The sequence below is a fragment of the Pagrus major genome, chromosome 21, assembly GCF_040436345.1.
Source record: "Pagrus major chromosome 21, Pma_NU_1.0".
Classification (NCBI taxonomy): Eukaryota; Metazoa; Chordata; class Actinopteri; order Spariformes; family Sparidae; genus Pagrus; species Pagrus major.
Genome location: NC_133235.1, coordinates 2,744,258 through 2,816,346, shown reverse-complemented (window position 1 = coordinate 2,816,346; position 72,089 = coordinate 2,744,258). Strand labels below are relative to the sequence as shown.

The following is a 72,089-nucleotide window of genomic DNA, read 5'->3' as shown; positions in this document are numbered from 1 at the left end:
ATAAAACTGAACTGAAAGACCAAAAAGTCCCAAAATCCCAATAAAAATTGGAAGCATCACTGTTGAACAAGAAACAACTTCAGATATGTAGGAATTAAAAGAACATCAACAGGAAATTTTGAATCAACTGTGGAAGAACTGAAAGAAAAAACAAAAGAGAATTTGACACCATGTAAAGGACAGTACAAACTTCTGACGTTTGATACAGACCTTTCGATCCCACTGGGATCCTCATCAGATGGAATCGAAACATTTATTAAACATGTGTGTGCAAGTGCGCAGGTGTTTCTATCTTTCTTTTCCCAGCAGCAGTTCCTTTTCCTGAGCCGGTTTGCTTCCTGTCTGATTCCACCTCTGACAATTACCAAAGGTCTCCTTTCTGGGGGACCCAGCTAGGTGTGATGGCCTACCACAAAAAAGCAAGGCTCCTGACGACATTGAGGCTCCCTGACGTCCAACTGTCTGTTTTCTTTTCCCCTCGACTCTAGGCAGAATAAACTACCAGTTATACCACCTTATACTTTATAGTTTTACTGAAACTACAAGTCACCTTCTGAACTAAGTATTCTTGGAGTCTGAAGAATTGTGCTCCTTTTCTGCAATAAAGTCCAACGTTGCAGCATGAATGACTGATGCAGGTAAAATGTAATGCAGCTTCTCAACAGTTTCTGTTTCATGCACCTCAATATATTCTCATTTTTTCAATGGCTTCATTGGCATGGTCCAGTTGGCAGAATATGAGAAAATTGAGAAAACCACTGACATCAATAGATACAGACACACAGTGTAGCAGTGCTGCTGTGCTGTGTTTGATGAGTTGCAGCCCGCATCCCTGGTCAGACCACCGCCCCAGTGTGAGCAGTTTGCTCCACTACATCAGCTGGCCGGCTGATACCGCCATCGCTGAGAGCAAACAAAGGTCGCTCAGCAAAGTCACAACTCTTCTCTGTTCTGGCGCCTCAGTGGTGGAACGAACTCCTGACCAATGTCAGGACAGCAGAGTCACTCGCCATCTTCCGCAAAAGACTCACTTGTTCAGACTTCACCTTGACCCCGCATAGCATGACTGGTTGCAGCGCTGCAGCCGCGGTCCCGCCCACGTTCCCAGAGACCCGCGCGCATGGTGTTGTCAACAATGGCAACGCCGGCTGCTAAAAAGGCCAAAACTAGTCAGCTGCTTTGATGCTATCAAGGCCTTTCTGGCTGAAAAGGGCCAAAAGTATCCAGAACTGGAGGACGAGAAGTGGATTGTGAAACTTATGTTTCTGGCGGACATTACGGGACACCTGAACAGGCTCAATCTCAGACTGCAAGGTGCAGGACAAACTGTTTTGGACACGTTTGAGACATTGACGGCTTTTGTCGGTAAGCTGGCAGTATTCTCAGGTGACATTTCCACCTCCGCTTTCCGCTACTTCCGATACCTGAGAGAGCTGTCCTCCCAGCGCAACATCAGCACCGCTGAAATAACCAGGTAGCCTACATGCGTGAGGTGGAGGCTGAGTTCACAACGCGATTTGTGGAATTTAAAAGGTACGGACTTATGTTCTCTTTCTTGATCAAGCCCAACAGCTTTGATGGACATAATTTGGATGCGACTCTGATCGACTGGATGGATACAGAGAACATGGAAATGCAGCTGACTGAGCTGAAGAGCCCAACACTGTGGGTGACCAAGTTTGCAGAGCTCAGAAAACAGGTGGAAGCCACACCAGTGCAAGATCACGGAGCCCACATCCTCACCTGCTGGGCATCTGCATCTGAGAAATTCAGCTGTCTCCGGGACATTGCAGTGGCGCTGCTGTCAGTCTTCGGGTCAAAATATCTCTGTGAGCAAGTGTTCTCACACATGAAACATGTGCTCAGCCCCACCCGCAGTCGGTTAACAACGGAGCACTCTGAGGCATGTTTGCAACTCAAAGTAACTAACTACAAGCCCCAGATCACAGAGCTCAGCCAAGCAAAGCAGGGCCAGGGATCTAGTAGGCATCTGATCATTTGATGTTATTATTAAGCTTGAGCAGATGCAGGTTTTAAGACAAGGCACTGTGGTCTCAGTTTTGGTTTGGCCTCTCTTCCCAGAGCACTATGTTTATGAAATGTTTATGTGTTTTGAGATGTGCTATGGATGGAATAAAATTCCAGGTATATTGGAAATGTTTTTGTATTTTGTGTCAATTTAACTTGATAATGGAACACTAGATGAGAAGAAAATTTCAAACTGGCGCTCCATGTCACAAAGGTTGCCGACCCCTGGTCTAGAACAAAGACTGCTTCTGTCAGGGGCTCGGGACGAGGTTATTGTGACCAAGGACCAACTAAAACCACTTAAACTACGCTCACCACACTACACTACCTCTGGTAGACCGCTGACATCACAGGCTTATTGATGCCTGATGATGCACCTGGAATCAGGTGTGTACATGTGGAAATTGAACAGGCCACAAGGGTCATCTTAGCCAGGCAGCCCAGCAGATGTTGGTGCATCACCAGGATACTAAGCCTGTCTTCGAACATCGTTGTATTCCTCGGTCAGGGTCAGTGACTGAGGAAGCTCCTGTGAAATCAGACAGCACACAAAACAAGTAAATTAAAATACATTGCTTCCAAGGCACAATCAGAACCTACAGATACAGCTGATCTTTACCAAAGAATGTACAGGGAGAAGTCTTATCTATTTTGTTTTAATATTTGAGGAGAACAAATTTGAGAGAATTTTTTATTTTTTTTAATTGGCTTTTGTCCAAAATGTTTTAGATGCCCTTTAAGTGTTTTCATGTTCATTGTATCATTCATTGTGTCATCTGGCAGTAGAGAAGGTGATTAATTTTAGATCGGGGTCAGCAACCTGCAGCTTTGCTCCTCTGCAGCCACTCCCTGTGAAAATGCATAGCCTACACACAGAGTAGTATCTGTTCTAGCAAGTTTTAATTTTGTCAGTGAATTGAATGACCCTGAACTGATATCATTGTGATTTATGTTCAGGGCTGAGGTCTGAATTCTGTAAGTGGCTGAGGAAAAAAACAAAAAAAAAAGAGCATTACCTCACATTGAGATGGACTTTTGAAGCTAGGCTGCTGCTATATGTTTTATTTATTATAAAAGAAGGCTACTTTTTTATTTTATTCATTTTCACAAACACAGGGAGGACTCAAGTCACCTCTACATAGTCCTGTATTGCTACTCAATTGTACAGTAGGCTTACACATGCCTTACTACATACTACATACTTTCGTGCAAACTTTTGCACCAAAACATGGTATTATTGTGTTGGAAATGCCAAGTACATAATGAGAATAAATAGCCCACTCCAGGGTAGCCACATGTGAAAACATTAATGAATGCTCATTAGGGCCTATTAATAATCTTGATAGGCCAATTTAGACTTTTTTACAAAGGGAGGGGGGCAAGAATGGCTCTTTTGGTAGTAAAGGTTGTTGACCCTTGTTTTAGATGAAGGCCCTGCGTGATCCCCCCAGCAGTCCTACTTGGACCACCAATGCCCCCAAGTGGACAGCCAGCAGCCCCAATGGGACCCTCAGTACACTATGCAACCCCAGAGCAGCAGTCCCAGAACCTGAAAGGACCTGATTCCCCAGCAGGACCTCCTGCAGGCTCTCCAGTTTGTTTTGATAAGGGTAAGCAGGAAATGAGCTATATGAAGAGTACTGGAAATGAGAATTGAGCCTCACACAACCATACTCTTAACTTTTTGTAAAGTCAAAATTTAGACAAATTCTGAGTCCAGGTGTCGCTGTGTTCAAACCATGTGGAACAGGGATGGCAGAAGTGGAGATTTATTCAAAGTAAAAACAAAAACAACAGTTATTAGGTTATTGCCCTCTTTTGCTATCTTTCACGCACTGTTCCAATTAGCTGTTGTCATCACCTAAATCAAGACTGTGTTTGACCATATTTAGACACCCATTGTTTCTGGGTGTTTTGACACTTTCAGGAATCGATTTCGCAAGATAATCTGTTTATGCAAAGTTATTAAAGGTCCCATATTATACTGTTTTTCATCAATTTCACACAGCTGTCAGAGGTCCAACAACACTGTATTCGAAATATATTGCCCCAAACCCATCCGTGGTCCTGAACTTCAGCTGTCTGAAAGTCGCTCAAGTGAGCTCTACTGAGAGCAGGCTGTTTCTGTGCCTGCACCGTTAATGCTAATGAGCTCCGTCCTGCTACACGCCCCTCTCAGGGAGAGGATGCCGCTTACGCTAGCAGTAGCATGCGCTAATGTTTACGGTGGATGTATCGCTATGGCTCGCCGAGATGCTGTCGTTCAACCATACTAGTTTGACCCAGAATCGGACCCAGAAGGAGAGGCTCAGAAAAATACAGACTCTGCGGCTGCAGCAGGACTCCCCAAAACAACCACCCGGCTCCCATCCCCCACTGACCTGCAACAGGTAACATCTAAAAACAGCTAGCGAAAGCTGTGTTTGTCTCTAACACAGTCTCCAAACTCTTGGACACTGTTCGCATAGTCTCTGTCTCCAGTCTGCATGTTTCCAGACTTTTTACTGTGACAGCCAAGCTCCCTCGTAATATTAACATTAAACTTGCTTCAAACGCCGTTGCATAGCTGACCGAAGCGGAGCTAACTAGTTAGCCAATTTCAAGCTGACGTCACCATACTCGTAGGCAACTGTAAATACTATCAAAACGTGGCGACACTTACCTGTGGCTCGGGTGCAGTTGCTGGGTCCGTATGGTTGGGACTGATCCTTTTACGAGGGTCAGTGTCGAGGCAAAGCCAGCTTTGTACTGACCCTCGTTACTGAAGCAGTCCAATGTGAAGTGGTTAGCACACACAAACAAACTTACACGAACCGTAGCCGGCACGTTGTCGTTAAAAATGAAACGCAACCACTGTCTCTTCTGTTCTTCTGTAGCTGGGACAGAATATAGGCACTTATGTTGATTTTTACAACCAACACTACACTTCTCGTTGCGCTTTGACATGGTGCTTTCGATAGCGTAATGGCGGTAGGAATATTCAAATGATCGGTCAATGACGTTGGTGACCGATGCTGAATTTGACTCGCTCATCTGGAAACTGCAGGCAAGACACCATCAGAAATCTGTATCTCACTCAAAACAGCACAGATGGTCTTTTTTCAAAGTTTTTATGCGTGTGGCAGCACCATAGACCCAAAATAACACCCCAAATCCCAAAAAGTGAGTTTTTCATAATATGGGACCTTTAAAGTCCCACTCCAGTCCGTGTTTCCTCCTGTCTAATGCTTAACATTCTTTCTCAGAGAATGGGGTTGTGGTTAATATTTGGATGTAATCCATTACCATCACAACCACACTGCCATTCTAGCAAGACACCACTAGCATGAGTTAGTGATAGTGTCAATATTAGGAGGGATAGTGATAGTTGTCACTCAGACAGAAGGTCTTGTTGTGTATTGAGGAGCTGCAGAGTTTATTCATGGTCAGTCTGTAACCTGTACTTTATATTTACTGCAACTAGACAACTCCTCTGCTAAACTTTCCATCTCTCTCACTCTGGGGCGCAGAAAAGGGGGGGTAAAGGAGACGGATTCTAGGGGCCCATGATGGAGGGGGGCCCAGAGAGGCCCCTAATGATGATGAAATTATAATACAGAAAAAATAATGACACTAAGTTATTAACTAACATATAATCACACATGTTTTATTTTCCATGTCCTGGTAACAATACCTTTATTTGTTTTGGAAGCATCAACCCCTGCAGGCCCCCCCCTTCCCCCCCTCTATTTACGTAAAATGGTTCAGTCCGCCTGGATCAGCTGCAGGTAGCGCACCGGCGATTTGTCACAGACAGCGCCACAGCGGGCAAAGCGGAGGAGACAGCAGTATGCCTCAAAAATCAGGCAGCCAAAAAAGAAAGGAAAAGAAATTAAGAGAGGAGAAGGAGTTGAAGGGTCGACAATATGTCACCCAGTATTTCCAAAAAAAAAGGTGGGTTTGTTGTGGTGGAAAGTTATGGATATTAACTTTGTCCCTGTCTGTGGTCTATAAGCTAGCTCACTTTTCTCACCATGTTAGCTCAAGAAAACTCTGGATTTTTACATTTTACTGCTATATTAGTTAAATAATCAATCCAGTCAAACATTTATCAAGCTGTTCTTATTCAATAATAGTTGATCTCCCCTCTGTCAAAATGATGCCTCATTCTGAACAGAGTCAAGTGCACCAGAAGCTGCAGCAGCTGTCTGTCAGCCCCAAACTCCCCCTTGCCCTGAACCAGCCCCAGTGCCCCCACATGAGGAAGGAGGTGAGCAGCTGTGTGTGTTGAAATAATAATAATAATAATAATAATAATAATAATAATACATAATATAATACAAAATATAATACATTTTACTACAGTCTCAAAACAATACAATGATGAAGGTAATTCATTAATTAAAATGAATTAAATAAAAGGCATTTTGAACAATTTCAATGGTTTAAAAAGCATAAACCCTTTTAAAAAATGAAATAGAAGACGTGCAGTAAGAACAGAGGAGAACATCTGTGGTGTGTGCAGCAGACTGGGGTGACTGCTCTCAGTCCAATCAGAGAAGTTTACATGTTGGTGACTATGCTATTACAAATAGTTATATTATAGGAAATCCTATATAATGAAAAAAAAAAAATGATTTTTTTCTCACCACTGATTATAATTGCTATTTTTTCATGGAAGAGTTTATTTCCAATTTAAGAATCAGTGGTGCAGCAAATAAATGACTCAAAATGAATTCCATTGTATTCAGAGTGCTCAGTTCTTCCCCTACTGTACATGTCAACTGTCATGCTGTTCTTCTTTCACAAATATGGTAATGATAGTCAAAAATACCATTAAAATGCATAATTGTATGTAAAATAGCATCAAAAAAATTTTCCGCTGTGTTGGGGGCCCTGTAAAGATTCTTTTCATGGGGCCCAAAATCCCTAGCGGCGCCCCTGCTCTCACTCAACCACACACACTACACACTGCACTATTCCTTAAAGGAGCCAAGCTACTCTTTTTACACCATATAAACTTGAACCAATGACTCGTATGTTGGCAGACACAGCCGGTGCCTTTACCGCTTCTCAAACTGTCTTCTCAGTGCAGCTGCGCAAGCTTGGAGGAGGATGTATGACTCACAGATTCTACTGCAGTCATACATCACTACTCCATTTCAGTAACAGCTGACATTTTTAAAATATATTTAGCAAAAAATATTTGGCTCATCAACATTGTTAGGAAAGGATACTGAAATATACTGGAGTGAGGCTCTAGGTTGTGGAATGATAGGACACAACAGCTGCACATTAATGTAAAGTACACTATAACTCTGTGGTGTCATCCACTTTCAGCTGTGATTACTAAACTGTGATAACATTATTCCAAACTGAGTGTGTTCTGTGATAGGTGCAGTGCCGTCTCATCTCCCTCGTCGCAACAACCTTTTCCTCTTGAAGCAGCATGTTCCTCTTGGTGAGGATTCATTCTTCATCAAACGTTTGAACCGTACATTCTTAACCACAGGTATACCTGCAGAAGCCAAAAGGCAAGTTAATGTGTTTTTAAAGATCTTTACTGAATTTCACAATTTAAAAAAATTCAAAAGCATTATTAAAGTGCAAATATCCATAAAGTGCATATAGTCCAGTGATCTCGTATAAAGTGTTGCTAGTTCATCAGTCCAGTCTGCTCTATGGAAAGCTCTGAAGTTTATCTGAACATTTCCTCCACCAGAGGTCAGCAAGAACATGTTTAACAAGTAGATTATGCACATCCCATCACCAGGTGCAACATGCAAAACCTTTATAAAAAGGAAATCAAATTGTGACATTAAAATGGAAACATGATTTTGAAGAATCATGATACCTCCATAAGTAAAGGTATGAAGTTTAGGTTGATTTGAAGTTGACTGTGTGTCTGTATTTCGGTCCAGCAGCTGATGGTGAAAGAAGTTGGAGTGGAGCCCCAGCCTGGAGCAGGAGGACCCACACATCAAAGAGGAAAAGGTGGATTTGTGGATCAGTCAGGAGGGTGAGCAGCTGCAAAGACTGCATGAGGAGGATATCACCAAGTTCCCACAAACTCACGTCTCTGTGAAGAGTGAAGATGAGGAAAAACCTCAGTCCTCAGAGCTTTATCGAAGACAAACTGAGGAGCCTCCAGCTGGCAGCTCAACTGAACAGATGAAAACAGAACTTGATGGAGAGGACTGTGGAGGAGCAGAACAAAACAGAGTCTTAGTTTCTGGTTTTAAATATCTATCTGGATCTGATGACAACATTTCACACTCCTCTGAAGCTGTGACTGAACACAGCGTTGATGATTCAGAGGATATCAAGAAGCCTCAGACAAATGTAAATACTAAGAAATATAAAGAAATATAAAGCTCAAAATGTGTTGAAGGATTTGGCCAGAAGCACCATCTGCAAACACACATGAGATATCATACTGGAGAGAGACCCTTCAGTTGTGTGGTAAAAGATTTACTCAAAAGGGAAATCTGACACAACACCTGAGAGTCCACACAAGGCACAACCCATGTAGTTGTTCTGTTTGTGGTGAAAGGAAATCTTACACAACACATGACCACGCAAGGGAAAAATATTGTTGGTGAGAGACTAACAAAGGGACACAAAGAAGACAGAATTGTATTGATGACAGAATATTCAATTAACAGTCAAAACACTTCAAGTAATGGCAGCAGCAGCAAATGAAGCTGCTGTGCTGAAGTAGTTTCAGAAGTAGTGAATCAATACATTTACCACTTTGTAACCATCTTACCAATTAAGGGCATTCAAATAGCTGAAGAGTTGACTCTGTTTGTCTCTCTTGAACTATAAAAACACACATTCCACTGGCAGTTGACTGAATACAGACACAAAGCCTACTATTATTGGTTTACATTGTTCTTTACTAATTAAGAAAAATCGAGATAAAAGGTTTGATCAAAGATTTTTGAGTGCCGAAGCTTAAAAAATTGGGGGTTTTTTGCCAACCAGGAAGTGGATCCAAAATGGAATCAGCTATCAAAACCCATCTCTTATTAAGTCAGTGTTCAGGTGACAGCTGCATATCACACAGCTGTCAGTTTAACAACAAAGTGTACATCATAATCCCTCCGCTGACCGCACCAGAGTCTGAAGTGTAGCCTTCCTGCAGTACCGGAGTCCAACAGAGAGGCAGCAGCAGCGGAAAGTAACCTGCGTTCATAGCCTGCCCTGCCTCTCTGATTCTGTTTCCTGTGTTGATTCCGCAAGTTCAGATCGAGATCTGTCAGATGGACGTCCAGGACACATAGAGGATGATGGACATAAGAAATTTTTTCTCGGCGCAACGACCCACCAACAACGCCAACGGAACAGATGTTTCAGGTCTGTGAATTTTTAGATTAACACTCGGTGTGTGACAAGTTACTGACTGATAAAGTTATAGTTTTTGCTAGCTGGTTTTCATTAGCGTCAGTTGTAATAACAGTCAGCATACGCAATGAAAGTGAATAACAACAACATTAACACTACATGATAAAAATCTAAAGTGAAGGTAAAATTGATAAAATATAACCACATGAGTCACTGACTGCGTTGTGTGTGTGTGTGTGTGTGTGTGTGTGTGTGTGTGTGTGTGTGTGTTATTGTGTATTTTGCCATACAGATCAGCTGCCATCCACTTCAGCTGCATCAGCATCAGCCAGTCCTCCAGATGCTGTTTCAGGTTTGTAAAATTAATAATGTTCTTCTATTTATTTAATTATTTTTAAAGTGAATGGTTCTAGACTAGTCCTGCTCTCTATGAAAAGTGAAAACCATTTCAAGAAATTAGTGGTGAGTTGGTGAGTTAAAGGTTAGCTAAATTTAGTCCCTTTCACTGTAATGTGACATAAGAGAAGGACTTTGTTTTTTTTACGCAGATAAGTCAGCTACATGCAGGGATGAGCAGCAAGGGACAGCACAGCAACAAGGGAGAGCAGGTGGATTGCCTCCTATCGATTTAGGGACAAAAGAAAGTGGCCCAAAGCAGGTGCCCCTCTCCCAGTACCCGTTCAGCCAATTTGGTACCCAGCAGAGGGCATTTAACAAGAGCTGGTTTGAGGAATTTTGTTGGCTGGAGTACTCTGTCTCCAGAGAATCTGCATTTTGCTTTCCATGTCAGCAGTTTGGAAGGCAGCATGTTCGTGCCAATAAGGATGCTCTCATCAGGAGCTCCGGATTTTGTAATTGGAAAAGAGCTTTAAATTCCTTCCGTGAGCATGAGAAATCTTAGCTTCACAAGACAAGTATGGTCTGCTGGCAGAGCTTTAAAGACACAGAAACCTATGGGGATGTGGTTGATCAGCTGCATACTGCAAACGCAGAAGAAATATTAGAAAGGCGCCGCTACCTTCAGCGTATTGTAGCTGTCACAACATTTCTTGGAAAGCAAGGCATCCCATTCCGTGGCCATAACGAGCAGGACGATAGCCGAAACTCAGGCAACTTCCTAGAATGCATAAAGCTCCTAACACAATTTGACCCTTTTCTTCAAAAATATACACCACAAAAAAATACCACCTATCTTTCCCATTCATCCCAAAATGAGATGATTACCAGCATTGTACAAGAAATAACTGTACATGTCACCAAACAAGTTACATCCTCCAAAATGTATTCTGTGATGGCAGATGAAGCCCGAGATGGCCACACACAGCAGCTGGGAGTCTGTGTCCATTTTGTCACTGAAGAGGGTACCCCAAGGGAGACTTTTCTTGGTCTATACAAGCTGGACAAGTTTGATGCAAAATCCATTGCAGATGGTATAGAGGCGGTGCTTCAGTCCCACAACTTAGGGGGCGTAATGTGTGTTGCTCAAACGTACGACGGAGCAGCAGTAATGAGTGGAGCAGTGGGGGGGGGTCCAGGCCCGCTTCAGAGAGCGACACCCAGAAGCAGTTTATGTGCACTGTTATGCACATGAGCTGAACCTGGTCCTGTCCCACTCATGTAGAGCCATACCAGAAGCTGCAGCATGCTTTGACCTGCTTGAAAATATTTACACATTCTTCAGCAACTCCCTTGTTAACCACAACAAGTTCAAAGAAGTCCAAAACCAACTTGGACTGAAGACATCTGAACTTGTGCAGCTCTCCACAACTAGATGGGCAAGCCAGGTGAAGTCTGTCAAAGCTGTCATGAGCAACCTCCCTGCAATTCTTACATGCAGGGCTTGAAGTTTTTTTTTTTTTTTTTTTTTTTTAATCATGTTGCCACAGCAACATCGTAAGTTTTCAGGCACCTCGGACAACGTTAGCGAGTGGTGAGGAGCTGGTTTACTGTATACTGCTAGCATGGATGCCAGGTATATTAAACCAGGGGAAGAAACCTCGAGATGGGAAGCGGGAGTGAAAAATAAGTGGCGCTGGGGTGTGATAGAGGAGGCCGGAGCAGATGGAAAGCCTCACGGTAGCTGGTGTCAAAAACTGAAGGAGCCAGGAGCTTGTTTTTGTGTACCGTGCTCCAGAAAACTAGTGTATGGCAGCAGCAGGAAAAAAGCAGGGTTTCCCCCAGTGTATTATTATAAATTTCCCACCGCCAGGCTAAGCATCGTTTATTTATTTATTCAAAATAGGTTTGTATACATCAGTAACAAAGTTGAACGCGCAATGGCGACATCTAATGGTCAACACGTTAGACTTTTTCTTCCGAAGTCGGACGAAAAAAGGCGGAGATGTTGAACCTGCTGGTTCACCTGTTGACCAGGAGTGCAGCGGCGCGACGTTGGCTGAGCCACGGGTCGATGAGGCAGCTAGCATGGATGTTAGCTCGTCGTCCACTGCAGTGGCAGAGCAGCCTTCTCCGTGCCGCGATGGGAAACATAGAACCAGCGGATTTAATCAAAATTGGTTGGTGGACCCGAAATTCAGCGGGTGGCTGTACCTGACCAATTACTACGTGAAAATATTAACAATATTAAGTGCGCTAATTTCAGTAGTAAATTTAGTAGTAAAACGCCGCTATAAAAATTCAGCGTTAGATAAGCTATGGCTATGGCTATGTAGCTGTTTTAATAAAGTTTCGGTTTTAGGTATGTTTTGCCGAGTCTGTTGTAGCCACCGCCAGCGGGCAACGCAGGGATCCTCGACCAGAGCTTTTATTGAAGCTCCTTGCACTACTTATAGGCAAGATGTGCTAAATGCTCATGTTGGGTCTCTCCACCATCGCACCAGCATCAATATGGCAGCAAGCAGAAGCACATGTAAACAATGCCACATTGTTTCAAATGTAAATATATGTCACTGATTATAATGAAATATCTATTATGAAATATCCAATAGTTAGCTTGCACTGTTTTCATGTTGTAGGCTTGTCAATCGCTGCAGCATTCGAGCCAGTGGAGCATGAAGCCATAATTGGTGGTTTAAAATGCCTTTACTGGCTCCTAAAGCACGTGTTGAACAGTACTTCAAGAGTGGTGCTTTTGTGAAACTATCGTTGGTGCTTAAATATTGTCAATAAATGTCTTATAATAACACATGATTACATTGATTATTACAGTCATTTTTTCAAATGTCCAGTCAACTTTTAACATTGATTTAATGCAAGGCAGTATGGAACCACTCTAAATTCTACTATGTCATGAATCTGTTACCTATAGGGCACTGCCACCAGTCAGTTGCTGGCCTGTGTCAGGCCCCTGTCACAAAAAAAACATGCTTCGCCGCCGGTGAGCTGCCCTTCCAACCTACCACCAGGCTTAGCAAGTTTTCTGGGGGAAACCCTGAAAAGTATTAGCTTGTCATGCTTCAGACCCGGGTCACATAGCGTCCGTGCGTGCTCTCTCCCACACATCGACCTTACCGGGAGCGACGGCTACAGGTACCACAGCTACATCTATGACCGACCGTGTGTGTGAACAGAAAATTCGTATGACTGCGTTTATAGCTGAACACGATCTTTCGTTCACAATGGCCCAGCCACTTGTGGAGCTGTGCAAGAAGTTAGCGGAAGACAAAAATGCGTTGGCTAAATTATCGGTTTCCAACAACCACGCTAGTTACTTAAACACACACGGCCTTGCCCCCGAGTTCAAGAGACAGCTGGCTGAAAAGCTAAAAAAGGCCACCTTTTCTATGAATGTGGACGAAGCGACAAATCTCAAAACGGACAAAGTTCTCAACGTGCTTGTTATGGAGCAAATCATTGTTAAAAATGCTGCAAATCAACTACAATTTTATAGTAACTGATGATCAAATTTTCATTTTTTTGGTGAACTGCTCATATTTCATTATTAAAAACTATGGAGCTAAATCGGGGTCAAATGTTTTGTACTTGAAAAAGTAAAATTTGAAAGCAGCACACAGGTGAGAAAAGTAAGGTTGGGAAATCGTGATAAATATCAAAATGAGAGGTCGTTTTGTGTTTTTTTCAGCACCCCATGCATTCCTGCAACCACAAAACAGCACTACCTTTATTCAAATTAACAGCATTATCTGTGTTTTTCACGCAGTACATAGGCTAACGTTACTACCTACTACTGCGTTAGCAGCTACTCGATGCTAACGTTAGCCCTATGCTTAACCTCTAGCTTTGACAATTCACCACTTAAAAGATGTCAGAAACATTGTATGTTGTTACAAAACGACCTCTCATTTTGATATTTATCACGATTTCCCAACCTTACTTTTCTCACCTGTGTGCTGGGTCCCGTGCTACGTGTCGGACATTTCAGTACTTAAAGTGTGGGTGTCTGTGCACAATCTGGCGTGATTTTGTCGCTCCTGTACTACAATTAGTCCTCAGTACTGTCTAAAACAGCTTCCACATCTCACATCTAAACAGCCTTGGAAATTAAAACAGTTTTAGCTGTGCAGGATATTCGTGCATGGTGTGCAAATGGAAGTTTGTCACTGACAGCAGTTTTTTCACTGCCAATCATGTGGCGTGGCTGAATCGTTTTAGATCCTACGTTCCCTGAAGGCAACGTGATAGGGGAAGGTCTGTAGCCTTTTGGTTAAGCTGTCTGTCATGATTCCACACCCCTCTCGGTTGATGCCACGAACCCCACGCTAGATCAGGGTCAAAAGTCTGAAACTGAAAAAGCAAGATCTGAAACTGAAAAAAAGATTTGAAACTGTAAAAAAACTAAGATCTGAATCTGAAAAGAAAGAAATAGGACCCCAAATATCAAAACATATGAAAGTGAAAAATGAAAATAAATGATTTATTCAAAAGAATTACCAGAGTTGATCATAATTATTTTTAACCTGAAAAAACTTTTTGTACATTTATTTTTATTTTGAATACGTTGATGTATTTTTCAAAATTCAAGTTCAAAACTTGAAATTTCAGTTTCCAATTTTCCCTTTTCAAGTAGTATAAAAAACCTTGAAATTGTCATTCCAACTTCTTGATGTGATACGTGATTGATACTCTCAAAGTGCACCAGATTAATTCATTTAGATTGCAAATGTTCAAAATTTTCTTCCCCCAGACCCACCTAGTGGAGCCCAGGCACTCCCCAATGCATAAAAAATTTTCAGGCACAGGATTTTTTCCTGCTTCAAGCCCTGTACATGTCTCCGCACCATGTAGACAGCCATGGCCCAAGGAATCCTGTCAAAGCTCTGCAACTGAAGACCATCTACATGCTGGTGGTGTTTTCCAAAGTCCTTGGGATAACTGAAGGGCTCCATCGATACCTGCAGGGGGAAAATGTGGATTTGGGCAAAGCAGCTGCTCTTGTGTTCAAATGACTTCTGAACACAAGAGATTAAACTTGTGTTCAGAAGTCATTTTTTGCATCACTGTCCACTCCTTTCCTTTCCAGCATTAGTTTGATATCTTCAGTACATGACTCTGCTCTAAACTCAGTTTCATCTCTTGTGTTATGTGTGTTATCTCTTGAAGAGATGAAACTGAGTTTAGAGCAGAGTCATGTACTGAAGATATCACATGATATCAATGATATCAATGCTGGAAAGGACAGGAGTGGACAGTGAAGCAAAAATGACTATTGAACACAAGAGATGAAAAGGAGTTTAGAAGAGAGGAGTTCAAGCACATATAAGACATATTTGAGAATAGATTACTTTTTAATTTCACATGGGCTACTGTCAAAAATTGAGAAATGTTGGTATGACAGTATATTGCTGTCAGACCACGCACCAATCTCCTTGATAATGCAACTACCTAATGTAATGACCTCACCGCCTAGATTTCGTTTTCAGTCCAGATGGCTCCAATACCCAGACTTTGTAAAGTTTATTGATGGGAAAATAGACGAGTACTTCTCTGTAAATACAAACCAAACCAGTGCGTCTGTAAAATGGGAGGCATTCAAGGCCTATTTAAGGTGTGAGATCATAAGCTATACTACATATAAGTCCAAAAAATATTATTCACAGCTTAACACTCTTGAACAAAAAATTAAAAAATTAGAGCAAGAACTTCATCACAATGACATCCCAGAAAAACAACAAGAACTCCTCTTACTGAAATCTCAGTACAATGAGTTAACCACCAACAAAATAGCTTCCAGTTTGTTGTGGTTAAAACAATCATACGGGAGAGAAAAGCTGGAAAGCTGTTAGCATGGAGGTTGAAAAGGATACAAACTGATAGAGCTATAAATTCAGTTAAATTACAAGATGGGAAAATTCTGATCGATCCATCTGAAATAAACACTGCTTTCAAGGAGTTTTATGAGGATTTGTATAAATCAGAATATAGCCCACTGAACAGTTCAGAAAAACAAAAGGAGTTTCTGGATAAACTCCATTTTCCAACATTAACCGAAGAAGCTAAAACTGATCTTGATAAACATTTATGTGTTGAAGAATTATCAGAAGCAATGAAAGGCTTGAGCAGTGGAAAGGCACCTGGGCCCGATGGCCTGGCCATAGAATTATATAAAACTTTTGCAGGAAAATTGTTACCCCATCTCTTAGAGATGTTTAATGAATCATATGAAAAAGGAATTTTGCCCCCATCTTTAAGAGCTGCTGTGATTTCCCTCCTTTTAAAGCCGGGCAAATGTCCCTTAGACAGAACATCGTATCGACCCATATCTTTAATGTCTTGTGATACCAAGATACTATGTAAGGCTCTGGCCAAGCGGATAGAATTACTAATACCCAACCTGATCGCCAACGACCAGAATGGATTCGTACTTGGCAGACAAGCTTTTCACAATACACGTAGGCTACTGAATATTCTATATGCCAAACAAAATGCCAGAGACCATGCGATCCTGTCATTAGATGCCAAAAAGGCGTTTGACAGGGTCGAATGGAGCTACCTATTTGACGTTTTAAAAAGATTTGGTTTTGGGACTAATAATCAAATTTCAAAGCCTTTTAATCTTAGTAGATCCACACGCCAAGGCTGTCCTATGAGCCCTTTGTTATTTTTTTTTGCTGTTGAACCCTTAGCCATGGCAATCCGTCAGTCATCTGACTTTACGGGCATGACTATTGGTAAGACAGAACACCGTTTGTCTCTTTTTGCTGATGATATTGTTTTGTTTTTAACAAAGCTAGGAACTTCACTTAAGGCCCTCAGCCATCTGCTGAAGATATTTGGACAATTCTCTGGTTACAAAAACAACGATAAAAGAAGTGCTTTGCTAATACTGAACAGGGAAGAGAGAGGAGGTCCCCAGATCCACACTCAGTTCACTCATACTCCAGAACGATTTACTTACCTAGGCATTAGAATATCACCTGCCATTGAAGACATAATACCAATCAATTATAACCCACTGGTTAAATCCATAGGCGAATCTCTAGAGAAATGCAGTGTGATGCCCATCTCTATGATAGGACGTATAAATATTATTAAGATGTCTGTCCTGCCCAAGTTTTTGTATCTTTTTCAGGCAATTTCACTTCCCCTGCCTGCCTCTTTTTTTTCTACTCTTAAGAAAAACTTTACCTGCTTTATTTGGAGCAACAAGCGCCCTAGACTACGTCTTTCAGAATCAGAATCAGAATCAGCTTTATTGGCCAAGTATGTGAAACACAAACAAGGAATTTGACTTGGTTTTTCTTCGCACACAATGTACATAGACATAGACATGAACATAAACAAACATAACAACATTCAACTAGAAGGAACAAGAACAACAAAGAACAGTGAGTTAAAAAGTGTTCAGAAGTCCGGACTATTATAAATATATAAATATATATTTAAGTATATTTATATTATATTATTTACAGTGTGGATATGTGTTGTTCAGTTATGTACAGGTAGAAATATATAAATATATATATACATATAAAGTGCAATTTGGTCTGTGAATGTAAAGACTATGAGTGGATGGTTTTTGGAGTCAGGGGGGTTACTGACACTGGGTGACTGATCTAGTGTTCATCAGTGCGACGGCCTGGGGGAAGAAACTGTTCTTATGTCTGGTTGTTTTGGCGAACAGTGTTCTGTAGCGCCTGCCGGAGGGGAGAAGTTCGAACAGATTGTGTCCAGGGTGTGATGGGTCTGCAGAGATGTTTCCTGCCCGTTTCCTGACTCTGGATGAGTACAGGTCCTGGATGGTGGGCAGTTTAGCACCAATGATTTTTTCTGCAGACCTTATTGTCCGTGTCAGTCTTTTCCTGTCCTGTTTGGTGGCTGATCCAAACCAGACGGTGATGGAGGTGCAGAGAACAGACTGAACTATTGCTGTGTAGAACTGGATCAGCAGCTCCTGGGGCAGGTTGAACTTCCTGAGCTGACGCAGGAAGTACATCCTCTGCTGGGCCTTTTTGTTTATGGAGTCTATGTTGAGAGACCACTTTAGGTCCTGGGAGATGGAAGATCCCAGAAACCTGAAGGTTTCCACAGCAGACACGGAGTTATTTAAAATGGTGATGGGGGACAGTATAGGGGGGCTACTCCTGAAGTCCACTGTCATCTCCACAGTTTTGAGCGTGTTCAGCTCCAAATTGTTCTGACCACACCAGAGGGCCAGCTGTTCCACCTCCCGTCTGTAAGCAGACTCGTCACCGTCACGGATGAGGCCGATGACCGTTGTGTCGTCTGCAAACTTCAGGAGTTTGACAGATGGGTCTCTCGAGGTGCAGTCGTTGGTATATAGGGAGAAGAGCAGTGGGGAGAGCACACATCCCTGGGGGGCGCCTGTGCTGATTGACCGGGTGCTGGATGTGATTTTCCCCAACCTCACCTGCTGCCTCCTGTCTGTCAGGAAGTTTGTGATCCACTGACAGGTGGAGGCTGGGACGGTGAGCTGGGTGAGTTTGGAGTGGAGGATGTCTGGGATGATGGTGTTGAACGCCGAGCTGAAGTCCACAAACAGGATCCTAGCATATGTCCCTGGGGAGTCAAGGTGTTGCAGGATGTAATGCAGACCCATGTTGATTGCATCATCCACTGACCTGTTTGCCCGGTATGCAAACTGCAGGGGGTCCAGCAGGGGGCCTGTGATGTCCTTCAGGTGGCTCAACACCAGTCTCTCAAAGGACTTCATGACCACAGACGTCAGGGCTACGGGCCTGTAGTCATTTAGTCCAGAAATTGCCGGTTTCTTGGGGACCGGGATTATTGTGGAGCTTTTGAAGCAGGAGGGGACTTCACACAGCTCCAGTGATCTGTTGAAGATCTGGGTGAAGATGGGGGCCAGCTGGTCAGCACAGACCTTCAGACAGGAGGGTGACACGCCGTCTGGGCCTGGAGCTTTCCTGGTCTTCTGTTGCCTGAAGAGCTGACACACATCCTCTTCACAGATCCTGAGTGATGGTGGGGGGTCAGTAGGGAGGGGTGAGGGGGGTGATGAGGTTTGTTTGATGTTGGAGTGGGTGATGGGTGTGAATGTTGGCTTCTCAAACCTGCAGTAGAAGACATTCAGGTCGTCAGCCAGTTCCCGGTTCACTGCAATGTGGGGGGATGGTCTCCTGTAGTTGGTGATCTCCTGTAGACCTCTCCACACTGACGCAGGCTTGTTAGCTGAGAAACTGTTCTTCAGCTTCTCAGTGTAACACCTCTTTGCCACTTTGATCTCCTTTGTCAGCGTGTTCCTGGTCGTGTTGTACAGGACTCTGTCCCCACTTCTGTAGGCCTCCTCCTTGGCCTGACGAAGCATCCTGAGTTTTTCAGTGAACCAAGGTTTATTGTTGCTGTATGTGCAGAAGGTTTTGGTCGGCACACACATGTCCTCACAAAAGCTGGTGTAGGATGTCACAGTGTCAGTGAGTTCGTCCAGATCTGTAGCAGCAGCCTCAAAAACACTCCAATCTGTGCAGTCAAAGCAGGCCTGTAGCTCCAGCTTTGACTCTGTGGTCCATCTCTTCACAGTCTTCACTACAGGCTTAGCAGATTTGAATTTCTGCCTGTAATTTGGGAGAAGATGAACCATGCAGTGATCAGAGAGCCCCAAAGCTGCGCGGGGGACAGAGCGATATGCGTCCTTTAAAATAGTGTAGCAGTGGTCCAGAGTGTTTTTGTCCCTGGTGGGACATTTAACATGCTGTCTATATCTTGGCAGTTCACGGCTGAGGTTTGCTCTGTTAAAGTCCCCAAGAACAATGAGCAGAGAGTCTGGATGTTTCCTCTCCATTTCTCTCCTTTACCTGCCCTATGAACGTGGTGGGCTTAAACTGCCTAACATGAAGCTATATTACTGGGCAGCCCAACTCCGGGCAGCCATATATTACTTCCATACATCAGAGGTTCCAGCTTGGGTAAAGATAGAAAATAATGCAATAGAACTTCCATTGTGTCAGTACCTCTATTCGTCTCAAGCTAAAATACTTGGAAAACGCACACAAAATCCTTTCCTCAAAAACACTCTGATAATATGGCATGAAGCCCACACCTTTTTAAATGACAACCCCAAACTTTCTTGTTTCACACCTATATGGGGAAATGAAAACTTCACTCCTGGGAGGCGTGATATGGGATTCAGACAATGGATGGAGAGAGGACTAAGCAAAATAAAAGATCTTTATGATGAAGGCATTTTAATGTCATTCACACAATTAAAGAATAAATTTGACCTACCTGGGAAACATCATTTTAAGTACATGCAACTAAGAAGCTTCATATACTCCCAAATTAAAACTACCTCGGAACCCTCATTATCTACCATTGAACAACTCATGGCAAACCACCTACATGGCAGAGGTCAAATATCCATCTTTTATGGTTTGCTATTAGCAGGTTCTAAAGAAATCTCTCTCTTATCTATCTGCATGGGAAAATGATCTTCAATCAGACATCAGTATAGAGGACTGGGAGGAGGCATGTCTTCTGGCCCAAACTTAAACTATAAACACAAGATGCAAACTCCTACAGTATAAATGGTTGCTTAGAACTTATATCACACCTGTTAAATTGCACCACTTTGATCCCAATATTCCTGACTACTGCACCAAATGTATGGAAGAAGTTGGTACCCTGCTACATTGTATGTGGACCTGTCAAAAACTGCAGATATTCTGGAAGGAGGTTCTCGACTTAATTTCTAAACTCACAGAAAAGGTTGTTCCAGTTGAAGCTCAGATATGTGTGTTGCACATATACCTGCGACTGTAAAAAAAAAGTAAACTAATTCATTTCTGTCTGTTGCAAGCTAAACGTGTAATTGCCTTAAAATGGAAGGAGATCCAGGGACCTACCTCGGGCCAATGGATTACAGAGCTGTCATCTAATTTGGCACTGGAAAAACTGACTTACTTGGCAAGAGGAAAAGTCGAGGACTTTAACAAGATGTGGTCGTCTTTCCTAACCTTCATGAATAACCTGAATGTGCAACCTAGAACTGGACAAGATCTGTTGCCACCACCTTTATGACCTTAAAATGGCTCAATAGTGGTTCCATGGCTGGAGTATTAGTGCTGTGAAGTAGAAATAGAGATGAAGAGGAGGACCGAATTATGGACCTATGTTGTATTGGATATATGTGTCTGTGCATATTGATGTTCACTGGAATGTATGCAGGCTCAATATGTAATGCACATCCTGATATTATTATCAAAACTTTATTTACCGTAGATCTTATTGAGGGTGGGAGGAGGGTGGGTTAGAAAGGTTTCTGTTTCTTTCTCTTTTTTTGATCGTTATATTGTTGTTGTTGTTATGTGTATAAATGTATGTTCATTAAAATGGAAAATTTTTGGAAAGTTTTTTTATGATCAAATTTGTCTTTTTTATTGACAGATGAGTATCAATAAACATAAACAATAAAATAGTAAAGATAATCACTGTTGTATGGGCAACAGCAGTATGCATGCCAAATGCAAACCCTCCACCCCCATCCATTTTCTCTTTTTGATCGATGTCAAGGCCTAATGGAGAAGTACTTAGCCAAATCAGACAGACCAGTTACTGAGGGTAACGGGCGAGTAGGGGGCGGTATAACAATGTGTTATCGCAATCCGCCAAACAACGAGAAGAAGAAGAGTCAGAGTCAGCTCGGAGTGCAGCATATTTACCACACTTCTCTCATGCCACTGTTCCTCTGACCATGTCCACACTGCAAACGTTAAAAAGTTTTATCAACCAGCGACTCGCAGTGGCTGTCGATGAGATATTCGGGCTGCTGGAAACAACGGTATCAAACTACGAAGAAGAGATAACCCGCCAGCGGAGGCTGCTGGAGGATGAGAGGTCTGAGTTCCAGTTCAACAAAGCAGGTTGGAAGTTTTTCTACATTTCTACTGACTCTGCTCGTCTTATTAGATACATATGTCAGTCCTCTGTCACATAGCTGCCAACTCTCACGCTTTCGCCGTGTGACGCACTCAACCGTATGTCACACGGCGAAAGCGTGAGAGTTGTACCAGGTTATACCAGGTACTGTATTCAACCCAACGGACTGAACAACTGGAACAGTAGCCCTGTAGGAAAGCTCATCTAGCTTCTCGCGGCTGCGTTCAATCAAACCAAGTTAAGATCGGAAGTTGAGAATTGTTTGCCTTCAGAGTAAAAGCGGAAAGTAAAACAAAGCTGAACAGTGTTTAGTCATCGGTTGTTCACTAGACACCCGGTTCATCAATGTCCAAACTGACCAGTGTTGGGGCTAGTTACTTTAAAAAGTAATATATTACAGATTACATATTACTCTCAAAAATAGTAATGCCTTACACTACTATATTACTCCCTGGAGAAAGTAACTAGTTATATTACTAGTTATATTACTAGTTACTTTTTTTCTACTTACTCTAAAATTGCCTGAGATGCATAAGATGGAAAGAGAGCAGACAAAGGAGGAGTCTTCTTGAAGGTCTTTATTAACCCAACAACAGACTGGCCTACATGCTGTTTAACTTCCTCAATTAACATTGTCTAGTGCAAATACAAACAAGTGTACTTGTGCAATCAAATACAAAGAAATATTAACTAATATTGAAAATAGTGGTTGAATTTCCAGCCGTCGAACGAGGTTTTTTGCAGAGCGGTGCCTTCTTCAGGACACGAGCTAGCAGAAGCAGCAGCAGCAACATGCTCCGGACTTGTTGACTCTTCCATTTTTTACCCATCTGCCCTGGCGGGTGCCGCTGGCGACCAATCGGTGATGGTAAATGATACCTCGTGTCAAACCCCAACCAATCACTGATCCATTCACGCCCCCCCCCCCCTCCCTCCGTGCTGTTTTGTGTGATGCGTGTGTGGTGAAGTAGCTGGTAGCTACTAGCAAATGTAACGCAAGTAACGAGCCCGGAAAATTGTAATATTATTACTATTTTCAGTAGAGTAATGCCTTACACTACTAGTTACTTGAAAAAGTAATCTGATTACAGTAACGCGTTACACCCAACACTGAAACTGACTTAAGGTCAATGCAGCTGAAATGTTTTCTTTTTCATTTCTATGAGTTTTAAATAATGTCTGCTTATGATGTGGCAAAAGATTAGTTTGTATCTGCATGTGACATTGTAAATACAGTCTGATCAAACAAGCCCTATGTTGTCCATTTTATTCACATTATTTCCTGTTAATTTTCATGAAACCCTAGTCTGCTCTCTGAATCTCTGCCCTCCTTCAGGCACAGACACACCAGCAGCTTCTTCTCTGCTGCAGCTAGACACAAAACAAAGAAAAGTTTTTGGCAACCAGAGAGGTCTCTGACCTGGTGGCCAAAGACTACAACCTCGGTATTTGCAACTATGGATGGACAGGATGGAGTCGGTGTCAAAGGAGTCCAAATTTGTCATGTCAGGGTCATTCTGGTCAACAGGAATCCATTCAGATTTTCTGCAAACCTGTTTAGGATTCATTGTTATTACAGTCAAAATGTGAGAAAATTATCTATCAATCAATCAATCAATTTTTCCTCAATTGTCTACTCCAAAGTCTTTCATACAATCCAATATCATGCTTATAGTCAGAGCCATTCTGAACAGAAATACATTGAAAATCTCCTCAAAACTCATAACGATTTTTTATTACAGGTGAAAAATGATATTATTATTATTATGTGTTTTGAGCTGACTTTCCATTTAGTTTGTTTGTTTTCTGCAGTTTTGACTATTAATGCATTTCTTTTTTCTATAGAAAAAAATGCCAGTTTTGCTTTTAAGGACTTGGTCAGTAGCTTTTTGAGGTACAGCTTGTCATCCAGCCAGAAACCAAGGTATTTATACTGAAATATATTACTTCTCTTAATGGGACACTAATTGAAAGAGTAAGCCCTTATACTCTTTCAATTGGTGTCCCATTAAGAGAAGTAATATATTTCAGTTGAACTGTTTTCTGTCATTTTTATAGAGAACAGCATGTATTGTGTTTTATCTGGTTAAAAGTAATTCAAGATCAAGCAAAGTTTAGTGTACAGAACCAAAATCCCTATGCAAGTTTTTAACCGCCTGGCCAACAGAGGGTGCTGTTGTATATAAAATGGTGTTGCCCACATACAGATGAATTGTACTGAAAAGTCAGAGAGAGCTGGTCCTAGAATAGAACCCTGTGGCACATCTGAACACCAACAAATCTAGACTGATAGACAACAGCCTGTGTTCTTGCATTGAGATAATTTGTAAACTGGAAGATTTTTAACCCAATCCAATAGATTCCAGGCGTTGCAAAAGAATTTGATGATCAACAGTATCGAAGGCTTTAGATAAATCAGTAATAAGGGAAACATCACTCCGGAACCTCAAATTATGGACTCAGGACAATAATCTCACTGACATGTCTGCATGTGTTCTAGAGGGACTAGAATTAAGACTTAATTATTATAAACAATATTATTAACAACAAAACATTTATATATACAGAATTTTCTGATTAGACTCATGGTTTCTGCTCATTAGCCAGCTTGTTCTGGTATACGTCTTCTTCTCTGTATGGGCTAAAATGTTTATTTTTTATTTTTGTAGCTTGAAGTTGTAGTGCACATTTCTTGGGCTTCTGGGAAAACGATGTGTATCATTGGGAGGTCATTTCAATGTTTCCCACAGAATAAGATTCTATTTGTGGTGGTAGGAGACACTGATGCCGTGCTCCACTGCTTCACTTTGTGAACACAGTTTTTATGTTTCCTTCACTTGCAGGTAGGGACCAGGCTATGAGATTTCGAATCATCATTGATCATGACATCAAGAAGATAACTTTTCAAAATGGCATCCCTTCATCTGTGGAAGACTTGATTAAAGTGTTTCAACAAGCGTTTTCCATCACCACAGCCATAGGTCTTCATTACAAAGATGCTGACTTTGATGACTTCTTCACACTAACTTCTACAAGTGATCTGAAGGATAAAGACACACTCAAAGTAGTGCATATGCCACCAGGCATGATCATGTGCACAGTCCCTAATGAACGTAAACCTGACATAACGTCCACACTCCTTCAGGAATGCAAACCCGACATAATGACCACAGTGCTTGAGGAAAGCAACCCCAACGCATCCACCACAGCCCCTCAGGAACACAACCTCGACACAATGGCCACGGTCCCCCAGGAACGCAACCCTGACATAATGACCACAGTCCCCCAGGAACGCAACCCTGACACATCTGACGTGTCTTCTGTAGATGATCTGCTTTCTCTGGATTCACAAGACAATCTGGTTCCTAGTCTCCCTGCCACTGAGAGGCAGAGCCTCTGGCCTGCTGTGTTTCCCATTCCAACCTTCTCCTACAACACTGAGATGGCTTTGAGGCAAAGCAATGAGAAGTTTCTCAAAGACGGAATACCGTTGACATCCCCAAGTGTCAAATCTGACATCCTGGAGCGTCTGGCAGAGGCCATGTTTTCCTACACAGCTTATCCCAATGATCCACAGAGGGCCGCTGTTGCACAGGCACTAATAAAGAAGCATCCCTGCCTGAGGGAGCCCGGCTCTTTTAATGGATGTTACGGGTGGCAGCAAAGCCTAAAATACAAATGTGCAAACTACCGAAGCAAACTCAAAGCACACGGAAACCCTGAACTGCTGATAAATTCACTGAAACACAAACAGGAGGGTGACAGACAGCCTGCCAAAAATATCAAGAAACCAAGGAAGTCTGAGGTGAACTACCTACCCCCACATCCAGCTGGTGAAACGGATGATAGCCTGGAGAATGTGAGACTTGCGCTCATTGCAGCAAACAAGACAAAGGATGATGTTCAGATGATAAATGACATGATGTCCAGAACATACAGCTATAGAAGAAAGGAAGTGGTTGGCCTGTCCATGCAGCTGGCTGAACTCAAAGAGAGATGGCCTGCCCTTTTTGATCCGATACAGGTAGATAAACTGAATGATCCTCTTGTCACACCAGGAAATGCATACATTGCATATTAGTCAGTAGATCCATTCACACTGCCCTTTCAGTGTGGGAATCATGTGCCGATTCTCCGTATCGTCATCTGTGTGAAGGTTTCAGATGCAGAGAGGGGGGACAGTTTGCTGCTGCTCTGATGCTCCCCCGGAGGTAGTATCAGAGCCGCAGCATAGGCGAGCCGGCGTTTGTGTGAATGGAAAAGCAGGACCAAACAGCACCTTATTTTAGTGTTTGCTCACAAACTACTTTGATCTGCTCCCCCTGCATTCAGCAGCACCTTCCTGTATAGATGCTTAAGACACAAGCCGTTTTCACACAAAGGTTCCGCATTATCACCGCAACGAGTGCTTGCCCTTATGCAGCCTTTGTTTGTTCACACTCGACCAAGTAGCACCGGCTCAAAGCCACTCGAGAGTATCATTTCATACAGCATGCCGGCATTGCAGAACCAGAAGAGGCCTGACGGTACACATCACAACGTTGTTTTAATGCGTTTCCCTGGTTTCCACCTGTTAATCTAAACATGTATCCACCAACAGTTTATAATCATATGGATGCTGTTATAAAGTGTTGTGATAAATTACATAATTACATAATCACCATCAGTAAATAGAGGACCCTGTCTGGCTCTCACTCGGGAGGAGGGATGCTGTTTTCTGTGGGGAAGTTCACTGAAGTCTTGGTCGGGAGGGCTGACTGTTGGAGTGATTTCTGAGTTTTTTTCTTTACAAGTTGCCAGAGACAGTAACTACAACAACACAATAGTGGAAGGTGCTTGCTTTTATTCAAATCTCGAAAAATCATTGAGGTTAAGCCCTCATTTTCAATTATGTCGAGAGCACAAATAAAAAACAGAATAGGTGCAAAAATGTGATAACAAACAAAAACAACGAACATAATCACAGCGAATAAACAGAATGGGTACATAAAAATGATAACAGATAAGAAGCAATGTGACAGAATACCAATAAAATGAAAAAAAGTGAAAATGATAAACTGCAAACGAACATGACAAAACACAAATAAAACTGAGGGGCATTAAAGACGAATGGCAGACAACCATACAGGACAGCACGTAGTTAAAAACAGTTACATTCAAATGCTGAGTCGTTTTGAAATCAATGTCTTAAACTGACCTATAGGTATAACTGTATCAAGTTTAAATGTATGTTGTAAAATGTTCCCAGTGTATGGAGCACTGAAACTGAAAGCAGTTTTCCCAAATGTAGTGTTTACCCGGGGAACATGCAGCATTATACAATCACTAGGGTTACCAATGACTGTCATGTGACGTCTTACTGTTAAAGGTGCCCACCCAACTTTTTCATATAGAAAACAATGATGATTGGAATTACAGTCACCAGTAATGACTCTGAGGGCGAAGTGATAAACTGAGTCTAGTGGAGTAAGAGTGGAGACAAAAGCATGTCTATAGAACATCACCATAATCCAGGACAGATAAAAAGACAGCCTCAATGATCCGTTTCCTACAAAACATGGGGAAAGTAGTTCTGTTTCTGTATAAATAAACAATTTTTTGTCCTGGCTTGCTAACAAGCGTGTTAATATAAAATTTAAATGTGAGTTTCTGATCTGACCAGATACCCAAATATTTGTCTTCAGAAACCTTTTCAATACTGTGTCCTGTTAGAGTGGTAACATGCAGACCAATGTCTGCGATATCTCTGGCTCTTGAGAATATCATGAATTAGGTTTTGTTTGCATTGAGGACTAATTTCAGGTTAAAAAGAGAATCTTGCAGTTTGTCAAAAGCTTGCTGGAGAATTGTAAAGGCTTTATGTGCAGTTTTAGCACAGCAGTAGAGGACTGTATCATCAGCATAAAGATGGGCGTTACAGTTTGTTGTAGAGGATGTAATATTGTTAATATAGATTGGCCGCTCACTGCTGGGGAAATTCTCTCTCATCCAGGGCATCTATTGAGGGCTCCAGGGCTTGAATCTTGTTCTCCAGATGGAGGGTCTCTGGTGTAGCGGAGGGAGGGGGACATTTGCTCTGCAACTTTCTGCTTCTCACCAGCGTCCAGGGCTCCGGGGTTGAACAATCTGGGGTCTTGGGCTTTGCGTCGAGGCTCAGCCGGGGGTCTTTTCATAGCTGATGGGATATCAGTAAATTTAGAGGTGCTGCTATTTTAATACATAAGCAAATTAGGTTCACCCCAGATTACATATTTTCTGATCCTGGTGGTCGTTACATTATAGTTTCAGGATTCTTTATCTAACACTGGTTGTGTTAGTAAGTGTGTACGCACCAAATTGGGACAGCTACTCACGCATAGACTTTTTTTTTCATTTTTATTTTTTGGACACAATTCTAGACATAGATCGGCAACAGGCCTCCACACTGAATCCTGCTCACAGCTAAACACCGGCATCTTCAAACTGAATTTGACCTGTTGTCAACAAGCAAAGCAGAACATCTATTACAACAGCCTTTTGGAGCAGCCTCCTCCCGATATTTATGTTATGAGTCATTTCTCAATAACTTAGATATACCAACTGCTGGTGAAGAAGTAACAGAACGTTTAGATGTACCACTGAGCTTACAGGAAATAACTTCCTGCATCACTTTGATGCAGAATAACAAAACTCCTGGCCCAGACGGTTTCCCAGTGGAGTTCTTTAAGAAGTTTGCCACACAGCTTGCTTTATTATTAAATGTTTTTAATGATTCACTAGAGATGGGTGTCTTACCATCAACATTGAACCAGGCTCTGATACCTCTTATTCCAAAGAAACATAAGGCCCCTAATTTAAGTGTTAGCTGCAGACACATTAGTTTGCTCAACAACGATGTCAAACTTTTAGCAAAGACCTGCCTCCCCAGTATCATATCAGAGGACCAAACGGGTTTCATTGTGAGAATGAGACAAGGACAATTTCTGCCTTGCTGACCGGGAGGATTTATTCTGTGTAAAACACATCAAAATGAGTACAGCAACTTCTTTCACAGTTTTCCTTAAGCACACCTCTCCTCACGGTGTCCAGAAACCGAGTGAGTGGCTACATTACCACCACTGTTTTCTACCAGCTAAATAAAACAAGAACATCAGTAAAACTGTACAATAAAACAAAATACACCCCTTTCAAATATTCTCCACCCCATCAGCAGCAATTTTTTTTAGTATTTCATTAAACAAATTAGCATTAAAAAAAGATAACATAATGGGAGCTCACATACCTGTGTAAAACACATCAAAATGAGTACAGCAACTTCTTTCACAGCTTCCCTTAAGCACACCTTTAAAAACAAGAGATCACAGCAACCTGTATGAGAAACTGCAGTGATGCTACTTTATCTTAACTTAGCGTGCTACAGAAAGGTAGGAACACTCGTAACTAGGGATGTCCCGAGCCGATCTGCGGGATTGGGATCGGGATCGGGATCGGGGCCGGGGCCGGGGCCAATATGGGCATTGTTTCACTGATTGGGATCGGCAATTTTGAACGTGGACCCAAGCCCAATTATTTTTATGTCAGCTGTCGTAAACGCCGGAGCACAACTTGTGGCCGAACGCAGACGCGCACATAACGTTACTCTGGCAAACCTGTGGATAAAATGTAGTGTGGAAATATTTTAAATTAGAAAGTGAAAGCAGCCCAACAGCGACATGTAACATCTGCAATATGACCGTGTCGCGAGGGGGTAACAAAAGAGCTGCATTTAATGCTACAAATTTGATACGGCACATAAAAAACAAACACTAAAAAACAAAGGAATACAACAAGTTCACTCAAGCAATACAGACAAAGGCACGGAAGCAACAAACACTCGTGGATACTTTCAAAAGGAAAGAGAAATATCATGAGACAGCAACATGGCCAAAACTATTACAGAGAAGGTAACTGAATTCACCGCTTTGGATAACCAGCCCATCTCCGTGGTCGAGGATCAGGGTTTAGTTACTGACTTTGTTTACTTGGTTGTTTTTGTTAAAAAAAACAAATGAAAACCAATGTTGCAATAGCATATGCAGAATAAGATAGAGCCATATGAAAATATTTACTTTGTTTCAACTCTTACCTCTCCTCATGGGGTCCGGAAACCGAGTGAGGAGAACAGCGCGAATCTACAGGAAGTGACATCACAGAGATGTCAAAGGTCACACAGCAGAATACAATTTACCAAAATAAATTAAATTATATTAAATTTCCAAAATAAAAGCTCCCCAAAATAGACAGAATTAGATGTGAACACATGCAAGAAACAACAACAAAATATGAACAAACATGAAAAACGGATTTGGTGAAATATAAACCTACTACAATTATACATCGGTTACATCTACAGTTCTACAAAAATTGGATTTGGCCCTAAATTTATCTTATCGATTCACCTTCTATATTCTGCTCCAGTAGCTAGCATCCAAATTAATTCTGAAATCTCTCCTCCCTTTCCTCTTACTTGTGGCACACGCCATGGGTGCTCCCTCTCACAACTATTCTTTGCGCTGGCTATAGAGCCCCTGCCTATAGCTCTGAAATGCTCCACATCATTCTCAGGAGGAGGTATCGAACAGATTAGCATTATATGCTAACGACTTTGAGACCTTTTGAGACCTTTGGAATATTTTCTGGTTACAACCTGAAAATTGGAATTGTGCTATTGGAAAAAGCGCATGCTTCGCTGTTAACCAGTCAGTTAAATTAATCTTTCCAGATGCATTACTTTTTTCACCCGTCCCCTAATGGCTTTAAGTATTTAGGAATCACTATTTCAAACTCCCTTAGCTTGCTTCACAAGAAAAATTTCACAAAATTGACTGAGGAGATAAAACTGGACCGGATCCTATTTCTCTTTCAGACTCTTCCTCTTTTTCTTCACAACACTTTCTTTAACTCTTTAACAGTGCCACTATAGTCTCATACATCTGAGTGGGCAAGCCCTGCAGGGTTCAAAAGACAAGGTATGGTATAGATTAGTTAACTATAATATTCTACATCTTACCCCAGAAAAATTACATTAATTCAAATCTAACCTGTCAGAAATGTGCTTCAGATGTGATACTGAAGTTGGTTCCTTTCTGCACTGTACCTGGCTGTGTACGAAAGTGAGGCCTTTCTGGCATGATATCGGCTCCACTTTAACCAGGATCACAGGAGTTAATGTTCCAGTGGACCCTGAACTTTGTTTATTGGGGAACTTTACAAGTATTCGCGGTTCTCTAAACAATGCACAACTCAAATTCATGGAAGTTGCTCTATGTGTGGCCAAGAAGTGCATTGCGGTGTCATGGAAATCTGATTCCCCTCTTCTTATTGACAGGTGGTCTTTTGAGATGAATAGTTGCATCCCCCTAGAATCACATATTGTCTCAGAAAACGATATAACACCATTTTGAAAATTTGGCAGCCATATTTAGATCATATCGGCACATCTCTTACACCAAGTACTTAATGTACTCATTTGTATTGACTTTGCACACTGACTGTTTTTTTATGTGGGGGGTCTTCTTTATAGGGTAAGGAGGTTTATCCTTCACGCCTTACCTTTTGTTATGTCTGTATACTGTTGGTATATTGATATGTTTGTATACATTGCATATATAAAACTGAAAATAAAATAGTTAAAAAAAAAAAAAAGACAAGGTATGTCAGAGGGAGGCAGAGATCATCATCACCCTAGCTGAGTCTTTTTTAAACAGACATCTCGGGGCACATGTCAGATTTTAATAACTTGCTGGGAAGCATAAACTGGAATCTCGCGTCAGGCAGCCAAATCCAGATGAGCCGAGCCTCGTCACCCAGGGTGGTTCCCCCCGTTGGGCACTCTTGTGACATGCTGCCCCCTATTTTTTGGAGCTATATTTGAATTCTGCCATTATTCTACAAATTACACCTTTTTGACATACTTACAGGTACAAATATCAATCTAAAGACCAGTTAATTGGGGACAGATTGTACAAACAGCTGTGTCCTCATTTCTAGGAAAGGTCTGAGACAGTCACAGTCCTCATTGCCCTTTTTGGTCATTTTCTGCATCTTGTGATGAATCACTGATGTGTAAATTTGGGGAAATTGCCAGGCACCAGTCTAATGGCATAATGGTGAAGGGAGAGAGAATTTTTATACACCTTCTGTATGTTTTCCGGAAAAATAAGAAAAAAAATTAAAAACAAAATCTGGTCTTACAGATAAACGAGGAGTTCCGAAGGTGCAACACTATTCCCCTGGAGTCAACGTTTCTCTTCCAGCTGGACAGATACACGCCAAAGTTCCTGGAGTTATTCAGCTCAAAGGGAGGAGCTGTTGGACAGCGCATTAAGAGTGTGTTGATTGAATTGATACAGGTGAGGTCAATGTGGTCAAAAGTTAAAAAATCTAATTATAAATTGATCTTAAGCAATAGTATGAATGTAGATTAGTTGTTTTTTTTTGTTCACAAAATTGTTTAAAAAACCTTTTCTTCATTAACACATACTGTTGGTATGCTCTTCACTGTCTTTGGAGGTCAATACAAGCTGAGAGTAAAAACTGAGTTTTTTCTGAAGAAGTGCTTCAAACTGGTTAGGTGTAGAATTTCCTGAAGAGTTCTTATTCATGACCCAGTGATTGACTGCAGGACCCATGTGCCTCAGTGGTGAAGAAGAGGGATGTGACTCTGAGATGCCTCATCGAGTACATGGGGGACAGTGTGCAGGAGCTCATCTCAGACTACTATGTAAGTATTGTCCTAATTACAGTATTTTTACTCATACATTGATACAAGAAATGGTTCCGACCAAACAATCTGACTGGTCAGCTACACATTTAAAACTCAAATCAGCATGGCCCCATAACGTACTCCCCAAAAATATCACTCTAACATTCCCATGGCAACACTGTAACTGCCAGAGCTGGAGCAAAAGCCAATATATTAGTTTTATACACAGGAGTGTAATTTGTGAACAAATCAGAGTGAGATGTTTCTGAAACGTTTTTACTCGTGAAAAAAAAAACGGCAGTTGCTGTTACTCAACTGTGCATTGTTCGATCTGCCCCGAACTTCACGTTTGATACAAGGCCTGGCCTGAGGACATCTATATGCCATTATTCAGTTTCAGTCACAGTGCCACCTGCTGGCAAAAGGAAATGGCATGTTTTATACTTTGTCATACTATACCTCGCAGCTTAACCAGATCCACCTCCAAGTGTTATTGGGTATCATGACATTTCCAAATGAAAGCAGTTGAAAAGTGCCTTAACATATTCCATAAATTGTTTAAATTTTATATTTTCCACAGGCTATTCATGTGATTACTTCATATGTATTCATGTATTTAATATTAAACACTTTGGAGCTTCATAGATTCAGTGTTCAGTCCATAGTGGGAGGTGTTTTTAAAAAAATTTTTATTTGTATTGCTTTTGGCAAAAGAAAATTAATGGCGAAAAGACACAGTCACCAGTACAAGTATGTTGTGGGTTACTTTCCCAATTTTCACAGAATAAATGGTAATATGTGTAATTTTGAAGGCCCTTTCCATCCTCATACAAACATAAAACTCTGAAAGTAGGACGTTCTTCTTTACAGATATGCATGTTAGGTAAAGAAAAATTAAGTCCAGAATTGGTCAACCTATGCAGTTACCCGGGAGATAAATAAATATGGAATTGATTTAAAAAGGATAAGAAAGCAGGGTAGGGTTTTTTAAAGCTCCTTACAGTCCCAGAGACTTGAGCCAACTACTACACATATTATCACTACGAGGTCGAAAACGAGGTGCTGTAGTTGCACAACCATTACATTAATCAGTAACACAGTTTGACTTCCATCCTAACACATACATAACAGTGCAGCCTGTGAGTAGTTCAATAGTGAAACCATTCAAATAGTTTTGGCTCCTTGCTCTCAACACGTTGGATTGGGAATAAAACTGTGATAAAGCTTTTAAATGTTCCAGTAAGACAGAGTGATTTATCATCTGAAATGGATTACATGAATTCTTTAGAATGTACTTTTTTTTTTAGCAAAACGTGTAAACCACAGCGTGTGTTTGCATCTGTTCCAGAGAACAGCAGAGGATAAAGTGCATGAGGACCTTAAAGCACAGAGCATGAGGATCTACGTTTGTCACCAGCCAGATGCTGTGGGCATCATCATCAATGGAACTCCAGTGTTGACTGGTCTAGATAGTATGTCCAGAGCCTGCTGCCTTCTCCTCGGCCTAACCTACGCCCTCAATCTGGATTATCCTCCCAAACTTGCCAGGACGTTTGAAGTCTTTCAAAGACTATTTGTGGGACTTGATATGTTGCAGCCAAAACCAACTTCGAAGTACATCAGCCTGAAAAACAAACTTCTCACCTAAAACTACTGCTCTGAGCTGTTGCTCTGACTCTACTCATCCAAGGCTCTGTTCTGTTAGTGTGTTACTGTATACTGAATAGTTACGTATATACTGTATGTACACGTGTATATCTTTGTGTGTTTGCTCCTCAGCAACTGGGGATGCACGTGGTCCAAAGCCTGGAAAAATGGGAAGGGTTGTGTCAGAAACGGCATCCAGTGTAAACAGGCGATGCCAAATCAAACATGCAGACTAATCAATCAGATGGGCAAGGTCAGCAAGATAGAAACTGATGATCCACTGTGCATACCACCCAACAAAATACCATTTCAGATCAAGTATACGGCATTCCAAACAGAGAAAAGTACCTGGTACCAACAGTGAAAATGCAGCTTATATGTATGCAGACTGATTTCAGCAGGTTTCGGGACCTTAAAGCTCACTTTTTCTCACTGAGAATGAGTATTGTTCAAGTTGTCAAAGTTGATCTTCTTTCATGTTCTACTGTAACCTCAAAGTTTTATATTAACATGTTTCTAAATGTTTTATGATTATCTCTTGTGGGGAAAGTAATACTGAAACACATTTTAATGTTTCAAAAAGTGACTTTAGCTTTTATACATTTTGTAAACTGACTAAACTTTAGTTTCAGAGGTGAGTGGAGAGAATGCTCACTTCTCAATAGGTTAATATGTGGCGTTCAGCATACAAGCTGAGAATGATAATTCTGCAAAAATAAATTAAAAACTCTAATTTCTTAAGTGTTTGCTCAGTTTAGCAGTCTGTTCGCAAAACTTAACTCATCATTTTCTACTACATAATACTAAGTGTGCCCATGCTGACCCCCGTCCAAAACCAAAAGCGGCTTCAATGGAAGAATGTGGCCTGGTCTGATTTTATATATACATATATATATATATATATATATCGCCGATACCGATACTTTTTAATAATTAAGGTGAATGCATCATCAAATTGCTAAATCTGAATGAATTTTCATGACTTTAAGTGTTTTTGTGATTTTTCCTTTGGATTATTAATTAGTTAAAACCCAGGACAGACAAAAATACAGAGCTTTTTTAAGCTATGGGGACAATTCATTGAATTTCTTGAAAGTCACCGATCAAGAAGTTGAATACTTGTAAAGGACAGTGAAGTATATAAGAAAATGTGATATTCAACACAACAGCTACTTAGGAAAGCAGGGTAATAAGTTTATTTTTATTTTCATTTTCTCCTGTTTTTGTTTTTTGTTTTTATTTTTTATTTTTATTTTTTCTGTGTTGGTCCTTATTAGTTTTGTTTTATTTTCTCAATGAATGTGGGCATGTAATCCCTCATTAATGTATGTGTTAAGTTAATTGTGAAAATCCAATAAATATAATTTTCAACTAAAACCCAGGACAGAATTTGGGCAAAGTTTACAGGTAAATAGAAAATACTTTATTATCATAATAAAAGTTTTTGTTCAGAAACAATAGAACAGTAACAAAACAATTTTTCCCCATACATTGTCATGTCTGGAGGTTGCAGGTCCTTCACAATCATTTCTGCCAGGCTCCTCGTAATCTCCACTGCTCTTGAGGAATCGGCTAAGTGAAATAATAATATAATTAAGTCTGCAGCACATCTACTTGTAGTTTAAATATAGTAATCATACAGTATCCCTTTCACTGTTAACACAAAAGGGTCATTATATTCAATCAAATCTGAACCATATTATATTCAGTATATTTGTTTTAATTCCAGTAAATGTATTCATTTTAAGAACACGTTTCAATGGGATAAATGTATTATATCAAGGTCTTAGCATAATTTATACTTTTTGAGTTGGCTAAAGTAACAAATGACCAGTTGCACTTTGAAAATTAATATTAACTAATGCCGAAGGTGACTAAAACATTACTTTCACCAGCAACATCTACCTGGATATTCTCTGCCACACTGATAGGGGGGATTTCTCTCCTCCTCTCTCCGTTTCTGTAACTCGGTGTTTTCTTTCGTATGATTTTTCATATGCTCGTATAAATTTGTTGTGTTACCACTGTATCTTTTTAGCCATTTTACAAATTATACAGCTCGTCGTTGTTTCATTTTCAGCCTGAAAATATAGCCACACGGCTCCTCTTCCTCTCTGCCATTCTTCTGCTCCGTCTCTGTGCTGCTTGTGTGTGTGTGTGTGTGTGTGTGTGTGTGTGTGTGTGTGTGTGTGTGTGTGTGTGTGTGTGTGTGTGTGTGTGTGTGTGTGTGTCACGTGACGGTACAACATCAAATCACAAGAGGGGGGAGGAGGAGCAGAGTGCGCATGCTCCGCGCTGTGACAGGAGCAGCACTTGAGAGCAGCGGCACAGACAGCCAGGTCGCCTCTTTGATGAAACCGCAGCAGTGCATACAGGAGAGAAACCGGAACTAAAGTATCGATCTCATTACACTGGTATTGATCAATATCAATACCAACGTTGGTATTGATATTATCCATATTTGGATCGATCCGCCCACCACTAGCTCATACTCCCCACTACACATCCAATATTGTTCTGGGGTATGGCACTCCATTCTGCAACAACAGTAACCTAGACTTCCTTGAGGTCATGTGGTGGAGGGTCACAGTCATAGACGTGACGCTTCAACTGGTCCCAGAGATGCTCTGTGGGGCTCAGGTCAGGTGACATGGCCGGCCATTCCATGTGAGGGACGCCAGCCTGCTGGAGATGCATGGTGACCACATGAGCACAATGTGGGGGTGCACTGTCATTCATGAACATGAAGTTTAGGTCGTACTGGTGCCACTGGGGGATGATGATGGGCTGGATGAAGTCCTACAGGTATGACTGACTCATGACTGTTCCATTGACCGACACCAGATCAGTTTTTCTGTCCATCAATCTGGCCCACTGTTGCACCACCTCCTCCAGCTCCAGGACTTGGGGCCATGTTGATGACTGCATAGCGCTCACCCCTACGCCTGCTGCCCATCATTCCGATGCAGGGTGATGCTCTCGTCAGCGGACATCACTGACAACCACTGCTGGATGGTCCAACCAACATGTTGCCTGGCCCACTGCAGACGTTCTCGACGGTGCCTGGCATTCAAGGGTGTCACACACAACGATCGTCTGGAGTTCAACCCGTAGTGGTGACGCCTGTTCTGGATGGTCTGATCAGACACATTGGTTCGTCTGACAGCCCTCAGACGTCTCTGGAGTTGTGGTGCAGTGGCATCCTGGTGGTGAAAGGCCTAGGTCCTCAGATACTGGTCATCTGCCCTGTCTGTGACTCTTGGGGCTCGACTACGAGGCCTTTCACACACTGAACCGTTGTTCCGATGTAGAGAGACCAGTCTACTGACACTCTGAGACACTTGTGGAGTTCATTAGCAACATCAGTTTCCCTACTCCCTGTCTGGATACAGGCCAAAGCCAGGAGGTGCTCCTGCTCAGTCAGCTAATGTCAGTTGACCATGACTATTTCACATGGCCACAGTGGACACTCACTCATTATCCAGTGCCTTTTATAGCCCCCAAACATTTTTGCATTTTTTAACTGATTTACTGCATAGTCATATTAATTCACATTGGACAGAAATTATGAGCAAGACATTTATTGTTTCTAAAGAAATCATTGCAGTCTTTAATAAGGAGAGACAATTCTGCAAGGTCGAGTCATGAAGCAAGCACGTGTCAAGATCACTTCGCTTTGTAGATATCATGTATTCTGTTTTAAGAGCATAAGAAGCAGATGCACCTCATCAATACTGAATATACATCAACAGTAACATCATAAATCAACAAACATGTTGATCACAAAGACAATCCAATAATTCGTCAACCAGAAGGCCTGGATGAATGGAGAGGTGAGGGCTCTGTCCAGAGCCAAGAAAGCTGCCTTTGAGTCAGGTGAGTGATATAAGCATATTGATAATTGATCAGACGTTAATCCTTTGTCTGCCTGTCCGTCCGTGTCATGATTGCATGACGGCCTTCATTAGGCTGTATAATATCACCCCCATTGGATTTTTTAATGAAGTGAAATAAAATTGAGCCTCTGTTTGATTAGCTGCTACGGAACAATATGACCCTCTTTAGTTTCAGAACACCTTGCTGTACTTCTGCCATTCATTTGATGACAGCAACACAGTGTAATCAGCAACGCATTACTCTACACAGTCATTTTGTAAAGTAACCTAGTACTTCAAATGAGAGTAATTAGTAATATGGAATTGATTACAAGTAACCTGCCCAACCCTGCCTATCATAACTAGCTGTTATGATAGGCTGTCTCATGATGCTGGACAGCTGCTCAATATGATAACTCCAGTTGTTTCAGGCACACGTCTGAATACATGTTGATGAAGGTTCTCAGTCATCCAGGTCATGGAAATTCTAAGTGCTGTGTCGTAGGCAACTGGACTTCCTCTCATCCAACAGGCTCATCCGAGAAGCCTCTTGGATGAGAGGTGAAACGTCTTCAACAAACTGAAACAAGTCCAGTTGCCTACGACACAGCATCTAGATGTCTGAATACATGCTGATCATGTTTATTGAGCTGCTATTGAGTTCAATGACTCAGCTTTCTAACAGCAATTTTCTCTGGAGTGATGAAATACTGCAACACCAAGTTTTTACAACTCGAAATAAAAAACCTTAAGGGCATTGTGATGACAAATAAAAATAAGCTAATGTTTAATTAACATCAAGATCTATGATCATCATTACCTGCAGAGTCCTATTTAACATTGGCAGAGCTGTTGTATCTTCTCTGCCAGTTCCAGGCAGTGTAAGATCCTGATTTTTTCTCTCTGGAGCTCCTCAGGATTCACTTGGCCTGTCAGTTTGGCAGAGAAGTGGTTCAGGTCCTGCATGAAGAGGCCCACAGCCCCTCTGGGTGCAGGAGGGATCTGAGTCAGAGTGCACGAGTCAAAGCGGAAGCTGATGTTCTTGGCCCTGGGGAGGCCTGTTCCCCGCTCCTCGATCCATGTCAGAGGTCTAAAAGGAGACATGTTAATTAATTTTTCCTTTCACCACATCTGTGCTCTCCTTAATGGTCAATGACAACAAGAGAGGGGACAGGACTGGAAAAGATTCCCAATCTACTACTATTACTAGTGGCTACTACAGTCACCTTTAATCATGTTAATCTGGCCAGTCCCCAATGAATTTTATCATATTAAATATTTGCTTTCAACAAAACTGTGAAGACACTTCTGCTGAGGGGTGTGGTCCAAAGTACAACATACATATTGTGGGACTCAAGGGTCCAGTATACTCCAACAGTAGTGCTTATACCAGGACTGAGAGGTACAGACAGGTTTGGGAAGACAGACAATATTGAGGGACAGATGGACTTTTTAAACAATACTTATTGCATCACTGTGGGAGACATGCAGTGGGGCCCAAAAGTGTAAGACCACATTGAAAACCTCCAATACTGTCACTTAAACCTGGAAACATTCAGAAAGTAAATGAAAGTGACAGAAGTCAAACTTCAAAAAGGGCGTCTCAAAGTCAGATCAGGGCTACACTAAAGGCTTCTAAAGGGGCAGTGCAGTGCCCAAAAACTGGATTTGCAGAAACTGGATCAGTTATATCCAAAGTTAGCGAACGATGAGAAGATCAATACATCAAGCTTAGTTCATTGACCGATGGAAAAGAAACTTCATCACAGATACAGAATTGACTAAATAAACAACACAAGAGTCCAATCAGCAGTGGTCCTGTCAGAAGAAGCTGTCTTGTAGTGTCTAAGAGGACGAGCAGCAGTTTCTAAACCACTTCTCAGGAGGAAACAAGGACAAACACTTGAGGTGGGCTAACAATCTTCTCTCACCTGTTGTCACGGGTTACCAGCTTTGCAGTCATCTTGCTGTAGTTGTTACCAGAGTCCTCCTCCATTGTTGCTGCTGTTGTTGACAGCTCACCGAACAACTCAACCAACCAGGTGAGACGAGCAATACCACTGAATGCTGGGAAACCAAATCCTGGCTTCAGAGCTCCACCTAACAAATGACAGTAGAGTCACACTGAGTTCCAACCCTACAATGTATGTTTTTTTGCAGTCTCTTAGGACAACTTTCCAGATCAGACTGGCATTAATGTGACTGTACGTTTACCCCGTGTCTCAAACGTTTTCACGCACACGTCTCATACAACAGATACACAATCATTTGAATCCATGCAGCTGTCACGGTGGTTAACACCACCTAGAGGCTTTACTCACACTTCAAGTCTATTTTTTCAACTATACATGCGTAAACGCGAGGTTGATGCCCAATAACACCCTACTACTTTACTTTTTAGCATTATTTCATTTGATTCTTTCTGATGACCTGTTTTCTCCTTTTTGCTAGCTTGATTCTGAGTTGTCTACGTGTTTTGAAAAGTATTATACAAATAAAGTTGTATCAACTTTTTTTCCATCTTCTCTTCTGTCTCAAATTTAATCAGAGGCCATAGGATTGAGGTGTAAAAAATGCTAAACATAAGTCTGTCTGTTTTTGCTGCTCAGCGCTTCAGAGTGGCATCACAGTGTGCTGCTGAGACACAGAGTAAGACAGCTCCCAACACACTGGACAGCAGGACACTTGATAAACAGAAAAACACAATCAAAACCTACGTAAGCCAAATTATATAAACTAAACTCAGGAAATACTTTCAATAGTAATGTTAACACAGAGGTAAGTTTGGGTTAAAGCTCAGAAGTATCAAAGCCTCCACAGACACACACTCCTCTCTCTTACCTGTAAAATGAAGAGTACCTTCCTGCAGCAGTTTGCCCTCTACCTGTCTCTTCAGCTCTTTGAAGTCTTCTGTTAGCAGCTCAATGTGTTCTTCATGAAGAACCACTCCTGACACACACACACACACACAGACACAGACACAGACACACACACACACACACACACACACACACACACACACACACACACACACACACACACAATCAATCAAGAGCCCTGAATGTTCAGCCCAGATATTCCCTCATAGTGGAAGATGGTGTTCATTATAATAACACTGATGATTATACTGTATATGAAACAAACTCATCAACTTCCTGCTTAGGAAACGTATTATTGCACTGAACCCTCCCACGTATTTGACAGCACTCTCCTGAATGGTCCATCCCTTACCTCCACATGGAACATACATGTTATAAATGAGTATCACCTTTTTGCTGGGCAATATCCCAGAGCTCCGCGGCAGCCCTGTAGTTGATGGTCATGGGATACTCAACACAGACGTGTTTCCCTGCCTGCAGAAAAGTTCTGATGAGACAGGAGGAGTTTTCTTGGTCAAAACTGGAATTCTGATAAGAAACTGTAAGTTGTGATTCTGTTTCTCAACAGGAAAAGTAGATCCCTACAGCCATAAAGACACACAGTGTCTGGTGTAATAATGCAGTGAAAGAAGAAAAAACTCAGCAGTTTTATTTATTCTGTTTGTTTTATATATCATCTTCAGAAAGAAAAAAACTATACTATAAAAGATATTCCAATATTATTATATGTAGTCTTCTCATCAGAAACAGCTGCCTGCTGCTGCTGGAAACCAGAGGGCTACACCACCAGTGTAACCAGGGAACCTCATGTGATTTAGAAATGAACACCATGTCTTTGTTTGATGTGGTACAATCACACGGGATAAGTGACGTCTGTTTAACTTGTATTTACTGGCATTATCTCTGTCAAGGCATCAACGTAACATCAGCGTTTCAGAAACAGTCTGTTTTTCAGCTGCCACATTAATAATAGTTTACAGCTGGTTTTTCAGCTCATTTAGATCAAGTAACAGATGCTTTGTAGCTGTCTTCACTTTTAAACATTATAGCAGATCTCACAGCACAGCTGTTGATTGCTGTTCAACACATTATAAGCTGCAATCAAATGTCTTACTTGTGCAGCTGTCTGACGACAGAAAAAGATGTTTGAAAATAAATAAAACCCCAAAACACAGAAATGCTGATTCACACGGGACTAACATTATCACCTGACCTCATGATGCCCTCTGCAATTATTACACATTTTTATTACTAGAGGTCCCCAGGTAAAACCAGTCCCGAGCGAATAGAGCTTCGAATTAACTTCCTGTTTCATTAAGCTGGAGCTAATGTGAGCAGACTAAAGTTTGTAAGTCATGAAATGAACAGAAACACAGACCTAAGACATGATGATCAAGTCACAGTGAAGAAAACACAATGAGACAAATCTGCCATGCTTGCAGCCAAAGGCAACACATATTAAACATAATACACATGAGTGCACTAAAAGTCTTCAGATGGTTCAGAGTGCTGCAGCTAGAGTCTTAACACTTAACAATTTGATCATATTACACCAATCCTAGCCTCACTGCACTGGCTCCCAATACATATAAGATCAGACTTTAAGGTGCTGCTGATGACACACAAAACTGTACACGGCCTTGCCCCATCGTACATGTCAGATCTTATTATACCGTATACTCCAACTCGTGCATTACGCTCTCAAAATTCAGGGCTCCTGATGGTTCCCAGGGTTAAGAAGAAGTCAGCTGGCTGCAGGGCTTTCTCCTATCGGGCCCCCTTCCTCTGGAATAACCTCCCAGCTGATATTAGACAATCTGGCTCTATTGACGCCTTTAAATCTAAACTCAAAACTCACTTCTTTGACTTCACCTTTAACTAGTCCTTGTCTTCAATTGCTAGCTTCTTCAGTGGGTCGGTCTCAGAGAAAGTTAATCAGAATAAACAGATTGTTTCTCGTCGGTAGGACAATGTGAATTCTTATACTATAGGTAACTCGTTGAGACTAACTTTTGTTTTTGTCTTCTGTCCCCACAAGCTGCAAGCTGTGTTGCTCTCTCACTCTCTATAGCTTCCTCCTCCTCTCTTTTCATTCAGGCTCCTCCTCCCCCTCCTCCTCCTCCTCTCTTTTCATTCAGGCTCCCTTCTGATGGACCACAGGCCTCTGGGAACATCTACCTGTCCTGGCTCCCGCTGCCTCACACATTGATGGATATGGATCGTCACACCCTGGGCTCCGCTGGATCATTGCTCTCCTCTGTTTACTGTTTACTATCTCCTTATATCTGTATTTCTGTAAGATTGATTTGATTTGATTTACACGGAGTAAAATATTGGAGCAAAAACTGAAATAAGTGCAGTGACACTTCATTTAACAGGTCTGCAAATGTTATGGTAAGTAGGTGGTCATTACCAAGTAACATATTTGAAATTACTGAGTATTACCTCAAAATGTATTGAAATTTACCCCAACATTGTTTCTATTTTCCAACACGCGGTGGACAAATATCTGTTCATTTCTTTAACACCAGGTAACATCCAACTGGTTTCTGCTTAACTCCTGCTGATCATACCATTTTAAACTGGTTTCTGTCAACTTCTAAATGTCAGTTTTTTATAGTTAGTCACCATAAATTTCTAATTAACAACAAATACAACTTCATATTCAAGAATCAAGTGACTTAAACAGTTAAAATTCACAATCATTGCATTTAAGTTCCTGTGAATAATAACTGTGTGTGTGTGTGTGTGTGTGTGTGTGTGTGTGTGTGTGTGTGTGTGTGTGAAAGAGAGAGAGAGAGAGAGAGAGAGAGAGAGAGAGAGAAAGAGAGAGAGAGAGAGAGAGAGAGAGAGCACCTGATTGTTTATTGTTGAATGTAAATGGATAAATGTACATCTTTTCACTGACCTGCAGAAGTTAGACAGAAACTAGTTGGAAGTTTCCAGGAAATGTATTAAAGACATTTCTAAATTCATTTACTGAGCATTTCACATGCAACACGGATCAAGCACAGAGACTTTTTGTCTGTCTGTTTCGTCTGTCTCACAAAATACCTGACGTTGTCCTCATGCAACACATTCTCGGTGCAGATGAACGCCACATGGATGTCTTCTCTGCTCACAGCCTCTTCTACTGATATCTGACTCACTCCCTGCTGAGGCTCAAGGCTTCTCCTGTCGACAGAAACATCTATTAGGAAGACAGTGATGAGAATGCTCAACGCCTGATAGTGTTTGCACCTCTGTAGGTACAAGATGTTAGTATAAGATGCAGTAGATGCTGTATACAGTACTGTAGACTGTAAATGTGCACTCAGCCCATTAGCTCCACCAGGCCGTTGCAACTCATTTTGAAGCCGATACTGTCAAACAGAAGCAGATCAGAAAACAAGGAGGCTTCACACTAAAAGATGACCAAATAAACATTGGTGGGATATGAATGTGTAATGTCAGGATTATCCTGCCAAAAGAACTTTAATTCACCTTAATATTACCATAATCATCTAATGCTTAAAACTCTTAAAATGGCACTAAATAATAGTACTTTATCTTACATTTTGTTGAGGTACAAATATTTTTTAAGCTTTTTTCAGTGAACATCCTTTTAGTGAAAAACAATCAAATCATTTTTAAATATGGTAATCATAACTCATTAGGTCCTCCTGCATTAATAAATAATATTTAACAGTTTGGACTCCATAGTATTTCCTCACATCTGATTTAACAGTAGCTGAGCTTTGAGCCATGGTGACAGGGTTAGGATTTCTGAATGACTGAGAGGCTGCAGGCTGCACTTTAAAAATAAATCAGGAAATCAATGTGGGACTGTAGGTTTTTGAGCTCGACAGCTTTTTCCAGACACTAATGAGGATATTCATGAATATCCTGATAATGGAAATCCACCACAATCAACGGACTTGTATCTCTTACACAGTAAAATCTTATATCGACACCTCTCTCTGCTGGGGAATGTAGTGTCGCATGCTGTGGACACAGGCCAGTAGCCTATCGGCTGTTCATAGGTCAGGCACAATCATATGTGAACTAATATGTGCGCACAGACACTAAAATAAAGAAATAAAGCACGCGTAAAGGACACATGCTTTATTTAGGGACACACTCCATTTATTCTATATGACAGTCAGAGTCCCTTATGCTGCCCTCACTTGTTGTTTCAGGGCACGTTGCTACATGCTGGGCAGCCTGTGTATGTTACCTGGATATGAATCCTCTGACAGTGAGTTTCTCTGCAGGACTGCCAGGCAGCGGAGCCAGCATGTCTCTGATCCTCACCCAGCCAGCTGTGCCGATGCCGACCACCACTGCTCCAAACATACTGAGAGACAAAGAGAGGAAGTTAAGGGTTACATCAGTGAGCTGACTCACAGCGTGTAAGACTCTGTTAAGGGCATTAGTTGTTGTAGCACAGAAGTAGAAATTAATTTCATAACTTGTCCATGTGTTTAATAACATGTAGGGAACTGAAAATATTGAGAAATCTGGCCTGACTAGGTGACCGGTATTGACTTTTGAATATGAATATGTTATTCTGCTTTGGGGTCTGAGATAAGCAGAAGATGGGATGGGAAATACGAATGACACCACACCTAATAAGAACACACACACATAACCGCATAGAAATGCCAGTACTCTCCAAAACGGTGCAAAACAGGAAGCCTGCACTCCAAACCAGCAGGTATGGTCAAGTCAACAAGGATGAACACACACACACACACATGCATGAGCAAACATGCACAAAAGCTCTGAAAAGATTACTGCAAAGTACATGAAATACTAGGAAAGATATGGAACAATGAGGCAAAGATCATCGTGACATTGTGGTGATGGTCCAGGTCATTATTAAGATATTGTGTAAACAGATGAATAGAGTTGAGACATATAAATGCTTGGTCAGTCCAGGAATAAACAGAACCCACTTTCTACAAACCTTGCCTCTGTGTCGTACTTTCTGAGCGTTTCGGCTTCAACATATACACTTGCTGTATACATTCTCTACAACAAAACACAGCAGAGCAAGTAACAACACAATCCCCTCGTAGCTGTTCATTTCTTTAAGGAGGATGATCCCATTTCATCTTCACAGACACTAACAAAGGTTTCTGTCCTCAGAAGAGGTCATTTAGGTCGTCTGCTGCTCAGTGAGGGAGTTATCACTTCAAAACCTGAATGTTTGATTATCTGCTTCATGTACCATTTTTTTCTTGGCTATTAAGTTTCACATTTTAGACACACTTCAGATTATAAACATCTTCAGTGAAAACTAAACGTGATGTGAACCCTGACATCATGACGATGTTACAAGCCAGTAGCGGTGATTTGATGTTGTACCGTCACGTGACTCAGCGGCGCCAGGCAAACAAGCAAGCAGGCTCAGGCTAGCACACACACACACACGCACACACACACACACGCACACACACACACACACACACACACACACAAGCAGCACAGAGACGGAGCAGAAGAATGGCAGAGAGGAAGAGGAGCCGTGTGACTATATTTTCAGGCTGAAAATGAAACAACGACGAGCTGTATAATTTGTTAAATGGCTAAAAAGATACAGTGGTAACACAACAAATTCATACAAGCATATGAAAAATCATACGAAAGAAAACACCGCATTATTTCACTTAGCCGATTCCTCAAGAGCAGTGGAGATTACGAGGAGCCTGGCAGAAATGATTGTGAAGGACCTGCAACCTCCAGACATGACAATGTATGGGGAAAAATTGTTTTGTTACTGTTCTATTGTTTCTGAACAAAAACTTTTATTATGATAATAAAGTATTTTCTATTTACCTGTAAACTTTGCCCAAATTCTGTCGTCCTGGGTTTTAACTAATTAATAATCCAAAGGAAAAATCACAAAAACACTTAAAATCATGAAAATTCATTCAGATTTAGCAATTTGATGATGCATTCACCTTAATTATTAAAAAGTATCGGTATCGGCGATACTGGCCCTGTATTTACTTGGTATCGGATCCATAACAGATCCTGCAGTATCGCACACCACTAACAGCCAGTTACAACAGAGGTTACACAATGAGAGGGTGTGATGGTGTCGGGCTGAGCTGGTTCACTGACCTACACTGAGGATGTGCTGCTGGCCCGCTAACACTGACAGAGGCTCAGCTCAGGCTTAAGTAAGAGCTGACACACCGAACCCGTCAGAACCTCCACGGAGGTCATTCATGGCATCAAAGCCGAAGACGAAACTGACAGCACCGTCCGTGTACAACTGGGTCAGTGCCGACATGGACGGAGACACACAGTCGGAAGCGACCTGCAGCCTACAGACGTTAACGGACCTGTCGCTGTGGTCCTACCTGTTCTGATTCAGCTCTTCACTGACCCACACGAGGACCTGTCGTCGTGGTTTCCTTGTACAGATGACATAACACAGAGGCAACGCTGTCGGCGGCCCGCACTTCTCTGTCAGCCTGTTACCGCACCAGCACCGCAGCCACGACACGAGGAGCGCTTGTTCTGCTGCAGCTGTCTGCTGGTGGGAGAGGGGCGGAGCTGTCCTTATTCAGAGCCGAAGCCCCGCCCCTACCGGTTTCCCTCAGAGGACCTTATTTCAGATTGCAATGTTGAGGTCCAAAGGAGCTTGAACACTCATTAAGTTTTGCCTTCGTGTCAGCAGTGGTGACAAATCATATATTTCATGGGTGTGTGGCTCAACAGCACCTCTCAAAGAGGAGCTCTCTCATCAGAAGCCTCTTGGTCATGGGGTTCCATTTGTGCCAAAAATATGTCGCCATGCGCACTGTCTATGTCTACTGAACATGTGAGAAGACATTTGTCTATGTCATAGACAAATGTCTTCTCACATGTTCAGTAGACATAGACAGTGGAAACTGGAAGTCAGCCATTTTAAATTTAGTGCTCATTTTTGCTATTTACAGGCATTGTACTTTAATAAACTACCTTTTTGTTGAGCAGTGGTGTTTGTTGGCTGAGGTGTTTGAACAATGTCAATGTTTCATCATGAAAGTGGAAGTTACTGTTGAGGATGCTTGAAAAGTAATTAAACCTGGTGCACCTGCCAGAAGCAGCAACGATGTGACAACTGAGGTGGGTTTTAGGATTGGGTTGGTTTGTTAACACCCCCTACACATTTCAGTGAAGCAGGCCTTTCAGTTTATAATTTAAAAAACTCTTTTTCCATAAAAAAACAAAAACAAAATTGCCGTAACTCTTTGGCACCATAATCTCTTTTAGGCCATTCACATGCCTCAACATTTTGAGGCAAGTGTGGTATCAGCTACAATCTGACTGTATCTGTGTCACCATTGGTGGTTAACATAAAGAAACAGAAAACTCAATAAAAATAGGTAGGAAAGTAAGTTATCTGTACAACAATCTGTACTTTGGCTGAGATATTATGGCAGGGTAAACAGTGTTGCAGGTAAAAACATTAATTAAGGTTCATTTATGAGCATCTGTCCATATTATGCTCGCTTCACAACAGCATTCTGAGAACATTGTTGGGAGATAAACATGCAGTGCATGACACTGAACTTCATGGGCAGTTCAATCGCTACTAAACTCAGTTTTTCAGAATCAGTTTGAGACACACCCTTGGACCCTCCAGGCTGTAATGCAGAGATAAGGTAGATTAAACTGCCCCCTCTTGTTTGTTCAAATGAGGCTGAACTCTGTCAGCGCACTGTACGCCCGAACACCCAGACACAAGAACGATTTGTTACGACAGAGGCCATCACTCTGATGAACAGTTAACATCAGTCACAGAAACATCCCTATCACACTGAACTCCATCTGTAGCCACAAATTATAATTTATATAGTTTATAGGATAAATACACATTGTTTTTTAATCAGCAAAAACACGGGTTCATGGTTGGAAATGTTTATCATTCAGCCTCTTAGAACCTTTTGTTGGTTTCAAAGATGATCATGACATCTGACCCTCCCACTGGTCGACCATGTTATTACTAATTAGCTAATGTAGGACGATGTCTAGTGGATTTTGTGGGCACGGAGGTCTGTGAGTGCTGAGGCTGTCCAAACTCATCATTCATTCAGTCCACAATGGGCCTCAGGCAGACTCTCTGCAGACTCAATGTTACCAGCACAATGTGAGAGTAGTCAAGAAATCATCAAAGATCCCTGAATAGATCTATAGTTTTGTGTCCTCTATCATTCATATTTAACCAGGCTACCAGCTGATGAATCTGTTTGGTTATTGAAACTACATAATGGTGTTAGTTTTCTTCTGTAAATACTGATGCAAATTTCTGCCATGTAAGAAGTGAGGCTGGAGATGGGTATAACAGAGTGCTGTGTTGTGGAGAAGAAGACTTTGGGGTTGTGATTTTGTTCAAAAGTGATCTTTGAGAAATGGGCTTGTCTTTCTTTTTTTGAATATTGTAGATTCTTATATGACTCTTATATGTCAAACTCTACTTTCCTCCATTGTCTCTCAGCAAGGAAAGAGACAATTAGGAGCTAAACAAACCTCTTTTGTTCTAGCTTATACAGTCAGGATCCTCTGATACGACTGTTACAGTGGTCACTGCCACTTTAACAAAGGTCAACTTTGTAACTATATGTACGCAATGAATTACACTGATAACATTTTCCTCCTCAGCACTAGTATAACTTACAAAATGAAATACAAATAAACAATAATATTTTTGTTTCTCTATAACTTCCTAATTATGAGAAACAGCAAGTGAAACATTTTCCTCTAAATGTGCGAGTTTAATTTTAAATCAAACAGTAAAGTTACAGCAGTAACACACTGCAGTAATAGAGTGGTGTAGTCTGTGGTCCTAAAACGCAGAAACTAGTTAGCATTTTTCAGTTAAATGTGTGAATGAAATAAGGTGTGTGGTTACCACAGGCTGAACATGTTTACACGTTTTGTTTTACCACATAAAATACATCATGTCCCACAGTTTAATTATAGCTTTTAACACACAAGTTCTTCGGTGTGTTAAAAACGGTGGTGTATAGTCTAACTTTAGCTTTTTACTTCTAGTTAGCATCACCTTGGTTCCCTCTGTGGGATTATTGAATTGAATTATTACAGAAAATAAGAAAAAACTTACAGATTTCGTTCATTCCAGATAATCTTCACAGATGAACACCACTGTGTGATGTTTGAAGCGTAAATTAAATGTGTAGCAGTAAAAAGCTAATGTTAGGCTACAAACAGACGACATCATGGTCACATGACTTAAACGTCACCACCACTAAGAGTCTTACTGCAAAATTACTATCCAGGTTTTCTATAAACTGATCAATGTACAAGTTGTAAAGTCAGAGTTAGAATAGTTTGTAACTAAAGTGGGCCTGTAAGGACGGACTAGTGAGTAGATGAGTCTCCGTGTTCGCTGTGATGACGTTTAATGTCCCCGACAACCTCTGTAGTCTCATGTAGACACTGGTTAGCAACCGCTAACCGTTTTTAACACACGGAAGAGCTTTATTATGGGGTTCCATTTGTGCCAAAATTATGTCGCCATGCGCACTGTCTATGTCTACTGAACATGTGAGAAGACATTTGTCTACGTCTATTAAACGTTGAACTGTCCTTGTGTCATTTGACTTTGTCATTACATCGTGTCGTCATGATGTGTCATTTGACAAAGTGTTGTTTTGATGTGTGTTGTGATGTGTTGTTTGACAGTGTCATTATGATGTGTGTTATGGCGTGTCGTCTTAATGTGTCGTTGCTATGCGTCGTTACTACGCGTCGTTACTATATGTCGTTACTATATGTCGTTACTATATGTCGTTACTATATGTCGTTACTACGTGTCGTCTTGATGTGTCGTTTGACAACATCGTTGCTATGCGTCGTTGCTATACGTTGTTACTATGCGTCGTTACTACGTGTTGTCTCGATGTGTCGTTTGACAACGTCGTTGCTATGCGTCGTCTGACAACGTCGTTATGCCTGGCTATCGCGGTGGCACCGGGCGCCCCTTTCCGGGCTTACCCTTCATGGTCGGCGGAGGGAACCTCCCAGAAGAGCTGTACCACTTCAGTAGTGTCCCCTAACACTAATTTATTTTTCATGCATCACAGCCTACTAACAAGAACAATCTGAATGAAAGTCAAAATATAGAAGTTTCACACAAAATTACACTGGAAACACAGGGCCAACTGTCACCAATGTCCATTGCAACAATGCCCTCCAAGAAAAGTCCCAATTCTGGCAATAAACACAGTTTGTGGCTTGTTGCATGAAGGAGTGTCCACTGAACTTCAAAGTTTACTGAGTAGCCAGGCATAACGACGTTGTCAGACGACGCATCAAGATGACACGTAGTAATGACACGTAGTAACGACACGTAGTAACGACGTAAAAACACTGTCAAACAACACGTTAAAACAACGTTGCTAAACTACACATCAAGACAACACACCATAACACACGTCATAATGACACTGTCAAACAACACATCACAACACACATCATAACAACACTTTGTCAAATGACACATCATGACGACACGATGTAATGACAAAGTCAAATGACACAAGGACAGTTCAATGTTTGATAGACATAGACAAATGTCTTCTCACATGTTCAGTAGACATAGACAGTGCGCATGGCGACATATTTTTGGCACAAATGGAACCCCATACTTTATAATTAAACTGGGACATTTAATGATGGATTTTATGTTGGAGAACAAAACGTGTAAATATGTTCAGCCTGTGGTAACCACACACCTTATTTCACACATTTAACTGAAAACACATTCAACAGACTCACTGACTTTGAGACGAGGGAACCAGATGTGCTAACATGCTAACATGCTAAGTGATTCCGGATTTAAAGACTACAGACTACACCACTCTGTTGCAATTCTGGTTCTGACGCCGTTTGTCGGGCCGGGACACGCCGGAGACTGAATAGAGCGCACCCACACCCAATTGGCGCCAGGCTGTGTGACGTTTACGGATGTAAACGAAGCAGAGTCGTCTCACTGTGTGGTGTCGGATCTTACCGGCGAACAACAAGGTGAGAATGTCTTCACACTTTCTTACAATCGAGCAACAACGTGACGTGTTGACAGATTGAACCTCGACACACCTGAACTAGAAGAAGCGCGTGTGAGCTGCAGACAGAGCAGATACACAGAGGTTAGTTGTGACGCTGCAGGTCAGAGTCGACAACACATGCACAGCTCAGAGCGCGTGTCAGTGAAGACAAGCGGGGAGGCAGGTGCGTGTTATAATGTGAGCTGTGTAGAGTCCTGACATAACTCACCCATAACTCACCCAGAGGTGATGTAAGGGTGGAGAGACACAGAGAGAGAGTGACACACACACACACGTTGTGTTTGTGTTGTTATTTGTTATGTTATGTCCGAGTGCTTGGACAGATGCTTTGTTGTTGTTGTTGCATTGTTGTTATACTTTCATGCCAATAAAGCCCCTTTGAATTTGAATTTGAATTTGAGAGAGTGAGACAGAGAGACACACAGAGAGAGACAAACACAGAGAGGGAGTGAGAGGCAGAGAGAGTGAGACAGAGAGAGAGAGAATGATGGAAGATGGACTCCATCTTCACAAAGAGAAGGTGAAGATCTTTGCAAAGACCCTCAAAGACGCAGTCCTTCCACCCTCTCTTCTACTAGAAGCTTCAGAGACCATCCAAGACCTCCTCCTCTCTGTCACCACCCCAGGATCATCCCCCCTGCTGTGAGGAGACACAACAGCTCAGCCTGGACCTCCCACTCCCCACACCCCCACCACCTCACCACTGTGAATCACAACCAGAGGAAGCTACTTTCCCCCTCCTCAGTCCCTTCCCACCATCCCCCTTTACAGTCCCCCTCCCCACCCACAGCAGCAGAACTATGCAACAGCACCTGCCCCTGGTCCGCCTCCCCACCCACAGCAGCAGAACTATGCAACAGCACCTGCTCCTGGTCCGCCTCCCCACCCACAGCAGAGGAGCTATGCTGCAGCTGTAGCCCAGCCTACTGCCACAGTCCCTCCCCCTGCTACCTCTGAGCTGGGATACATCAGGGAGATGCTGCACACCCTGTGCACCCGGCTTCTGTCCAGCTAAGATAGACATACTCAGAACACTTTCCCATTTGAGTAACAGAACAACATGGAATATATATTGTTAGTCAGCAATAGTAATAATAGCAATAGTAGTATTCCATACAATGGTAATATTAGTGAAAATAGTACATACCTCCATGGAATTCATATGAAATTAATATTTAGTATTATAAATGTATAGATAGTTGTAGGTGTTTTAATATTTGTCTCACTATACAGGTTCATTTTGATTGTTTTTTAATGCTTTCATTTCATATAAGCTGTTGGAATATTCAGGGTCTCCACTCCTCAACATTTGAGCTGAAGAGCGGAAACCCTGAATTCATGAAATCTATCAAAGACATTGATATAATTGTACTGACAGAAACATGGTGTCAAAATGATTTGCTCACTCACTGTCCTCCAGGATATAATGAAGTCATGGTGCCCTCTATAAAATTAAAAAACATACGCGAGGGCAGAACATCGGGGGGGATCTTGTTGTGGTATAAAGGAGATCTTTGCCATAGATCTCACCAGTAAAACAGGGTAAATCACACATTTGGTTGAGATTAGATCAAATCCTGGGCATAACTGATAGGGATCTATATTTCTGTGCAATTTATATACCCCCATTAGATTCTCCTTATTTTGAAGAAGACATTTTTGACACTCTCCATTCAGAAATTGCCTACTTCCAGGCCCAGGGAAACAAGCTTCTAACTGGAGATCTGAATGGACGAACAGGAATTGAACCTGATGTCATGGACCCACAGGGCCACAACCATGTATTTGGTCAGGCCCCCCTGTTTACCACACCAACCATCACCCGTCAGAACAACCTTGACTCTGAAATAAATCAAAGTGGCATCTCTGTCGAGCCTTAGGTCTGTACATAGTTAATAGGGCTGTCACTTTTTCAAAAAATGAAGTTCGAACGAATTTGAAATGACACACAATTTATTCAAATGAATTCGAATAAATCTCCCCCCGTCTAACATCACATTCATGCAGCACTCGAATGTTAATATTAATGTTTTTTTAACAGCTGTATTAACAAATGTTCTCTGAAAAATCTAAAAACATAGTTTTCTATATCTGTCAGTTCCACCGTGCTCTCAATAAAAAAGAAGTTTAAAAAACAGTTGGACCGCACTTTACATTCATAGTGAAACTGACAGTCTCCAGGTGCTACAGTATTAACAACATAACACACAACATAAAGAAAATAGTAATAAGAGTTAAGATGAAAAAGCCTTCCTGAATAGAAAATGTAAAGTCACAGACAACAGGAGAGAATTGCTCCTAGCTATGAACTAAAAATGTAGCAAACAAGGTAAAACATAGAACTGAGAGGCAGCCCGGCTTAGTTTCTAATATTATTAGCCAAAAACACAAGTCTATCAACGTGATCGGGATCAAGTGCGGCTCTTTTTATTTACAATATTACCTGCCGACGAGAACCGTTCAGAGCGTGCAGAGGTTCCTGGCACACACAGGTATTTACGAGCCACTACTTCTCAGATGCTTTGGTGTCGTGATTGTCCGCTCAGGACGGCTTTGCTCGCTAGTGTCCTCCATTTTCGTAGCAAACACTGGCTGTGTCTCAATTCAGGGGCTGCAGCCCAGGAAGGGCGCATTTCAAGGCCACTGACGTCACAACGCTGCGCGAAGGCTGTCCAAATTCGAAGGCTGCGCCACATGCAGCCCACAAATGCAGCCTTCCCCACCCTCGTTTAGGAGGACGCACCGCTACTATCCTTCGCGGCCTCACATATCCCAAGATCCTTTGCGCACCGCTGCTCAGTCCCGAAACAGAAGAGGAAGCAAGAGAAAATGGCGACATCAAGTGGCGCAGACATGACATTTAAATTTAAGTAATGGGTTTATACTCGGTTTTTACTCATTTGAACATCCAACGCCAGATATGTTAAACTTCAAGGGACTATAAAACCTCCAAAGTTTAACTTTCAGTTAAAATACGTGAAGCTGGTAATGCTATGGTAAACATAGTTGTTAATCACCAATGGGTTAATGTTTATTTTGTAATGTTGATAATTCAATTCAGATTTGACACATTGTACACACACAAATAAATGTACACGTTTGATAGATTTGAACCAAAACAGACTTTAATGCATGAACACCTGGTGACGCAACCAGGAAATACTCCGAAGGCTAGACCGTCCCATTTAACAACGGTGGATGTGGCCTTCAAGGTCTGTCCGAAGGCCGCGGCCTTCGTGGACCGCTAAGGCCGCGGCCTTGAAGGCTGCAGCCCCTGAATTGAGACACAGCCACTATTACTAGCTGAATTGATAGGTCAAGGGTCAATAGGGCGTGCAATAGGTCAAGCTGATAGTGAAGTTTTAGAGCGCCCTCTGCTGGATCACAAGGCGAACTACTTCAAACGGTCTGTTGCGCTTATAGAATTTCGAATAAAAAGTGACAGCCCTAATAGTTAATGGTAGGTTCAGAGGGGACTCTTTAGGGAGATTCACATACTCCTCAGCTCTTGGGTCTAGTGTAGTAGACTATGCAATCACTGACATGGACCCCTCCACTATCAGTGCATTCACTGTCAGACAGCAATCCCCCGTTTCAGACCACAACCAAATAAATGTGTTCTTTAAACTCTCACACAAAAAGGGAACCCAGCAAGCTGTTTCAATTAAATCCTACTTACAGATGGGTCCCAGACAGTGGAGACAAATTCATCATGGCCTTAAACTCACCTGATCTGATGAATGACATATCAATATATGACCAAAACCAATATATCTCTACCAGAGATGGTGTAAACAAGGCCATTGATGATATCAATATGATATTTCATAAGGCAGCTATTAAAGCTGACCTCATAAACAGAAGCCTGTTAAAAGGCAAAACGCTGACAAATGGTTTGCTCAAGAATGCAAGACCATCAGAAAAGACCTGAAAAAAATAGCAAATGAAAAACATTGCCAACCAAACAACCCAGCCCTACCCATTAGATACAATGAAATTTTAAAGAAATATAAATGTACAATTAGGAACAAAAAACAAAATTATACCCACATGAAACTTGAAGATATTGAGAATGCCAAACAAGTTCAACACAAAGCAACAGACATTACCCATCCAAAATGGTGACATCTGGAGAGCACATTTTGAAAATCTGTACAAAGACATACCAATAAATCAAATCAATTCAGATCGATGTATTATACAAGAAAAACTCCAAACATTAGAAGAAACAATTAAAGACAACCAAAACCCCCTTGATTTCCAAATTACTTGGGAAGAATTGACCACACAAACAAAATCTCTCCAGCCGAGGAAAGCTTGTGGTCCAGACAGCATTAAAAATGAAATGCTCAAATGCAGCACCCCAGATATGCAGGGTGCAGTGTTAAAGCTGTTCAATATTGTATTACAGTCAGGATGTTTTCCTGACATCTGGTGCAAAAGGCTCATTTACCCCATTCATAAGAGTGGGGACAAATCAGACCCTAATAACTACTGTGGCATCTGTGTCAGCAGCTGTCTAGGTAAATTATTCTGTAGTATTCTAAATAAAAGAATACTAGATTTCTTGAGGAACACTCCATCTTGAGTAAAAGTCAAATTGGCTTCCTCCCAAAACACCGCATTACAGCATCAGGGAGTTTCAACATGGCAGTGAATGCACAAAAAAAAAAGCTCGAAGAGCCCTACATGCAATTAAGTGAACATTTTATAATTTCCAAATTCCAGTCAAAATCTGGCTTAAAATATTTGATAGTGTCATCCAGCCCATTGCGCTGTACGGTAGTGAAGTATGGGGTCCACTCAGTCATTAGACTTATACCCGTTGGGAAAAACATCCAACAGAATCTTTGCAGAATTCTGCAGACACATTTTACACGTACACAGAAACACACCAACAAATGCATGTAGAGCAGAATTAGGCAGATACCCACTGATAATTAACATTCAAAAGAGAACGCTCAACTTTTTTAACCACCTGAAATCCAGCCCCCGAGACACCCTCCACTCCAAAGCCCTCCAAACTCAAGAGCTGAGCCCAGAAAAGAGTCCCCTATGTCAGTTGGTACTGAGGCTAACTGCCCCCTCTCAGACACAGTCTGACCAGCCTCACAACAACACTGCTCTCCAAACACCAATCAGAGTAAAGCAAATTATAACACAATGTAAAGAAACCTACCTGGAACATTGGAAAGAAGAAACTAAAAGCCAAAGTAGATTAGAATGTTATCTAGCCCTAAAAAGAGATTATGAATTAGCAGAATATCTCTCTACTGTCAGAGATAGAAAGCAGAGACAGATCCTCACCAAGTACAGGCTCAGTGACCACAAACTGACAATCCAAACAGGAAGACACAAAAAATCATGGCAACCAAAAGAAAACAGAACATGTGGTCACTGCTCGACAGGTGAGGTTGAGACAGAGATGCACTTTCTCCTACAATGTGAAACATTCAACGAAACGAGGAACATTTATTTTAATAAGTTTAATTTGGTAATCTCAGACTTCAAAGAGCTAAACGACATATCAAAATTAAAGATACTCCTGGGAGAAGGAGACAGGGCATATATTGCTGCCCAACATGTGTCAACATGCCACAACCTGAGGGAAAGTGAGTGACCGACACACACACACACATGCACACACACACACACACTGTATATACTGTATATATAATTAATGTAAATCAATCTTGGTGTTGTGTTTGTGTTGTTATTTGTTGTGTTATGTCCAAGTGTTTGGACAGATGCTTTGGCAACATTGTTGTTAAACTTTCATGCCAATAAAGCCCCTTTGAATTTGAGAGAGACACACACACAGAGAGACACAGAGAGGGAGTGAGAGAGACAGAGAAAGAGAGAGACACACACAGAGAGACACAGAGAGAGAGTGAGACACACAGAGAGAGAGACTGAGAGACAGAGAGAGACGGAGAGGGTGAGACACAGAGAGAGAGACGGAGAGAGAGAGGTGGAGGCTGTCCACGTTTGGTTTTAACGTCCGTCCTGAGTGAATCGAGGACAGGGGGACAGTTTGGCCACAACAGGAGGTGATCTGACTTTATTTGAGGTAAAGAGAACCATGTCATGTGCAGACAGACCTCAGCAGGAGAACAGAGTGTCTGACAGCTCGCTCATATGAAGGACAGCACAGCTGTGGTGAAACAATTCAACGTAATGTGGGAGACTGTGGATTAACCCGTCAGTTATAGTGCCAGTACTGAAACCAGATCTACATGCATCAGATCCATTCTGATCGATCCCTTTAACATGGCATGAAACGGACCATACCAGAAATTGATTCAGAGCAAACACCTGTTCTCAGGCTAAGGCGACCAGATTTTGTGAGAACCACAGATCTCTAAAAAAAAACAGCTTCACATGGAGTTAGAAAACAGCCTGTTTTCAGCTTTGTGGTGAGGGATTTTAATCCATGGATTCTGAATGGTTTATTAAGCTGAAGAAGGAGGAGAACACTTCATCTTTCAGTTTATCACAAACATTCAACATCAACACATCTGGAGATACGAGGTTTTCACAGGACGGGAAGGGGATTAAACGTAATCTCAACTGTCAGATAAATGTAGTGGAGTAAAAGTACTATAATTACCTATGAGATGTAGTGGAGTAGAGAAGAGTGAAGTATAAAACTGTATAAAAGGAAATAGTCAAGTAAAGTAAAAGTACCCCAAATCTGTACATTAGTACATTAGTTGAGTAAATGTACTTAGTTACATTCCACCACTAACAGGCACACTGTGATGAAGAAAACAACTATATTACAAAACACTGCAGCCTTTGTTTTTACTCAACTTTTCCTTCTTCCTCTCTAATCTTTAGTTAGAAATATGAGACAGATTCCCACAGTTCATTTACAGACTATGATCATAATGTTCCTCGACTCCTCTTTCTCCTTTACTCTTCTTCCTGATCAGTCCTCCTCCTCTCCTTCATTTCCAGTCTAACTGGCTTAAAAAGACGTCTGTGGTGATGTTGTGGATTCATTTGACACTTTCTGGCTTCTGGCAGGTGTTTTCTCTTAAAGTAGCGTGAGAAAGTTGTCAATAGTAGATGAAGGGGGCGATAGCGAGCAGCCCCCTCTGGTGGCCAAAACAAGCACAACCCGTTTGAGATATCAACCATGGGCTCTGCTGCTGACCGGTCTTTCTTACCACTTTACATTTCACTTTTTGGTCTGTTTTTAAGGCAGAGTTAAAAACGGGCATTTCCGGAGACAACTCCTGCCGGGGACAGGACACTAAAAATGGGGCCGTCTGGTCACCCTGAACAGTTAGGCCTACATGGAAAGTTATACAACTGGGCTTCAGGTTTTCTGTTTGGGAGAATGATAGAAGTTAAAAGTGGGTGTAGAATATTCCAATAAAAATGCTGTAGAAATGGAGCCCACGGGGCAGTGTGTGTAGTCCATGCTATTCAATGGAATGACTGACAACATTTTTCAGGTTGAGCAAAATATTGTGTAGTGCTTCATACAACATTAATAGGGAGCTTTGGGTTAAATTTGGCTATCAATAATAATGAATGATTATCAGGGATAATTTTTAGTTATGATAAATAATAGAAGATAGAGCACTCTGGATCAGGGGTTGAAGTCTCACGTATTTCTAAGAGAAAAGATGCAAGAGGCGTCCCCCCCTAAAAGATGTCAAACTGTCAACTGCAAAATCACAAATAATTTGCTTGGTAGGACAGGTACTCAGAGCAGGTAAAGGTGGTTAGGTCTCTCAATGTTCTGTCCAACGAAGAACTTACTTGGTGTCAACATCGTATGGCAGAGTGATGTTTGCCTCTGCATATTTACACGTTTCCTGTAAAAATGGTTGGGTAGGAAGGGACTTATTATTGTAGCCAGTAGTGTGAGTGCTGAATGTAAGTTATGCCCCCGCCATGCAGCTACATGTCAGAGTAGCTAGCTCTGTCTGATCGGATCAGTGGGAACTCGGGAGTAAACATGGCCAATTTGTACTACGTGTTCACATGATCTGTCATTTTCACACCTTCCCTTCATTGTCTATGTATGTGCAATGCATTCTGGTAGTGTCACGTGTGTTTCGAGAGACGGGCCTGGCGTTGCCCGCTCCTCATTTGCAGAAAGTTGAATTCTGGTTACTCAATGTATGTACGTACAGAAGTATCTGCTGCCGTACCACCAGACTACAGAGCAGCTTCAGTCCTCAGGCTGTGAGACTCCTGAACTCATCCTCAACACTCCATTGCCAAAAAAAATGTAGCAGGACTCAAGGACTTTAAACATTATTTCATTTTTTAAACACTTGTTTTTAAAATGAAATCAAATTTTAAAAATGTATAGCCCAAAATCACAATCGCATTACCTCAATGGGCTTTACAATCTGTACAGTGAACAACATCCTCTGTCTGTATGTTTCCTCAGTGAGAAAAGATGAGGGTGTCCACCAGTCAACTACAGCAGCTCACCATCTTTACCACTGTGCTCACCGGTGGAGGAATCGGCACCATGTACTATCTGCAGCAGAGTGAGTACAGATGGCGTGTGTGTGTGTGTGTGTGTGTGTGTGTGTGTGTGTGTGTGTGTGTGTGTGTGTGTGTGTGTGTGTGTGTATTGTTTCTGATATAGGCTACTTTCAGCCACAAATTTAGGACTAGAGACCAGTTAATTGGGGACAACTTGTCATATTGGGGACTAAAGCTTTGTCCTCAATTGGGGGGAAAGCAGATTTTTGGGTTAGTGGTTAAGTGAGGGGAGGCTCCTCAGTGCCAGCACACTGCCAGGTGTGGAAAAGACTGAAGGACTAAATTGAATCAAATTAGACAATAAAATTAAACTAGTATTGTTTTTCTCTGAGCACCAGTCAAGTTGCTGTTTTCGTCCCTGTCTGTCCTGACTCATACAACAGTTGTAGTGAACATTAATCAAATTATACACCGATCAGGCATAACATTATGACCACCTGCCTAATATTGTGATGTTCCCCTTGTGCAGCCAAAACAGCTCTGACCTGTCAAGACATGGACTTAAGACCTCTGAGGGTGTCCTGTGGTGTCTGGTACCAGGGCGTTTTATAGTGGATCCTCTGGGTCCTGTATGTTGGGGGGTAAGGCCTCCATGGATCAGACCTGCTCCAGCACGTCTTACAGATGCTCGATCAGATTGGGATCTGGGGGATCTGGAGGCCCGGTCAACACCTTGGGCCCTTTATTGTGTTCCTCGAGCTGTTCCTGAGCAGTGTTTGCGGTGTGTCGGGGCACATTGTCCTGCTGGGGGGCCACTGCCATCGGGTAGTGTTGTTGTGATGAGGGGGTGTACTTGGTCCACAACAGTGTTTGGATGGGTGGTGCGTGTCAAGTGGCATTCACATGAATATAAAGAAATGATTTCAAGACGTTTCTTATATATCACGTTCATGAGAATGGGATGGATGTGAAGTCACAGTGACCTGGTCACAGTGACCTGGACCTTTGAGCAGTTTATTTTTGAGTCAAAGTGTCCGTGGCCATGTCCTCCACAGTCACCTGACCTCAACTCCATTCAACATTAATGGGGACACTTGAAGACTGAGAAAGCCCAGCAGTCTGTGACATCACTAGAGGCTTTGTGAACATTGTCAGATCATGCTGGGATAACATGAGTCAGCAGGTTTTTCACTCACTTGTGGAGCCCATGCAGCTCGGTGCATGAAGGGGGACAAACTGAATACTAAGATATTTTGACATTCATGGACATTTTTCAAAGATTCATCCTCATCCTCATCCACAAGACTTATATTGTGAAGCTGATATTATCATCTGTAATGGCTCCCACAGCTGAGCGGCTTGCAGGAGGGAGGTGCCAAGCTATGCTAAGCTAGCTATGCTATTTGGAGGTACCACTCGTAAAGAATGATAGCCTGTGTCTAGTCTTGTTTGCTCTTCAAATGACAGTTTCTTCCAGAGCTTATACTGTAATTGACTTTGCAACACCATCCGCACGTCAACAAACTATTCAGCTGCGCTCATCTTTCACTCCTCAACTGAAGTTTTAACTTTCTTCAGTCGGTACACTTCACCATTTCAGCACGTTCACTTATACATAATATTTAACAACCCTCTTCAGTTATCATCAACTCTTTTGTACTTTTCTGTTTGCTGTCTATTTAGAGAAATTCGCTCAGTCAGACTACCACAGGTTGGCTCTGCAGAAGTTGGAAGCATGTCCAGTTGCCATGGAAAGCCTGGGGGCCCCGCCTTTAAAAGTCTACAACATCCATCTCACTGACAGACACAACTGCGTAGATCCACACAGGGCGCAGGTACTGTGGTGTAGAAAGCCTTTGATAGGAACTTTCACCTGACTGTTTCAACACTGTTGCACTGTTTGCATTGTGTTGCAGATAAAGATCCCTGTGACTGGCTCAAAAGATGGAGGTTATCTTTATACTTCTTCCATTAGAGACCCTGATACCAACAGGTGAGTGCAGTGGAAATGGTGATAATTATTGACTGTGCTATGTAAATGATTGTGACAGTGTTTTCATTTGAATATCGGTGACATATAAAAGCTGATGCTGACATTCTTAATGAGGCCGTATTATTTGGGGGTTTTCCCTTTCTTTAGTGTGCTATGTAACTTTATTGTACATGTAAGTAAATCTGCGCCAAAGGGAGTTAATGTCTTCTACGGAAAACACTGCTACTGACCTGCCTCGGGTAACTTATCTACATCACTATGTAACACAGCGCTGCCTTGTGTTAGGCCTCTATCCTCCACCGAGGTGACAGTCCCGCCCAACTGCCTGTGTGCTGTCCCGTTGATAAATAAAGATATGGAAGGTACAAGCAAAGCAAGCTCTTTGATCGTGATATCTAATGTCATTTAATCTATGGAATGTGTTGTCTTTTATTTGGACCATGAGTTTGTCTTAAAGTTTGAATTGAACTGAAATAAAATGCAGCCAATTTCTCTGTTGTTGGCTGAAAGAGCAAACACAAAAGTCCTCATCTACTCCCACCATCTGAGGATGTCCAGACCCTGAAGATTCACTTGATTTTTGATGGAAATATAACAGAAATGTCCCCACAACAACTTGAAAACCATTGAATGTGTATGCGCATTGTACCCAAGACCTGCTCTGGTAACTCCATGTGTCCATTACACTACAGACTGCATCATCAACGAGGGCTGGTACGAGGCCGGCTGTCTGTCAGTGGGTTTGATGGCGGTAAATGTTTTCATGTTGCTTTTGTTGCTAGGTCACCAAGTGTTAGTGCTGTTGTTATATGAGCCCATTTTGCTCCTGGATCCTCGCTAGTATGTGTGTGTTGCTGCTGTGTGTAAATGTACTTTATAGACATGTGAGATAACATTATAGCTTCATGTGAGAAAGAAACTGCAGGAATTCATTTCCTTGGCAGCTGTGTGTAACTGATTAGCACCCAGCAGTTAGCTTGCTAACTCCATTCAAAGACTGTGACAAAGCTGTAACGTTGGCGTCCTGCTGGGCAGTGAGGCCGAGGCTAATACGGATCATATTCCTTCTCTAACAATTGAGGTTCATAGTAGATGTGCATGTGCAGCTATCTGGAGGCGAAAAACACCAGCAGAGCTGACCGGAGAAACGGTGAGCAGTGCTGGCTCCAGCCTGTGTCAGCTGACCAATTGAGAGCCGAAGTCACGGCCCTTCCGGTTTCCCTCATGGGACCTTATTTCATAAAGACCTTGTATAGTGGAGAGACACAAATAATGTATTGATCCTGTTTGAATTGTGTCATGAATCACACATGTGGTGTTTGTCAATAATCTATCTAATAATTTCAAGTCAAGAAAGTGTCAGTTTGTTGTAATTAAAGTCAAACCTCATAGTTTTGTGTTAAAGCGCTCAGTGAACTACATCGTCTCACTCAACACACGTCACCAACATCAACATGGAGCCAACTGGGCTCAGAAAAGCTCGTAAAAAACATGAACATCACAATAAATCTGCTCATATTGACAACTTCAGTTCTGTGAAAGGAGAGTTGGTTCTGGTTCAGTTCTGTGAGCTGCTAATATACAGGAGCAGCTCTACAATGTTTAAGTGAGGAGACGACGTCACTAACGACACCGTTGGCTGTGTCATCTTTATAATGACGTATTGTCACAGTCTGATGTTTCATTAGTTTGATGACAAACTGACAAACATCATCTGTGTGATTCATGACACAATTCAAACAGGATCAATACATTATCTGTCTCTTCATTCACTACCAGACAAAGGTTTTCTGTAATAAGGTCCATGAGGGGAACAGGAAGGGGCGGGGCTTCATGTCTCTATCAGAGCAGCTCTTCGAGAAGGGGTCCTGGGCTAAATCGAAGTGTTCCAGACAGAGGGTGAATAGAGGTGCTGCAGCAATGGACAGCATAAGAATGATTTTTATTATTACAGCATGCAAACCTATTCTAGTACACACCTAAAATAAAAATATGAACCTAAAAATTAGCCTGATGTGGTCTCTTTAAATGTTGATGTGGTACAGTGACATAACACTCTTATCTTTGACCAGCACAAGCAGCACTCAGACAGATTGGTATTTTCCTGTCCTTGAAAGTCATTCAGCCTGTTTGTGTGGTACCAGCACAGATCGCACAGTTCACAGGTGGAGGAGAGAACAAACCGGTAGGAGCTTCTTCACATGAGGAAGCTGCAAATTCAGTTGTTTCTTTTTGGTAGAAATTGGGTCCTGCCTGGAAGCTGCACTGAGATTAGATGTCTCAAAAGAGTTACCATGACCTGGATGACTGAGAACCTTCATCAGCATATGATGGAACATAATAGAAATATGAGTGGGACTTAAATGTGACCCTGAAGGTTTTGCAAATCATTTGAGTTTTGTGTATTATTGGTTTACATTATGCAAATTGGTGAGGAGACATGGAGTTTAAAGCAAAGTAAGGCTGTGTTCTATGTACCACCCCTGATTCAGATCCAAAAACATGGAAAACATAAATGAAACAGAATGTGATCATTTGCTAATCCTTTCTGACCTGTACTCAATAGTTCAACAGTTCAAAGACAATATATGTAATAGTAGATCAAATTAAAAAAAAAGATCAATATTCCAATGCACACCATGCTCTGTACTGGTTGCACACAGAAGAGAAGAGCTGCTGTGCACGGAGTATCTCCCCTTTGATTTTTACAATATATTTAATATTGGACCGCATCAGCTTCATTGATTTTTGTAAATATATTCTTGTTGTAAGTTTGATGACAGCAACGCGTTTGAAACAAGTTGTGACAGGAGCAACAAAAGACTGAGAAAGTTGTGGAATGCTCCACTTTTTCAGAATAAGGGGTGTACAATGGGACAGTGGTGGTGAGTTGAATTCCTCACTAACTGATGGGGACAGATGAGGTACAGTTACCTCCATACAAATTAGGCTGGACTAAACCTCAGGTGGTATGACACAAGGAAATGTATCCAACAACTGTTTGATTGTTTTATCTGGGAACACTTTATTATATATTATATATTTTCTGACAAACTAAGGATATGTGGAAATCTGACAGACTCAATTCCTCCAATCCATCTTCTGCTTTAACTTATAAAGGTCAAAGATAATGTCACATTGTCAGTGCTTGTGTGCTGCACTCCTGACTCGTGTTTGTCCCTCCCTGCAGGTGGAGTCTGAAGCAGGCAGTTCTGAAGCTCCGGGAAGGACAGACCATCGACCTGGTGAATCCTCCTCCACCAACTGCAGCACAAGTCCTGACAGAAACAGGCGACTGGCATTGACCTACTTCATGTAATAATGAGAACAATGAAAGTGGAAGTTGTCCTGCTCTAACAGGTGCTGACTACCTGTCTAAATAATATGGAGTGTCACTGAGCTCCTAACAGACAGATCTGGATTGTTGTGAGTTTCTATTGATTAAATAATGTCATTACCTCGCCTGCTGCCGCATCATCTACATGGTGGACTTGACTGAACTAGGTGTATGTATGATGGTCGCATGTTAAAGGATCTAAGGATTTCTGTCATCATATGCGCACCAACAGTTAGAAACCCAAGCGCTTGGTAATATTTTGAATATTTCTCGAGGTTGAGCTGTTTAACCAGTAACCATTTGACTGTGGCTCTTTATTGTGTTTATATAATTCAAGTTACTGTGTGACATGTTTCCTATTTGATAGCTAAGCTTCTTTACACACATAATGTTACACTCATAATAAAACACATTATTTGCTCACACACACATAAGACACTGGTAAACATACACACTGAGGTATTGTTCTTTTGGTATTTTTCCTAACAAAAAGTTTATTTTGAAGGTTGAAATTTTGTGTGGCCAAAACATATTGATTTATTAATTTCATACAGTCACTGAAAGCTGGGGTCGGTAAATTGGAAAAACCGTCAAGCCGAGGCTAGATTTTGAAATTATCCAGCCAGTAAACCCCCCCTGCACTCAGGCCTCCAAAGCCACTCCCCCCAAACCATGAACGTGCACTGTCCAACAACTCGTCGTTGACTCTGATGACGAAGACACGCCAGAGCGAAGCACATCATCCCGTCAGAGGACGACGGGAGGACAATCAGCAGTGTCCGAGAAAGTGGAGGCAGAGGCCGTGGACGTGGGAGGGCGTCAGGTCAAGAGCAGATGTTCATACGTCGAGCAGAAGATCTTCAAGCTCAAACGATTGCACATGAGCAGGTGTCTAAAGTAGAACATGACTAGTGCTTTTTACTGATAAACACCACCTACAACTATTTGTGTTTGTACAGTATATTGACCAGGCATGTATTTTGGACAGAATAATCAGAATCATATTTTTTGCCAAGCAGTTTTTCACCATTTGAATTTGTGTTTTGGTGCATAACAATAAACACACTAAGTAGAAACATGTAAAGAAACTTTTACAACTTTATACTTCTTCTCCACTACATAGACTAAATATTGTACTTTTTACACCACAACATTTGTCTGACAGCTATAGTTATGGTGTTATGGTGTTGTACTCATCTGTCTGTACTCATGGTGTACCTGTATGGAATGTACCAATACATATATGGAGGTACTAATCAAATTCAAATCAAATCAAATCAAATTTTATTTATATAGCCCAAAATCACAATCACATTGCCTCAATGGGCTTTACAGTCTGTACAGTGAACGACATCCTCTCTCCTTAGACCCTCGATTCGAGTGAGGAAAAACTTGCCATCTTGATGGGGAAAAAAAGACCCTTTTAACAGGGGAAAAAAAAGACGATGGAAGAAACCTCAGGAAGAGCCACAGAGGAGGGATCCCTCTTCCAGGACGGACAGTCATGCAATAGATGTCACATGTACAGAAAGAACAGCAATCACAGTTTACAGGTTGCATTGACAGAAAATCTGATACAAATTATATATGTAAAGTATGTGGATCCAGGAGACGACTGAGCAGGACGAGGCATCGCCAGGTGGTGCCCGAGCCACACGACCTCCTGTCCATCATGGTGACCTGGAAGAGGGCAGGCCACACAGGATAATTAGTAATAGACAGAGAGATCAGAATGAGGAGGCCTCAACATTTACAGGAATACAGATATAAGGAGATAGCGAAACAAGGAGAGGAATGATCCAACGGAGCCCGGGTGTGACAATCCAGATCCGACAGTATGTGGGGCTGTAGGAGCCAGGAGAGGTAGATGGTCCCTGGGGCCCGAGGTCATCAGAAGGGAGCCTGAATGAAAAGAGGAGAAGGAGGAAGCTGTAGAGAGTGAAAGTGACACAGCTTGCAGCTTGTGGGAACAGAAAGCAAAACAAAGTTAGAGAAATGCAATGTTAATCAGAATAAGCAGATTATTACTCGTCGGCAGGACAATGTGGAGTCTAATACTATAGTTCAGGGGTTCCCAAACTTCAGAGTGCCATGGTCCACTTTAAAATCTGAAAATCTCTCGCGGCCCACCCAACAACTCTGATCAACACACAAGACATTAATAATCCATCTACATGCACGTAACGATTTGTACAGTAACCAATGTAAGAAATTATTAAGCCCGTATCCTGGCTGTTTCACCACTGACCAATAAAATACTTACATAAAATTTCACAATATCCAACCCAATATCAATATGAAGAAAACAGGCAGAAATTATCGTTGAATGTTGAATCAGGCCAACACTTGCACTTTTTCAACACATGCAGTCTGATGCAGTTACTACAATCCATCACAGCTGGGCTGCCGTGTAATATTGTGAGGCGTTCAACGGCACAAAAGCTCTCTCTCTCTCTCTCTCTCTCTCTCTCTCTCAGAATATTAATTAACATTAACAAGATTTACTGAAGTCTCCGTGAGACCACCTGCAAACAGTATCTGGATACACTGGATATGAACCACATTATGTCACCTGCATCTCACCTAATGTAGGAAACGTTGAACGTTGAATCAGACGTACAATCCATCATAGCTGGGCCGTTTAACGGCGCAAAACAAAGTGCTATTTCACACACAAGTCCATCTTGACATTAACCCAAGACTTCGTCCAGTCTCTGTGAAACCACCCGCAGTTTATCTCGATATACTGGTTCTGAGCCACACTTTGGGTAACGTTACATTGTGTCGACTGCAACTCACCTAATGAGAGGGGTGATGCTGCTGCATAGCAGCTGTCAAAGTCTTGATGTCTGGCTGAATAGACGTCAGCTTTATGTGGAGATCAGGTTCAACATCCAGTTTATTCCTGTACTTTGTCTTTAAAGCCACAAGTGCTGAAAATCAGCAGCGGGTTGTCTTCTGGTCTGACACTCGTAAATCCAAGTGATAGGTACTCATTTGAGTACTTTCGACGAGCCTTTCTTTTTTTTTTTTTCATTTTGACCCTCTTCACTTGTTGAGATTGACTCATTAACAGCTTTCCTTTTGACTCCTTACAGCCACCAATCCATTGTTACTCTTTCCCGCCAGTGATAAGGTATTCCCTCAATTACAATTCCCCCGTCAATAATGAAATGTAAGATACGTTCTGGCTCAAAAATAGGTCAGATAAATGAAGAATAACACGTAATTTAAATCACATGTTTTTGTTTTATTAGTTGTGATTACTTATTTAAATTAAAATATGTACCCATAAATATTTAATGGTAACTTAAAACTTAATTACAAAATAGAAAATGACCTCTCGCGGCCCACCTGCAGTACCTTCGCGGCCCACCAGGGGGCCGCGGCCCACACTTTGGGAATTACTGCTATAGTTTATTCATTGAGACTGAGACCGACCCACCGAGGAAGCTAGCAGTCGATGTCAAGGACTAATTAAAGGCTAAGTCAAAGAAGTGAGTTTTGAGTTTAGATTTAAAGGCGTCACTAGAGCCAGATTGTCTGATGTCAGCTGGGAGGTTATTCCAGAGGAAGGGGGCCCGATAGGAGAAAGCCCTGCAGCCAGCTGACTTCTTCTTAACCCTGGGAACCGTCAGGAGCCCTGAATTTTGAGAGCGTAATGCACAAGTTGGAGTATATGGTTAATAAGATTGATGTACAGTTTTGTATGTCATCAGCAGCACCTTAAAGTCTGATCTTATATGTATTGGGAGCCAGTGCAGTGAGGCTAGGATTGGTGTAATATGATCAAATTTTCTTGTACGTGTTAAGACTCTAGCTGCAGCATTTTGAACCATCTGAAGACTTTTACTAGGATGTGAAAATAACAGGGTAAATATTCAGGATTTTACAAAGTATTCATACTGTAGTTATTATTTAAACTACTGGGTACCTATTCTATTATTAAAGGGTATGTCTGAACTACTGATCAATAATCTGGACGTTTGGGAATAACAGAATTTTTACTATAGTTATTTTTTTAACTACTAGGTACCTATTCATCCATCCATCCATTTTCTGCCGCTTATCCGGGGCCGGGTCGCGGGGGCAGCTGCCTGAGCAGGGACACCCAGACTTCCCTCTCCCCGGACACTTCCTCCAGCTCCTCCGGGAGGATCCCAAGGCGTTCCCAGGTCAGCCGGGAGACATAGTCACTCCAGCGTGTCCTGGGTCTTCCTCGGGGTCTCCTCCTCCCGGTGGGGCATGCCTGGAACACCTCCCGAGGGAGGCGTCCAGGGGGCATCCGATACAGATGCCCGAGCCACCTCAGCTGACTCCTCTCGATGTGGAGGAGCAGCGGTTCTACTCCGAGCTCCTCCCGTGTGACAGAGCTCCTCACCCTATCTCTAAGGGAGCGCCCTGCCACCCTGCGAAGGAAACTCATTTCGGCCGCTTGTATCCGGGATCTTATTCTTTCGGTCACAACCCAAAGTTCATGACCATAGGTGAGGGTAGGAACGTAGACTGACCGGTAAATCTCTTCACCACGACAGACCGATACAACGACCGCATTACTGCGGCCGCCGCACCGATCCACCTGTCAATCTCACGCTCCATCCTTCCCTCACTCGTGAACAAGACCCCGAGATACTTGAACTCCTCCACTTGAGGCAGGAACTCTCCCCCAACCCGGAGGGAACAAGCCACCTTTTTCCGGTCGAGAACCATGGCCTCAGACTTGGAGGTGCTGATTCTCATCCCAGCTGCTTCACACTCGGCTGCAAACCGCCCCAGGACATGCTGGAGGTCCCGGCTCGAAGGAGCCAACAAGACAACATCATCTGCGAAAAGCAGGGATGAAATCCGGTGGCTCCCAAACCAGATCCCCTCCGGCCCATGACTGCGCCTAGAAATTCTGTCCATAAAAATAATGAACAGAACCGGTGACAAAGGGCAGCCCTGCCGGAGTCCAACATGTACTGGAAACAGGTCTGACTTACTGCCGGCAATGCGAACCAAGCTCCTGCTCCGGTCGTACAGGGACCGTACAGCCCTTAGTAGAGGGCCCCCGACCCCGTACTCCCGAAGCACCTCCCACAGAATGCCACGAGGGACACGGTCGAATGCCTTCTACAAGTCCACAAAACACATGTGGACTGGTTGGGCAAACTCCCTTGAACCTTCCAGCACCCTGCGGAGGGTATAGAGCTGGTCCAGTGTTTCACGGCCAGGACGAAAACCGCATTGTTCCTCCTGAATCCGAGGTTTGACTATCAGCCGAATTCTCCTCTCCAGTACCCTGGAATAGACTTTACCAGGGAGGCTGAGGAGTGTGATCCCCCGGTAGTTGGAACACACCCTCCGGTCCCCCTTTTTGAATAGAAGGACCACCACCCCGGTCTGCCAGTCCAGAGGCACTGTCCCCGACTGCCACGCGATGTTGCAGAGACGTGTCAGCCAAGACAGCCCCACAACATCCAGAGACTTGAGGTACTCAGGGCGGATCTCATTCACCCCCGGTGCTTTGCCACCGGGCAGCTTCCGGACTACCTCGGTGACTTCGGCTTGGGTGATGAATGGATCAACCTCCGAGTCCCCAGCCTCTGCTTCCTCTATGGAAGACGTGTCAGTGGGATTGAGGAGATCCTCAAAGTACTCCTTCCACCGCCCGACGATATCCCCAGTCGAGGTCAACAGCTCCCCGCCTCCACCGTAAACAGTGTTGGTGGGGTGCTGCTTCCCCTTCCTAAGGCGCCGGATGGTTTGCCAGAATTTCCTCGAGGCCAACCGGTAGTCCTTCTCCATGGCCTCCCCGAACTTTTCCCAGACCCGAGTCTTTGCTTCCGCGACCGCCCGTGCTGCAGCACGCTTGGCCTGCCGGTACCCGTCAGCTGCCTCAGGAGTCCCCCGAGCCAACCAGGCTCGATAGGACTCCTTCTTCAGCTTGACAGCATCCCTTACTGTCGGTGTCCACCACCGAGTTCGGGGATTGCCACCACGACAGGCACCGGAGACCTTACGGCCACAGCTCCGAACAGCCGCGTCAACAATGGAGGCGGAGAACAAGGCCTATTCGGACTCAATGTCCCCAGCCTCCCTCGGGATCTGGTCAAAGCTCTCCCGGAGGTGGGAGTTGAAGACCTCCCCGACAGAGGGTTCCACCAGACGTTCCCAGCAGACCCTCACAGTACGTTTGGGTCTGCCAAGTCTGTCCAGCTTCCTCCCCTGCCAGCGAAACCAACTCACCACCAGGTGGTGATCAGTTGACAGCTCAGCCCCTCTCTTTACCCGAGTGTCCAAGACATACAGCCGGAGGTCAGATGACACGACCACAAAGTCGATCATTGACCTCCGGCCTAGGGTGTCCTGGTGCCATGTGCACTGATGAACACCCTTATGCTTGAACATGGTGTTCGTTATGGACAAACTGTGACTGGCACAGAAGTCCAACAACAGAACACCACTCGGGTTCAGATCAGGGAGGCCGTTCCTCCCAATCACACCCCTCC

General features: G+C 42.3%; 3 protein-coding genes across 7 annotated transcripts; 2 read left to right on the top strand and 1 right to left on the bottom strand.

Moving 5' to 3' along the window:
* The first annotated feature begins 21,398 nt into the window (after positions 1-21,398).
* Positions 21,399-35,314, top strand: LOC141016224 (uncharacterized). Its single transcript, XM_073490475.1, has 5 exons — positions 21,399-21,608; positions 24,468-25,648; positions 31,839-31,994; positions 32,267-32,365; positions 33,696-35,314. The coding sequence occupies exons 1-5, from the start codon at positions 21,440-21,442 to the stop codon at positions 33,993-33,995; spliced, it is 1,905 nt and encodes a 634-aa protein (XP_073346576.1). The 5' UTR covers positions 21,399-21,439; the 3' UTR covers positions 33,996-35,314.
* Positions 35,315-37,559: 2,245 nt separating this feature from the next.
* blvra (biliverdin reductase A) lies at positions 37,560-54,347 on the bottom strand. Of its 4 annotated transcripts, XM_073491052.1 has the most exons (8): positions 46,857-46,936; positions 46,569-46,607; positions 44,965-45,084; positions 43,803-43,922; positions 41,138-41,235; positions 40,711-40,818; positions 39,801-39,969; positions 37,560-38,959 (listed from the first exon to the last, which is right to left on the bottom strand). In XM_073491052.1, exons 3-8 carry the CDS (start codon positions 45,081-45,083, stop codon positions 38,704-38,706), a joined length of 870 nt encoding a protein of 289 aa, XP_073347153.1. In that variant the 5' UTR covers position 45,084; positions 46,569-46,607; positions 46,857-46,936; the 3' UTR covers positions 37,560-38,703. The 4 variants fall into 4 exon arrangements, with proteins under 4 accessions (XP_073347153.1, XP_073347154.1, XP_073347151.1 ...); XM_073491053.1 differs by lacking the exons at positions 46,569-46,607; positions 46,857-46,936 and adding an exon at positions 54,258-54,347; XM_073491050.1 differs by lacking the exons at positions 46,569-46,607; positions 46,857-46,936 and adding an exon at positions 47,099-47,270.
* coa1 (cytochrome C oxidase assembly factor 1) lies at positions 51,711-65,723 on the top strand. 2 transcript variants are annotated; one of them, XM_073491055.1, is made up of 5 exons: positions 51,711-51,773; positions 60,228-60,330; positions 61,952-62,103; positions 62,185-62,261; positions 65,452-65,723. In XM_073491055.1, exons 2-5 carry the CDS (start codon positions 60,237-60,239, stop codon positions 65,564-65,566), a joined length of 438 nt encoding a protein of 145 aa, XP_073347156.1. In that variant the 5' UTR covers positions 51,711-51,773; positions 60,228-60,236; the 3' UTR covers positions 65,567-65,723. The 2 variants fall into 2 exon arrangements, with proteins under 2 accessions (XP_073347156.1, XP_073347157.1); XM_073491056.1 differs by lacking the exon at positions 51,711-51,773 and adding an exon at positions 51,834-51,895.
* Positions 65,724-72,089: the final 6,366 nt, after the last annotated feature.

Bases quoted from the DNA above. Each gene is read 5' to 3' on its own strand.
- blvra (XM_073491053.1), bottom strand. From the start codon at position 45,083: ATGTTTGGAGCAGTGGTGGTCGGCATCGGCACAGCTGGCTGGGTGAGG. The intron at 43,923-44,964 runs GTAACATACACA...TTCTGTCGACAG, and splicing joins GTCAGAGGATTCATATCCAG to GAGAAGCCTTGAGCCTCAGC. The intron at 38,960-39,800 runs GTGAGAGAAGAT...GTCTCCTTTTAG, and splicing joins CTGGTAACCCGTGACAACAG to ACCTCTGACATGGATCGAGG.
- coa1 (XM_073491055.1), top strand. From the start codon at position 60,237: ATGAGGGTGTCCACCAGTCAACTACAGCAGCTCACCATCTTTACCACT. The intron at 60,331-61,951 runs GTGAGTACAGAT...CTGTCTATTTAG, and splicing joins CATGTACTATCTGCAGCAGA to AGAAATTCGCTCAGTCAGAC. The intron at 62,262-65,451 runs GTGAGTGCAGTG...CCCTCCCTGCAG, and splicing joins AGAGACCCTGATACCAACAG to GTGGAGTCTGAAGCAGGCAG.
- LOC141016224 (XM_073490475.1), top strand. From the start codon at position 21,440: ATGTCCACACTGCAAACGTTAAAAAGTTTTATCAACCAGCGACTCGCA. The intron at 21,609-24,467 runs GTTGGAAGTTTT...CTTCACTTGCAG, and splicing joins GTTCCAGTTCAACAAAGCAG to GTAGGGACCAGGCTATGAGA. The intron at 25,649-31,838 runs GTAGATAAACTG...CTGGTCTTACAG, and splicing joins CCCTTTTTGATCCGATACAG to ATAAACGAGGAGTTCCGAAG.